This window comes from Platalea leucorodia, assembly GCF_965183815.1.
Source record: "Platalea leucorodia genome assembly, chromosome: Z".
NCBI classification, from domain to species: Eukaryota; Metazoa; Chordata; class Aves; order Pelecaniformes; family Threskiornithidae; genus Platalea; species Platalea leucorodia.
In genome coordinates, this window is record NC_138858.1 from 46893055 (window position 1) to 46965143 (window position 72089).

The following is a 72089-nucleotide window of genomic DNA, read 5'->3' on the forward strand; positions in this document are numbered from 1 at the left end:
TGTTTGAGAGACAGACTTTCTAGATGCTCTCCCCCAGTCCCCCTTGTCACAGTCCAACACTGGGACCAGGTTCTTGGAGCTATCTCATGGATGGAAGGTGTCACGCTTAATTTCCAAATTTACTTGAAGATGGTTGATGTCACTTTTATATCACTGAAGTGACATAAAGTATACTGAAAACACAACACAAATCTAAGTTACACTTTGCAAAATGTAGCGATTGCAATACACAGTTCTATCACAATACCAGTGCGATTCCCATTACTGGTCCCTATGGTGTCCCCAGTGGTGTCCCCCTGGGTGTCCCCAGTCCCCGGGAAGGAACAGGAGGGTTGATGCCAGCTCAAGCCTGTGGCACTCTGTGTGTTCACTCTCCCGTGCTGGTCTGGCCAGCTCAGGGAGACACTCTCTCTAAAGTACTCTGGGAGAAACATTTACACCACCAGTTGATCCACTCAACTGTTGATAGCCGTTTATCTGAAAGAAAGGCCACCCTCTGGTCCCCTTGGTGTTGAGATAAAGTCATCTTCTTTGCAATAGCCGTGGTCTGTCACACCCTGCGTCATTCCCTGATCTCCACGAGCCCATCACCCTTGCCCATCTCTCAGCCTTATACCGTTTTAGGGGCTTACTGGTCAGTCACACCCAAGTGAAACCAACCTCAGAACCACAAATGCAACAAAAAGCAAACATCTCTTCCTCAACAAACTCTCAGTGAGTTCAGCTTAAAGCATACAGTTTCTCTTTAACACCAGCCTTGAATATATCTGAACAGTACATCCATTTTGCTACAGCGTATTTTTATCTACTATGTAGGCTATGTAGAAAGTGTAATGCAAAGAAGGCTAAATAGAGCCAAATCGAAGTTACTCGGAAATACTGTAAACAGGTTATTCTTACAGTGCACTAACTTGTCAATGGATTTGGTCTGGGCCCCTGTTCAGTTCTCTGTAGGATGTTTTAGTCCTCTGCCCTCCCGCGCCCAGTGCCAGTACTCCTTCAATCCCTAATGATGCGATAGGGCTTAACTGTGTTTTCCTCTGGACAGCACATGTATAAACTGATGTTTTCGCAGGCAAAACCCATTATTCACTCTTCAGAAGGCAACTAGTTTGTGTGGAAAAGCTAGTTTAAACATTCATGTAAGTTTAGAAAGGGTCACCTTACAACAGATGAACACAGACTTTCCAACCATAAAACCGTATATTTGGAGCAAGCGAAAGTTTACTTGCTTGTCAAACAGGCTCTGCTTGGGGTGTGCAAATTCTGCATTTGCTAATGTAGGTAAGATAAGGGTGATTAGAAGTATTTGAGTTGGTCAACAATTTTTGCTGTAGTGTTTGGGTGGTTTTTTTTTTAAAGACTAAACCGGACCACCATCAACTCTCATGCAAAAAGAAGTGTCCCTGTAAATTTAGTTTTTACTTTGGAGAAACTTTCAATTTCATGGTAAGTATCAAAGTATGTAGTATTTAACAGGCATTTTAACAAGCCTGTTTCCAAAAATGAGTACTCTATGATCACAGAGGAAGGAAACAAATTAACTAGAACCCCATCCGTGTTTTTTACTGGGTAACAGTATCCCAACAACTCAAATACTATTGTTTTCCAAAGTGAATGAGTCTCCTGAAACGTAGAGCCAGAAGTTCTCTATTTTTGACATTAGAGAATTATATGTTTTAATGATTAAAGTTTTCAGGCAGCTGAGATTCTTGCATTATTTTTCAGAGTACGTACGATATGATATGATGGTTTTGTGCTGAATTTTTTTAGAATGCTGGAAATAAAAGTGAAAAAACAAACTTCTGATTATTATTTTTAATTTTACACAATTCATGTTTACAATTCTCGCTGTTCAATATTTTTTATAAAATCAAATACAATATGCAGTATTTTCAAATGAGACACAAATGCATATTGAACTACTTAATATTACAAGATAATATGAAGCTTTATCTTAAAAATACCTTCAGCAAAATAAACTCCCATTCTGTCAATCCAAGTTAAAAAAATATGATTAGAAATATACAATTTAAAAATAATCAGGATGAACAGTACTGATTAGTCAAGAAATTTTAGATCTTGATAGTCTGTACACGAGTTTACGCCAGACAAACAGTCTGCAAACCATTAATATAAAAACTGCAGTGCAACAAACGGGTGAACATCACATTTTTTCTTTTTTTTCCCCATTTTAATGCATGAGTCTCTACAAATCTCTTTTTTTTTTTTTTTTTTTTTTTGTTTTAAATCAGCAGCACTTCCTCTCTTGTCATACTGGGGCAAAAAGACAGGGTCTGGGTTAACAGCTGAGTTAAGTTATTGATGCTGTAATGGAAGCTAGCAATTGGACCCAAGATATTACAGCTTTTGAGTATGTTGCATACTTTTGAATAAGAGATCAAGGGAGAATCCGTCGTGTTTGAAAGGGGAAAGAATTTCTAAGGAAAAACTCCTAACTGGCGACAGCAGAAATAACTTAACTTCAGCTGCTCTGTGGTACAATGGTGATGCAGCTGCCACCACACATTCCATTTTGGCACATAACAGTTCAAAGATTTAGAAACCAAGGACTCCCTCACCCATGCCCACTCTTCATTCTTGTACTTAAGACAGCTTTGGTATGGTGTAATAAAAATGCTAGACAAAGTACTAAAAGTTCAGAACAAACTAGGCAATACAATTAGATGGGACACAATGAGGTAATGAGTTAATTTTCCATATAAGGCTGTTTGGAGACTTCAGATGTAAAATCCCTTTGACATTTATGTGTTTCTCACTAAAATACTGGGTGGTGGAAGGGGTATCCTGAAAGACACTCATGCCAAACATGCAGTTTTGGTTTAGCTACAGTTGCTATTGTGTGTGTTTGTGCACTTGTTTTATGCAAATTTACTTCTGATGAACCTGAAAGTGCTAATGGCTCTGCTGGTTACTTTAAAAAAGGCAAATTCCAATTTGGAATTTGGAAGGGGTGTGAAATAGACTGATTATTTTTAGGTTAAAAACAAAGATGCTAAAAGAGGAAACTCAACTGAGAGAAGGGCAAAGCCAAACACAATAAATATTACTAAATCTCTCTTGTTTTGACTCTCACCCTCTCATGTCACCATCCCTTCTGCCTTCCAAGATAATAATTTTCTTCAAAAATAAACACAGATTCATATTTGCACAATATACCTACTATTGTGGTTACCTGTACTTCAGCTTTTGGGCAAGTGGCTTACTTTAAAAAAAAGAGAGACAAGAAATTTTAATCGCTCTTATGAGGGTGAATTCTGTCCCTCTCTTTTAGGTGCTTTTCACCTAGAAGAACATGGTGGTGAGGGTGAAGATTAAGAGGAAAACAAAAAATATTTGGGGTCTGAGCCTCAATGGTCCTTTATTTCACACCATACAAGCCTCTTCTGTTTTCTTTATATTCATATTTGCAAATTTTGACTATCCAAACTCACGGATGCTACCTGTAAGCTTACTTACACTTCACATCCTGCTTCCCCTCCAACTCATGATGCTTCTTGCCAGAAAATGTTTTCAAGCCAATGCGTGGTTATTCCTATTGGCATTCAAAAATCACCAGCCTAACAGAAAGCTTAATTTTAGTTTAAAGGGATGTAGATTGAAACTAGTCACCGAACCTGCCCATTTACATTCATAAAAAGAAAATTCTCCCCCTTGCAGAGGTAATCCATATCTTTAAAAACTTCAGTTATTCCATTGCTAACATTTCACATCTCTCCCTTTCTTCTGCTTTCTACTGTAAGAGTCACTAAATCAACAGATAACTGTATCATATTTAAGGCTATGTGGTAACAGCCCTCATCTGAGGGATATGCAGCGGTAAACTTCAGTTGGCAGACAAGGGCATATCACTGCAAAGCCAGCTTTGAGATTTCATAACGTGAGAAGTGGTAGGGAAAAAACGCTGCCAGTGTCTGAAGACAGTCTTGTAGTGGATGAAAACCTCAGTCTCGGACAGATTCCTCTAAAAATTACACTGCTTTAACAGAGGTAAGCTGTAGTTTTTAAAGTGTTAATTAGATGTTAAAAACTATACCTGCCCCTGAGTTCCACTACCAATCTCAGTTGTACAGCAAGCTTGTTTTCCCTTTTTTGTGTGCTGCACTCATTAAGTGTCTCAAAGCTAAAAAACAGTGACATCCCCATGTTCTTAAGTGTGCCAATAAAACCTGGGAAAAATTCTTACCTTTTAGATGTGGTAATCTAAAGTTTCACCTAAAAGACTTGAAGATAGGAAAAGAAACAGTAATGACATTTCAATATGACAGCACTGCTTTACATGGTAAGCTGTTTTTCCTCCCCCTTAAAATCATACCAGATTTAAAGCAATTACAACTAGTTAAAAGAGCCATTGGTTGTGAACAACTAAAAATCTATTACTATTAAAAACAAGTTAATTGCTTATAGTTAGTTTTTTCAAAATAAACAAACCACACAACCTTTGAAAATAAAGCACTCTTTGGTGGACAATAGTTACTTTGTGTACGCAATACTGCGGCTTCATAAAAAACTTCATACAAAATAAGAAAGAATAGCCATTTAACACAGGAGAGTACCAATACTATAAGAAAAAAAGCTTTTGTCGTTGATTTGCAGTCTCAAGTGGAGACTTGAGCCCAGTCTGAATGGACAACACAGATTTATATATTTAAAAGCTCCCACCATCTTTTAAGTTCCGGTGGTCAGCAGCTAAGTGATTGCCATCACAATTTATACACATGCATCATACATACCAGCAAGCCCTCTTTATAATAGAGAGCTTAAGTATTTACACCTGAGTCTAAATGTACACAGATTTTGTTGGGGTTTTTTTGAGGAAGTGTTAGCCCATTAGTTAGGAAAGTCTCTACCAAGCATGTTGACAGTTCATTTTATTCTATAAGTACTGAAGAGATTAATCTGTTTCACTTTTGCTGAAAAATGGAGCCAAAGTAATCTTCCTTGAATTGCAGCAAGTCCCCTATAGTCACATCCCCTTCATTCCTGAACATCCTTTTCAACACTGGTTCCTTATTTGAAATTTAACGCAATACTGTTCTAGTCCTTGGGACGGCTTGGCTGCTGAAATAAAACATATTTGAAGAACAAAGTTAAATAGGTACTCAATATGTACTTAAGCAAACATTTCTGGCAAGGTAAAATGAGCAAACAATACTTCAAAGAAAGAAACAGAAGATAAAAGTCACTGCATTTAAGAACACAGCAATATTGGTTGTAAAGAAAGCATGGACTGGTCTGATCACAGACAATATGAAGGAAGGTTGTGTTCCATACAGAAAAGCAACAGAGGATTCAAGGTACCATAATTTCATTAAGCACATTTGCTGTAAAGCATTCCTTTTCTTTCTCTCCCACTGAGGTATCATACTGTAGGAAAAGTACAAAGAATAGTAAAGAAACATTAATTTTTTTTTAGATTACATATAGACAAGCTCTGAAATGCTGCAGGTAGTTTTCAGTGTTTGAACAAGGGTGCAGAAGGCTTGTTTACAATTCCCAGCAAAGCAAAAGCATATGAGATTTTTAAAGCATATTCCTCTCTGTTAGTTTTTGTGATATATCTCTCTGGTTAAAAGAAGTAAAGGAATCTACACAATATAGTTTTCATACATTTTCCCCCATACTCCCAATTATTTTTTTGTAATAACTTGACCTGCATTCCCTTAAGCACCTCTACCTACCAAAATTCCTTCACCACTCAAGATTTCATTTCTAATCAACTACTTACTATATACTTGATCCTAATTCTGTTATGTGTAGTAACATGGAAAAGACTGTTTCATTTGTGTCTTAATATGATTCAGTTGGTTTGGATCTGATGTATGCACCTTGTTAAAATACAAATATGAACTTCTCAGTAATTGGCAAATTTACAAGGAAGATGTCTTAACTGGAGAAACAAGGGCATCCACAGAAAAAGACTCTGGATAAAACTCTAATAATACGATTTGTTGCAGTTCAACAACAGTGTTATTTCAATCACAAGATATAATGTGTTATGTCCACCAGTACTAGTCTTTCGTAGATGGCAGCTGACATCTAGGGATGTTCCGCAAAGGAAATGCAGTGAATGTTATGAATAGGATTGGAATTCCCTAAATTCTCTTTGCAAAGGCAGAATAGTGCTTTAGCTGTAAATGGCTGTTTTGGCTGAAAAATCATTCTGGAAGCATTCTATGATAGTGTCTCCAACAGTCTGAAGGATGAAATGGCAAATGAACTACCCAGCTCTGCAGATTATAGTGCATTAGGATGGGCTGCAAATGTGATTCATCTACAGTAAGAGTTGACTAAAATGACCTACAGTATCAACAAATGAGATGAATGTAAAAATACTGCAAGATGTTTCCACTGGAACATATCAGAAAAGAAAATCAAAGAATAAGGGTACACAGTAATGTCAGAAGTTCAGAGAAGGCAACAAGGTCTTGACAAAGACAGATGTTGGTTAGGGCATGATCTCAATTTTGTAATAGTAATTCTCCTCTACCTTGCAATCCACTTGATCTGGAACGGGTCAGACAATCTCAGCACTATGAGGTAATGCAAACCGCACAGACTTCAAGAAATTAAAATAAACTTAAAAGAGATGAAAAAACAAAGGGATGCTTAAAAAAAAATGAGTGACATTTTGCCAAATGCTACAGGAAAAATAAAAGGACACCTACAAGATTAACAACAAGGTACTGCATTCTCAGTCCACGAAATTGTACAGTCATACCAAAATACCCTTGAAGGGACCAGCACCCAATTAGCCCTGACAGATGACAAGATAATTAAGAACTGCAGAACTGTGATGTAACTATTTAGGACAAATTGGATTATTGGATCCAAGCATAAAATAACTGGAACTCTGACCTCAAAAGTTAGAAGAAAGAAACAGTATATGGAATAAAATATTTGGGGTTGAAGTTTTAGAAAATCCATTAAAATATGAAGTAGTTTATGAAGTTTGAGATCAACCTGATCCTTGGTCCTCAGAGTCATAAATCTAGCAATATACCTAAAGGATTTCTTTCAAAATAACTGAAATCTTCTACGAACTCTATTTTAGGGATGTTGTTTCCAATAAGGGCAGGTATTCTCATCTCACACAACACAAAGGTCAACTCGGAGGGGTGTTTTCCAGGAACTGAAAATCTCTGTTCAGTTACACATGCGCATGTATACAGCTACCAAGAGTCGCAAGGAGCTTAAAACTGGGAGAGGCATGAAGAATAAAAAGCAGCAGGCAGAATCCCATCAATCTGTTTGGACGAAAACTGACAAGGTGAAAACGACACAAAATGGAGGAAAAAAACAACCGATCAAACAGGAAAACCCTGAGAAATACTTCAGATTTTTAGTAAAACATGCATTTCAGGAAAAAGAGATTATTTTTTAACATATTGTTACATGAATCAAAATGTAATTCATATAGCCACTGCTAAAAATTCTCTGACTAGAATTTACTGCGGTCTACTATTAATGACTATTTCTGTTGCCTGGTAGAGTGAATTTTTCATAACTTCTGCTGCCTTCAATGTAATAGGATAAGGAAGGGGAAAGAAAAGCTCTGTGGGGAAAAACCTGCACAAGAACTGGGAATTTTCAGCAATATTTATAAATCAAGCTACATAACTACTTTTTATGTTATTTGCCACCTTTTACTCTTCCCAACAAAAGTAAGTCCCCTCAGCACCTGAGAGACCCATTCAAAAGTTTTTCACTATAAGCACAAGACAAATTCTGGTCAATTGTAACCACTGGAAATTGCTTGGAAATTGTTTTAAGCTACACTCCCAGGCTCATCTTTGATAATGACCTGGAGAGCTGCCACAGAGGGGCATGAACACATGCACACACACAGAAGCATAGTAGCAGTGTGGCCATATGCTTCTGGGCCAAAAGGCACTTTCAGTCTTGCATAAATCCATCTGAATTTAAAATTTCATTAAGCTTTACCGAACAGGTTCAGTTCACATCATCAGTCATTCTCTCAGTACAAAATCTCATTCCAGTATACACATGCATTTTATATGCTTCATCTCTCCACTACTACTGCATTTCAGTTGTCCATCAAATTCCTCTTAGTTTTGACTTCATGTACTTACTAATAATTGACTTGATGCTGTGAACAACATTTCAACCTCTTACACCAGGCAGAAGTTTGGTAAAGAAAGGCTTTTTTTTCCATTACCAAAATGCCTCACCTTCGGTAATTCTGACTCACACGAGGAATTACAATATAAAATTCTTAAAGTTGAAAGACTGAGCAACATAAACAAATGACATAAGATTTAAGATTCCAGATATTCTCAGTACATGACACAAACCATAAAATTATTTCTTATTTCCCGTTGCTAGGAGGAGGATTTGAACTGTGGCAAAAGCTCCTGTCAGCAATGGATATGCCAGCTCAAAGTATTTGCCTAGAGAGCAGTTACTAGATCTGTAAAGAGGGTAACTCTCACCTTTTTAAACTGTTTTTTCTTGCAGCAGACCTGGTAGTTCTTTTAGTTATGTCTGTACTGTCAGAAATGCTAGGTTCAGAGGTTTTATTTTTCTGAACAGTGGACTGCAGAATTACTCTGAAAAGAGTAGGAAAAAAGAAAGATTATATAACCTGAAAATTTCTAGGAAAACACCGAAAAGAGGATATTACAGTTGCAGCAGAGCTAACAAGTATCAGCTGGCTTTTCACAAATCATTCTGAAAAGCAAATTGTTCTGTCTGAAAAACATCCTTTTTTTTATAACATCCTTGTTATAACTATGGTAATGCAAGTTGTTTTATTAGGAGCATAGCAGTTTGTTTTGTTGTGGGGTGTTTTGGTTTTTTTTTGCTTTCACAGAATGGACTAAATTAATGGTTTTGAATTTCCTGTTACGTTTTTGGAAGACAAAAAGCTAAGAAACTGTACTTTAAATTACTGCAACAAATCAAAAAAATGAGAAAATCTGAAGTATGCAACAAAAACATACATTATTTTCCAGACTGACACAGAAAGGAATTCAGAAAAAATGCCAAGTAATTCAATCCATGAAGATCAAAGTCTAAATCTCCTGCAATTAACCATGAGACCTTCAATAACAGTAGGCTAGGAAAATCATGGCATATGCTGGCATTTTGCGCTTACAGGGAATTACTACACCATACTCAGAACTCAGCTTTACATGGTGTTTGTGCTCCACCGCTTCTCTGGAAGACGCTAGAGCAATATATTGACTATTTCCTAAGCAGGCAGATTTCCTAGTGTTGCTTACATCAATAACAAAAGAACTCCAGATTGTGAAATGCAAACAACTATTTTTAGCCACCAGCCAACTGGTTTGTAGGGAGACCACATCTTCTGTATTCCTAAATACGTGTAGTGAAATTATGATACTATGGACACACTAAGTCACAACTGGTCAATGGAGTCCACAGATATCTATTTAGTGCATCATTTTATACGTCTATTCCCTAGTCATTCCATCTGTGCAAGTTTCCAACCATAAAACTATGCATCATTTTAGAGATTCAGAGCTAAGAGTAACTTAGCTATTACTTTTTTTTCCCCTGCTGTTATTAGACTGTAATTTTCAGTGGCTTCACTGAGTCCATCTGTGTCAGCAGATTATATTAGATTGGAAATCAAAACTTTCATTAAGTTGTATAAACTGCAGTCTGGTTGGCTAATACTCCGAAGAAACTGTTTTCCAGGAATCCTAGACATGAACATAAAACGTAGCTTTTGGAGCAAAAGTAGACAGACATGTATGGGAGAAAATATGAGTATTTTCATACTTGTGTAACATATTCACCAAAACCAGAAATGGGAAAAAAAACCCTGCACTTTCACTGTTTTATATGGGTTTGATACCACAATTAGAATATGCGTTGGAGATAACACAATTTCATCTAAAATAAATTCTTTACAGCAATAAAACTGATCAGCAACCTTATTTACCGCATACTTCTAGACTGTTTAGCAAACAGATGACTACAGAACCACAAAGTTCAAGTATTTTAAATTTCTACTTGAACAAATCTCTCTTAGTATTTCTGACTTGCAAACTTGTCACTGGATTTCCAAAAGTTCAAACCAAACAGTCTTCCTCTGAGATAACAGAAAAGATTGTAATAGCAAGTACTATCAAAATGCAAAGCAAATTCTACTGTAAACACAACACATTCAAAGTCAGAGGAATCAGTTATTCAAGAGGCTGAAAACAAAAACCAGATACCTTCAACATATCATGCTTCTGTAGACAATACAAATTCTTCTAAGAAAAATCTGTTTTCCTTGTATGCCCAAGGTTAAAAGGTTCAAAACCTGGAAGTTCAATAATTTCTGTTGTGCTTGTAAACCGGTTCTAACAAGTTCTAATATTAAAGTTCTAGTAGTAAAGCTTAAAATTCTCTTTTCAGTGCCACAGTTGTCATATAGTATGAACAAATTTGGGCTACTGCACTTTCAACCAAGCTTTAAAAATGACACCAGTGGTGAAAAAAGACTTGCATTGTACCTTTTATCTATGCCACTAGCAACTTCCAGGACTGAACGGAAAGGTACAAAGCTGGCTTAACGCCATAACATTTAGTCACTGAAATATAAGCATGACCAAATCATGGCACATGCTGGTTTATTAGTGCTCATGCAGACAGAAATACAGAAAAATCATGTTTTCTCCTTAAATATACACATACGGTGTCTTTCTGTATAAAATACATGTAATGTACATATAAAAGAAAACAAAAGTTATTGGAAGGTGATCTAATGGTTATAATCTTTCTCTTATAGGTGTCCATTCTTTCTAGTCACCGGAATTTCAGAAAACAGGTCAGTATACATGGCTTAAACCCATATACTTTTCTAATATGAACTGAAACACCATGAAGTGTGAAGATACCATCTTGCACAAACACTTAAATATTCATCTTTTCAACATATCATAGGTAAGTCCTTACTTTCTACAGAATTTCGTTTTATCTGTTCCAAAGGAAAACAGAAAAGAGGTTCTAAATGGGAACGTGAGTCATAAGAATAGTCACCATACATAATTGCACCTTAAAACCAAACCAACCACATCATCCTCCTAAGATTGCTGTATCTACGAAAGGGTAGGGAGAGAAGGAGCTGGCTTATGGGACCAGCTCAGAGCTAGCTGTGAGCATGGCAGAACCTTTAACATCATCTGCTCTTCAGTAGATATGTCATTTTTACATCTCAGCGATACACAATTTCAGATGGCAACCCAAGAGTAAAGATTAATTGAAATCCCTGTGAACAAAACATTGGCTGAATGATCAGACAGACATGTTTAAATCAGACCAAAATTCTAGACTTCGAAGGCTCACAGCACCTCAAGGAAAACAGATGAGGTCCCATTTACACCATCGTCTGACACGGTGTTACAACTAAACACCCAGAGGTACCTTTGGGCCCAACAACTGTCAGCTTAGGAGTAGTAACAGTGCTATCAGAGCTTTCATTAGAATGCTACTGTATACATGTTTAAGGTAAGAGAAGAAACTATCTTTAATGTATGAAATTTTGATTTAACACAATGTTCTGGTTTCAGCTGGGATAGAGTTAATTTTCCTCCTAGCAGCTGGTATAGTGCCGTGTTTTGGATTTAGCATGAGAATAATGTGATAACACACTGATGTTTTAGTTGTTGCTAAGTAGTGCTTATACTAAGTCAAGGACTTTTCAGCTTCCCATGCTCTGCCAGCGAGGAGGTGCACAAGAAGCCGGGAGGCAGCACAGCCAGGACAGCTGACCCAAACTGGCCAAAGGGCTATTCCATACCATATGACGTCATGCTCAATATATAAACTGGGGCCAGTTGGCTGGGGAGCAGCAATCGCTGCTTGGGGATGGCCTGGGTGTCAGTCGGTGGGTGGGGAGCGGTTGCATCATTTGTTTTTCCTGGGTTTTGCTTCACTCCCTCTTTTTGTTGTTTCCCTTTTCATCATCATCATTACTATTATTATTATATTTTATTTCAGTCATTAAACTGTTCTTATCTCAACCCACGAGTTTTCTTACTTTTGCCCTTCTGATTCTTTCTCCCATCCCACTGGGCAGGGGGGGGAGGGTGAGCAAGTGGCTGTGTAGTGCTTGTTTACTGACTGGGATTAAACCATGATGCAGAATTAGAATAGGAGCCTCACTCAATAGCAGGTTCAATAGACAGGTTTTATAATGGACATGAGATAAGGCCACAGTAGAGGAAATCCTCCCAAAATCTCAGCACCAAAAAAAATCCCGAACTACATTAGAGAAGGGTAAGACCCTCAAGATACCTACCTTACTGCTTTTTAGACGGTCATGTAAAATAGCACATCATGCTGTACATGACAACAACCAACTTCCAGAAACACATCTGATGTACACAAAGGTTTTCTAACTCAATGAAATATGATTTAAAAAAAAAAAAAAAAAAAAAGGAAAAGTAGAACATTTCCTGACCACAGGCTACAGAATGCTGTAATAGCCACGCTACTAAAAAAGGTAATCCATATATCATAAGAACTTTTCATCTCCAATTAATCTGTAATGGAAGCATCACTTGGTAGTTCTGAACCTCATATACTCCCCAAACACCACACTAGTTTATACACTACTTTCTTATTCAAGCTAATATATTGGCCTTTAAACAAATCAAAACCTGATTAAAGGGAACAGTCTTTGGGTCAGTAGTACGATCTTTTAAATAAATCACAACTTTTTTTCACCATTTAACTCGAGTTGGGTGATGGGACAGGTACACCATCAGGACACAAAAGCCCAAACCTCACAACTCAAGACAAAATCCACAAAACTTGAAATGCCAGCAAGGTAATACATCTTAGAGAGAAATCAATCCACGCAACAAGCATTTTTAAAAGAAAAATTATTACAGTATCCTAGGGAGGGATGAAGGGAAGAGAGGTTACACAGGAGCATGTCTTCTCTGACCTGTGATGGGCATTTTATTCTTGCCAAGGCTACCTGTTGTATGAGGTCTGTCAAATGCAGTATTGCTTTCTCCTTCATCACCTCATGATTTTTAGGAAAACAGGAATGAGACTTCTACCACTGTTCCAAGTCGTTAACAGGCAACAAGTGACTGATACTCTTCAGTCTACAAGGCTCCAGCCAACAGGACTGCCAGGCTAGCCCAGAGAGATTCATGATCCTGATTGATAATTTGATCTCCTAGAACACAAGGGACACTAGCTGCATAATGGAGAGAACATCAGTATAGCTTTTAAGAAAAGCTTAAATGTCTTCTCTTCCCAGACATAAAGAAACGTTGTATGACTGTCAATCCTGGATATGAGGCAGCAGCACCAGTAACCCAACTGCTTGCATCGTGACACATTTATGAACATCAAACAGTCTTTTCTCTTTCCCTCTAGCAAGGCAGTTTTTAGACAGAACACAGAAACCGTAAGAGAAAGAAGGGATGACAGTTGAGTGAAACTGATCTTACAGTACAGGAAAACAAAGGACAGATTGTTTCATTTTTGTAACCAGTGTTTTAAGTTTAGCTTTTTAGTCTGTGTTTAGAAATCTGAGGTCTGACTTCTGGAGAACTCTGAGACAAGAAATACTGCTACATTGAGCACAAAACTTTGAAAAGAAGCCTCTCATTTAAGTATGTCCTTTGACAAAGTTAGGTACCAATGGAAAAAAAAAAACCAGCTAAAGTGAGCTTTAGTTTTGTGTTTTTTTTTTTCTCTCCAAAAGAACAGATTTAGATGACCTCAGCTAAGGCTAATAGGATAACTAAGTTGTCCACAAGTCCCCCAGTTCTCATTCTTTACTTATTAGGTCATTCCCTTCAGCAGAAAGAGTCCTGTGCTTTTTAGAAGTGCGGACAAAAAGTTGCAAGGCCAAATGTAAGAAGGAAAGAGTACTATTAACCTTAATGTTCTACCAGGAGAGAATGCCTTTTCTTACTTAGTACTCTGGTGTAAAACACTTTTTCTGACCTATTTTTTCTCTGAGAGTACCAAAGTTTCAAGCATTCACCCAAAGGAACCATTTTGCTTTGAGGGTGGTGGTGGTGGAGCAGCTCCAGGGAGACACCGTAGCAAGCAAAAAGTTCCTGTCTGGGTTTCCTGGCAGTTCTGCGTGCTGCTTAAGTTTTGTTTGGCCAAAAGATGGAAGTTGTCATTTGATGAAAACATTGCACATTTTAAGTGGAAGCAAGGCCCGGCAATCACTGCAGCCACTCTGACAAAAGCAGAGTGGAGAAAGAGTGAAAACTGTACTCAAGAAACTAATATGTTTTTAATGCTTTACTCAGCTCCTGAATCCAAGTAACAGAAAGAAGGGATTTAACTAGTCTCATAAAGCTCTATAAAAAATAATTGAGAATAAAAGAAGATGAAACCACATTGGCTGGGTAAACAAGTGAGCCTTGATCTAATACTGCAACCTGCCTCATCTTCCGTTATGTTAAAAAGGAAAAAAGAAGTTCCAATTTACTGCCTCTTATGGCATACAATACTATAACCTCTTAGTAAAGAACAAAGACCTACTGACATTTCTAACAAATTCTAATTCCTGGCATTTCACATGAGTAAAACCATCCTTCGGGAAACTAAGCTCCTTCGCAAGTTCATGAATTTCAAAGTAAAACTGGAGCTAACATCTTCATTTGCAATACACAAAGGATAGGATCATATTTTAAAGCAGTACTTTTTCCTTTTTACAAATATAGTTTTGCTTATATAGTTTTGCTTATTTGCAGGAGCATGCAGAGAAGAAAGGCTTCAAAATTATAAATTATCCTAATTATAAAAGCTCTGCACCTTTTTGTATTGCAAGCCAGCCATAAAAATCACTCAGTTATTCCAAATAATATATACAAAAATACAACAAAGCCAGAGCAGTGAAATTTACTCTTGCAACAAAGCCAGTAAGAAACATGGTATGAAAACATGCATTTATGAGACATACTAGACAGAAAGCGTGAGCTATTGTAGAGAAATGGAATGGGACACTTACACAGTGGCTCTCTCTCAGGGGGTCCTGATGGTTACTATGTTCTTAAACCATCTAGACAGAATAGCAGGCTGGGCAGAAGGGAGCCACATACAATCCACCAGATGACAATGCTACACAGTGTAGACACCAGCATAGCTAGGAGCCATCTAAAAAAGGGGTTGGAGGGGGGAGGAAAAGATGAACAAAAATTCAAAAGCAAAAGCTATTGGTGCATTTTAGCTTTTTTCAAGTTCCTCAAAAGCATATTGCTCTATAACTTTTGCCAAGCATTTTCTTACTTTCTATGACTGAAACAATCCATGCAACCATAAATTGCCAAATGTAGTATCCACATGTTGCTGGAATCAAAGCAAATTATCTGAAATCCTCACTAAACTCGTCTATTCCAAAGAAAATCTGTATCACTCTTCTGAAAATAAGTGCATGCTGGAGCAGTACATCTCTGTCCACTTGCTGCCATCTCTTAGACAGTTTGATCAGCCTGTATTCATTCATCCTACTTCACAATCATACGCTTTAATACTAAAACATTAGATCAGAGCGAGACCAGTTTGTAGGAACAATTTATATGAACACCCAGATGATGGGGTATACTACCTTCCTGTGTTCCAAGTAGCAAAAGCCAATTCATAATCCTTTACCAAAGGTGCAGAATATTGCTAATTAGAACATATACAAAGTATCCATTCATCAAAGCATATAAAGTTTATACAACTAACTTCAATAAACATTAACAAATGTTATACACAAATCCCTTGCAACTTAAATGTAAGCAATGCCTCTAGTTCTCAAAGACTGTAATTGTCCCAGCTTCTGGTGCTCTTATTTTGCGTTTTTTTTTTCTTTTCTGTGAAATAAAACTACATAGAGGATTTAGAAGCTTCTTTGTGTTTGCCTAGATAAAATTAATCAATTTCACTCCAAGATTAATTAACAGTCAACTAAAAGGGAAAACGATTGAAACTTCTTCTAACAGGGAAGACTTCTGACTCAGGTAAGGCAGCTAAGTATTCCTAGCAATATTTTGGTTTAATAATAACAACACAAAGAATATAAGAAGTTCTGGATTAATTTTTCACCAAATTATTTCAGTACAAGCTGCAAACCATACAAATAACTTGGGGGAACAGGAGGAGGGAAATTCCAACTCCCTGTGCCACAATGCACGCTGTAAAAAACAACTCTAAGCTCTAGATCAATTATTTTAATTCTACAGAAGTACAAGCTAACTAGTTTTAATTAGAGCAGTCATGTTCCACAATGCTTCATGAATGGAACAGTATTTGAAGAGTTGATAGGCTTTCTGCATATTAAGACAATGGCTTTGGATAGATTATCATACAGTCTACATTTATTCTATGGAACACACAAAAAATGAGATCTTTCACAACCTTTGTTGCATGACTTAAAGTACCTTTTACGAAAAAATATTGTGAAGTGGAAACTAAGGCACCATGTGCCTTAGAAACTAATATGCAAGGTAGCTGTTTTTTACTGTGCTACTTGAGGTAACTGGGGTGATGTGTTTTGGCATTCCTTTAATGTCAGTTGGGTACAGGCTTTGTTCTGAATCTGTTGTTTCTTATATGATTGCCTGTGTAAATGATGAGCATGAACAAAAGAGAATCTTTTAAAGCAAAAGCAGAATTCATACATAGCAACGCGTGAGGGTTTCCAAAGACATACTCCTTTACTTTCAGCACATTCTTACTGCATACCTCTCACTTTTTCTAAAAGTCTGATGACACTGCTTCGTCTTAAAAAAAAAGAAAAAGAAATAAAAAGCCAGCAGCTAGCAGCAGCATCCCCTACAGAAAGACAGCACAATAAAAGCCAAGTTGCCTTTGGTCTGTGACTCTGGTGCTGTGTTCCTTGCAAAAATCTGACAGCCAGGCGTCACCATTCCTTTCCTACCAATCAAATGAGATCCAGATACATCTTGCAAGTCTTGCATTCTCTTGTAGTTTATTTAAGGGCAGAGAGAAAGTTTTTTCTACCTGCAGTTGCTACAAACTACAACAGATGCAAAGGCGACTACGAACTTTCTTTTACAGGTGGTGCTTCAGTACCTGTCTAAAATAAAGAGACTAGCATACCAGGTTCCCTGACAGAAATGCACTCCTTTTGAATTTATTTACTGAAATAATGCTACTCCCTGCCTTCCAGACCTACCAGCCATTATCCCACAGCCCACAGGTATTAGGGAAAGATCCTCTCCAAGGACAAGGAGATGAAAGGAAGCTAAATATTCTTCTTTCAACTCTTCTTCCGTAGCTGACTTTACTTCAAAAAACAGCGCGTACCTTATTTCAGCCAATCAAACACCACCACATGGAGTCATAGTCTTCCATTTTTATACTACCACAGGAAAGACAAGGGAACGTTTGTGATTAAATTAAAAGTAAAGCATTCAGAAGTACTATGGGAGCTTGTAAAGAGCAGACTACTGGAATGAAAAACAATACAGAAAACTAGAAACTGAGTAATAGTTCTTTAACCAAGTTCTCCTGCCTCCTTAGCTCTCACCAAGCCTTCAGAGAAACAGTGAATCTCATGCTTGTTTTAAACAAATAAAAGCAGCCTTGGCAACAAACTTTTTGGGGTAAAGGGAAGTATGCATAAAGAAGAGGATAAAAGTATTTCTGGCATTTATACATTCAGAAACTGACTTACGTTAGCGGAGATGCAGTTGGAGCTTTTGTCTGCCTTCTACTTTTCAGAGCACGAAGCTTATCACCTTGTGTTACACAGTTTGTTTCATCTTCATCACTGTACTGGATAAGCGGAGACAGGAAAGGGATAAATCAAGATTAAAATATACACACTTAAGACATTTAAGAATTAACCTTATCTTAAATCTTAAAGTTAGAATTATCGCAACAGGAAAGTTTGCCAGCATAAAATCAAAGGAAATTCACTTGCATAAATACAATTCTGTTCTTTCCAGCTTCCTGTTTACTGCTTTTAAACCTGTGAACCATTAAGTGGTGTCATGAATTACATGCATCAGAATGTTGTCTACCTTTAAAACAGTGGAAACATATTATCAAATCTTTGCTTAGGTACAGTACAATCTTCAGTCAAGTACAGCATTTCCCTATTTCACTTGCCTTTTTAAAACAGCAGTACCATTTTTTTAAAAGGCAGCATCAAAAGGTATTATAGAAGTTGCAATTACTTAGAAACTAAAAAGAGCAAAAACCCTTTCATCCCTTCCCTTTAAACACACACAATGAAGTAACAGACAATCCAAAACAAAATCACAGTGTTTTTGACTGCAAATTGTGAGTACTTTTTTGTTCTAATATTTAACTAATTACTAAAATATGATAAGGATGCTCCTACTTCACCTGTGGACTGCACTTCATTTTTCATACTTGCTGTCCATAACTTCCCCCCTCCCCCATATATCTCAATACAAAAAGGGCAAACAGAAAAAGAATCTCATTAACATAGTTTTACTGTACCTACAGGTTTGTTCAGAACCTGAGAGATTCTCAACAGCAGTTACAACTTTTACAAGAGCACAATATTCAGATGGTTACCAGCTCAATGTCCTTTTGGATGGCTCTCCTGTTTTTTGTGTCATTAATTGAAATATCGTCTACTCCTGACAGAATTCTTGTTACAGCAATTTTACGGTTTCCTCTCAGCTTTGCATGGAAAATATCTCCTTCTGTCCAAAGTTCTGCCTGTTTGCTAAAATAACATGGAAAAAAAAGCCCAAAACACAACAAATTAACACCAAAGGTTATTAAGTGTACAATAAAAGAAGAAGAAAAAGACATCTAGATCTATTTTTTAAGTCATTTCTAGTCAATCTACTTACTCCATCAGGAAGTGTTGTTGTGGTCCAATCACTGAACCAGGTCTATTTATTCTAATCCAGGCAATAGTTTCAGCAGCTGTCATCCGATAATGCTTCATAATGTAACAGGCAATAAGTGTGCCAGTTCGCCCAAGACCAGCTGTGTAAGACAAAAGAATGGCTTCTTTCATATACCCAACTTCATCTGGAATCTGCTGTAGCTACAGACGTTGTTACTTGGACAAATAGTTACTTGCCTAGTTTATTAAACAAACCTGTTACTGATCAAAACTGGTTAAGTGCAACTCACCTTTTGAATTTTTTTTTTCCATATACAACATTATTAACACATTGTTCACATGTTTTTAGTGAGGTAACCTTCCAAAGCCAGCAACTTTACAAATACCTGTAAGTCCATCTATCTTCATTTACTATCTATCTATGAATATGTATACAGGTATGAGAATGTTTTTATGCATGCGATAAAACAGCTGGCTTTTTCCAAAATTCTCAAAGAACCTTGTTGCGAAGTGATCATACATTGCACTGAAACTAGTTGCTCTTCCAGTCCCTCCTCTAACTAATCTCTTACTTTAGTTCCCAAGGAAAAGACAAATTTTGCAATAAGCAAGTCTGGGTACTAGCCAACACAAGCCGAAAGTACTCCAGAATGAGGAACCTTCTCTGCAATGGTCCTCAAAACAGTTCTATTTACCTTGGGAAACATGAGAAGGAAAGGAGGACAGGTTGAGCTAAGTGGTTCCTCTCCTCGATCACTCGCTGTAAATGTCAAACCACACATCACCTTCTCTCATTTAACAAGTGGCTGATCAACACCAGTGTAAAATCTTCAGCATAGCCCAACAGCCAAGACAACCACACAGCACTTTCCATGCCTTGCCCAGCTTTAAGAACAGGCTACAGCATTCTACTTTTTCTCAATAGTAAGAGCAGGTCAAGGAACATAAGGTAGTCTGGACACCATTACTATGATAAATATCAAAGACCATCTTAATTTGAATGAAAACAAAGCACTGATACTCAATATTCAGGCATAATCAATGAAGTCATATGCCTGAATTTATCACCTCGGTAGACAGTACGAGTATGCACTTGCTTCCCAACAGTCAAGATGAAGTTTTTTACCAATTCTTCCACTCCACAGTATAATCCTCTTAAACATGCAGCAAATAGATGGCAGATCGAGGAAAAAAAATGCAGTCTTTGCAGGTCCCAGGCACATGGGTTAAGAAACGGCCTTTCTCCTTCAATCACGGCATTATCAGGTGCGCTCGTCAGGCAGAGTTTGTGCAGAACAAATGTCTGATAGATTATTAAAGATGGTGGGGGAAGGGTAACATAGTTCCTCTAGAACCACAGAAAACTATACTAGCTGCACTGGGTGTGCTCTAAGTATCTTTTCCTTGGCAGTCTAACTCTGGAGGAACAGATATTCAGAGCATGCCCAGCGTAGCTAGTAAAAAGGGTTTCTGAAGGATAAAGGTTTCTATGGTTCTGAAAGAACACTCATACTTTTGGGGGAATCTCCTCAAAAAGCTGCATTGATTTTTTCAAAAGTTTATAATTTGGCATATTTAACTATGTATTTTCAGAAAGACCTATAAACCTTGCCAGGACTTCAAATTCCTGCTCGAAAGCATCCTTTGAAAGTGACAACGCTTTCTAGCAGAAAGAGCTGTTAATATTGGCAAGCTCACTTTCCCCAACCTCATTCTTGGAAATAGCTGGGAAGATTTTTCTGGAACTTAAAAAAATTAGAAGATGAAGTGCAGAACAGAAGCATACAAAGAATTTTTACGGAAAAGGTGCAGTTTGGCAGAGATGTTAATAACCAGATATAACAGAATTATAGTGCAAAATACCTCAGGAACTGTAACTGTAAGCATCACTTGTAGTATGAATTGGTTTTACACTATACCTTTGCAATGAACGGCTATAACACCTTCAGCATTTTCACAAATATTTAGAAATGTTTTAACTATAGTATCACTAGGTGTGCTTCCATCAGCAAAGAAGAGGTCAAAATGCTCAAATCCAGCATCTGTAAATCGTTTGGCATCATACACTTTTTTGTTGAGGCGTATTATAGTGGTGACCTTATTTTTCCTGAAGTATGGAAAATAAGCCTCTGGAGCATGGTGAGGATAGCCTATTTGAAAAAAGAAGGAAAAAAAAAAAAGAAGAGAATAAGGCTCAAACTGCAGAAATAAACAAAGACTCAAAAACAAGAGATGAAGACACTTTCAAAACAGAACTCACATTCAACATAAAGAAACAGACTAACTGAAAATGGAATTTTAACATAATCACCTAGGTCAGATACAATTAAACCAAGCATTAAAATTTTACTGCCAGGGTTCTTATAAAAGAAAAAGAGCCAAGGAAAAAACACACTGTTTGAGGAACAATTTTTAAAGCTTGTTCTTACTGATAACAATCAACTAAGAAAGCAGTGGGCTTGTGTCCCCCACCTCCTTTTTTAAGCATACCATTTTCAATTTTACTTCTTGAATGAGGTCCACTGAAGGCAATGAATTTGTTTGGTATTATCCAGTTAAAATCTCCATTTTCTGCTCTCTGTCAAGAGAAAATGCTTGGTTTATCATTATCCCTGTATTTTCAGGCTTTTCCTTATTGTTTCAAAATACATGCTAGATAGAAGTGATGCACAATTTTTGCCAAAGGAAGTTATGTTAGTTGCCTGCTTTGTGTTCCATTGGGAGGATGACAGATGCTTTCAACCTCACTTTTCTTGCCTGTGTTCTCCTCTTTCTAAATCAGAGTTTTAGAACAACACAACTGATGCCCTTCAGATGAAGGGCAACTTCCAATTTTTTATTTTTTATAGGTTTCTAAATTATGACCTTGGCCTTATAGCTGTTCACAATTTAAATCGTGATTTTTTAGATTCTAAGAACACTTAATTTTCTCTTTACAGATAACTGGCAGCTTTGCGTTTCTGAGACTGCATATAGTCAAGACTTGCAGTCCTTCATTGTCATATTTGTTTCCTATGCCCCAAAGTGAATTTTATAGGCTTGGAGTTTCCCAGTCCTGCTTCCTTCTTTACCTCAAAGAGTGTTATTATACCTTTGCCATGTGTTCACAGAAACATACTGTGATTGCCCTCCAGAATTCAGTTAGACTTGGACTTGTATGCCCTCAGGTTTCTCATCAAGACTGCTCAAGAATATGCATGACCTCTAAAAGGCGGCCAAATTCCCACTCCCCAATCATCTTCCAGGGCTTTGATAATAATGGAAAAAAGTATTTATTTCCATTTCGGTTTCTGCTTTTCCCCCCATGTTTGAGGCTGACTATGCTTAAATCTAAATTTTAATATTCTCTCTCTGACCACACACCTTTATTTAACAATCAAAGTTTAAAGAGACAAAACAGAAATGGAACCTAATACTACAAAAAAAATAGCACATATTATAAACAATCAGCATTAGTAACAGCAAACAAATCAGAAGATTGATACTGAACACTTACTTCATAATGCTCATATTCATTTACATCAAACGTATTGAAATCCAGGAAACCATATTGCAAAGCCTAAAATTCAGAATACAGCTTTTAACAAAGACAACATCTTTTCAATGAGGGCAGTTCATCACTCTTCTAGGTTACGGAAAGCCCCTAATACCTGTTCTACTCTTTCAGAGAGATTTCTTCATATATTTGAAAAAATACAGATCAACTCAGTCTTGGTTCAAAACAGATTTGTAAATTTTAATACAAATGAAGTTAGACAAGCAAATCCACTCTTTTCTGTTGTCATCGAATCACTACAAAATTCCAGACTACAGAAGCATTCAGTCTTTTTATTACTGCTAGGAGTACAAAACCAAAAAAGAGAAAAATAACTGGCTAAAATTATCTATTGAAATTATGAGCACGTTCTAAAGTCTGCATTCAAGGACTGCAAATATTTTTGTGCATGAATGCTATTTGCTCTCATTATGATGCTAATATCTTCATTGATTTTGAATTGTTTGCAGACACACAGTCCTAAGCAGACACTGGTGTCGTCCCTGATGTCCCGTAATTATCCACAACCATTACACTTAATACTGTAAAAAAAATGTAAACATTTGAGTAACTGGCAGTTTACCCACTTCTTAAGTCAGGAAGCACTAACATAGATAATCCTGTATCTCCAGATATTTAAAATCCTACATTCTAATCTCCTCTTTCACTGCATGATCTTCTGTAGTTTTCCTTGCTGTTCACCTGTACTAAGAAGAACAGCAATTCACCACTCTTGGCATTCAAGCAGCCAATGTCAAAACATCCAAAAAAGCTGCAAATCACACATCTACAATAAGCTGTCTTAATCAGTAAAAACACCAGTATTTGGCAGAGGTATCCATAATACAAAAGACAGTAGTAGGGTGGAGAGCTGCAGAATTCCCCTTTTCACTACTCACACAGACTAAAAAGAATGCATATAAATTCCCCTGTCCTTCAATGCCATGTTACTTCACCACTGTATTGCTATAAAACACTGGATTATGGTAATTCATAGTTAAAAAAAAAGCACCTGCCTCCTAACATTTGTCCTATTTGTATTACTAAAGCAAAACTTCAAGTCATTAGCACATGCTGCAAATGCCTAAAAAAAATCACTAAGCAATTCAAAACCACTTTCAAAGGCTATATTCAGCCTAAAATGTAACACCAGGGGCTCATATAACAAATCTATCACACAACTCTTAGGGATTAGAGGTGTGAATGACTGTCTTGAAAGATTACATAAATAAAACTCAAAATTCCCTCTTTAAAATCTTCATTAGTTGATTATATAAAGTATCAGTCAACTTTTGTGGATGCTGTATCTAGAAGTTTTGTTACAATGCATAATACATAATAAGCTAGGCAACAATTAGAAAACCTGCTACTGCACAGCTCTAATTGGATCCCAGCTTCCTAAGTGTTCTTTTTCTGCTGGGCAATATTTAGCTGACCTTTTGCAATATGAAAAATATTGTTTTACTGACCTTGTTTATTGCATGAAAACAGTCCAACAATGTCAGATGAAAACTGCAAGTACCAAAGGAAGCATCCCTATAAGATATGATGACCAAAATGGTAAAATTATCCCATTTTAATCCAAGTAAAACTAACTGAAGATATTTCTCTAAAACAAGTTTAAAAAATTGCTTCAAGTTAATTACTACTTCAGTGAAATAATTATATCAAATGATTACTTCCTTTCCCCCACCTTGCATCTTACAATAATAACATAAAATAAGTTATGTTAACAGATGATCCAAGAGTAAGATTACTCCAGTTGTAGTTTTGTTGAAGCTCACATGTCCAATTTCTGACGTGAAGATTGAAGCTAGCATGTTTCAGTGTTCATGTCAAAGAACAGACAACACAAACTCCTTGTGGCAAAAGCTAATGTTATTAGTATCATATTCTAACATACCCTCTTAGAAGATTTTCTTCTGAAGTACACTTTTGAAAAAGTCAAATTTTCATACACTGCAAATTTTTTCTTCAAACTCAATTTAAAACAAAAAAAGATGCTGCGCAGATGCACTCTATGTATACATGAACAGCATCTTCCTACTAAAACTGTCAAGATACACATTTGTGTACATACATTAAAAGACTTTTCTTAAGATGCATAAAACAGTTTATGCTTAAACATGAGGAGAAACTGGTTTTCCTTAAAACCGCTTCTTTCAGCTACTATTTTTAAAATTCTGTTGATCCAGGAATTGCATGTTCTTTGTATGTGACCATTATTAGATTCCATAAGCACTGCAGAGTAAGCATTCTACAGGAATACTATAGTCAAGTCAAAAAACAAGTTTAAACTGAATCTACATCAAAGAATATTATGTCTTGGCAGAACACCTTCTTCTGAGACCATGCAGCCCTCATCAGCAAAGAATCATTAATGTTTCAAAAAAGTACAAAATATATCATGTTCAAATTTCAACTGAGAGGAGGAAGAACTTCTGAAGAATCTGGATGGCTGCCTCTACAATTTGTTTGTATCCTTTTCCTCCCTAATGAATCAGTGTGAAAGGTGGAAAAAAAAATCAGCAGAAGGAGAAAATAACAGAACCCCATTCAGGTAAAAGAGAGGACAGGTAAAGGTGACATTGTAGTGGGTGTCTGTTAGGCCACCTGACCAGGAAGAACAAGTGGATCAGGCCCTCTACAGACAGATAGGAGCAGCCTCAAATTCGCAGGCCCTGGTCCTCATGGGGATCTTCAACCACTCCAATATCTGTTGGAGGGACAACACAGCAGGACATAAGCAATCCACGAGGTTCCTGCAATGAACTGGTAACAACTTCCTCCACCAAGTGATCTGGAAGCCAATGAAGCACAGCACTCTGCTGGACCTCATAGTCACCTGCAAGGAGGTGCTTGTTGGGGACGTGAAAGTCAAAGGCAGCCTCGGATGCAGTGACTATGAGATGGTGGAGTTCAGGATCCTAAGGGCAGGAAGGAGGGTAAAAAGCAAGCTGACAACCCTGGACTTCGGGAGAGCATACACTGGCTTCTTCAAAGATCTGCTTGGAAGAGTCTCATGGGATAAGGCCCTGGAGGGAAGAGGGGCCCAAGAAAGCTCATTAATATTTGAGGATCAGCCCCTTCAAGCTTAAGAGCAGCTTATCCCAATGAATATGAAGTAGGCAAAAATGCCAGGAGGCCTGCGTGGATGAACAACGAACTGCTGGCCAAACTCAAACACAAAAAGGAAGCATACAGCAGGTGGAGCAAGGACAGGTAACCTGGGAGGAATATAGAGACATTGTCCAAGCATCCAGGGATGAAGTTAGGAAAGTTAAAGCCCAAATGGAATTGAATCGGGCCAGAGATGTCAAAGAAAACATGAGCAGCTTCTTTAAGTACATAGGTGACAAAAGAAGACCAGGGAAGATGTGGGCCCACTGCTCAATGAGGCAGGGGACCTGGGTACACAGGACATGGAAAAGGCTGAGGTACTGAATGCCTTCTTTGCCTCAGTCTTTGCTAGCAAGACCAGCCTTGAGGAATCCCAGGCCCCAGAAACCAGGGGGAAAGGCTGGAGCAAGGAAGATGTACTCTTGGTGGAAGAAGATCATGTCAGGGAATATTTCTGCAAACAGGACATACCTAGGTCCATGGACCATGATGGGATGCATCCATGAGTGCTGAGGGAGGTGGCTGATGTCATTGCAAGGCCACTCTCAATAATCTCTGATCAATCATGGCAACTGGGAGAAATGCCTGAAGACTGGAAGAAAGCAAATGTCACCCTCAACTTCAAGAAGGGCAAGAAGGAATCCCCAGGGAACTACAGGTCAGTTAGCAACATCTCAATCCCCAGAGAGGTGATGGAGCAGCTAAACCTCAAAACCATTTCCAGGCATATTAAGAACAAGAAAATCATAAGGAGTAGTCAGCATGGATTCACCAAGGCAATGTCATGCTTGACCAATTTGATAAACTTCTACAATGAAATGACTGGCCTGGTAGATGAGGGGAGAGCAGTGGATATTGTCTACCTGAACTTCAGTAAGGCCTTTGACATTGTCTCCATAAGATCGTCACAGACAAGCTACTGATGTGTTGGCTGTTCAAGCAGACAGGTGGACTGAAAACTGATTGAATGGCTGGGCCCAAAGGGTGGTAGTCAGTGATACAAAGCGTAGCTGGAGGCCAGGAACTAGCGGTGTACTCCACGGGTCAATACTGCGTTTGATCCTGTTCAACGTCTTCATTAATGATCTGGATGAAGGGGCAAAGAGTTCCCTCAGCAAGTTTGCTGACGACACAAAACCAGGAGTAGTGGCTGATAACGCCAGAAGGTCATGCTGCCATGCAGAGGAACCTTGATAGGCTGGAGAAATGGGCTGACAGAAGCCTCATGAAGTTCAACAAGGAGAAGTGTAAAGTCCTGCACCTGAGGAGGAATAACCCCAGGCACCAGTAAAGGCTGGGGGCTGCCCAGCTGGAAGACAGCTTGGCAGAAAAGGACCTGAGGGTTCTGGTGGACATTAAGTTGAACATGAGTCAGTAACATGCCCTGCGACAAAGAAAGCTAATGGTATCCTGGATCACATTAGACAAAGTATTGCCAGCAGGTTGAGGGCGCTGATCCTTCCCCTCTCCTTGGCACTAGTGAGGCTACACCTGGAGTACTGTGCCCAGTTCTGGGCTCGTCAGTGCAAGAGAGGTTTCGACATAATCGGAGAGAGTCCAGAAAGTGCCACAAAAACGATTAAGGGATTGGAGCACCTCATATAGAAGGAAAGGCTGAGAGAGCTTGGACTGTTCAGCCTGGAGAAGAGAAGGCTCAGGGGGGACCTTATCAATGTATATAAACACCTGAAGTGAAGGTGCAAAGAAGACAGACCCAGGCTCTTTTCAGTGGTGCTCAGTGACAGGACGAGAGACAATGGGCACAAACTGAAACACAGGAGGTTCCCTCTGAATATCAGGAGCCATTTTTTTACTCTCAGTGTGACTGAACACTGGAACAGGTTGCCCTGAGAGGCTGTGGAGTCTCCATCCTTGGAGACATTCAAAAGCCATCTGGACATCATCCTGGGCAAATGGCTCTAGGTGGCCCTGCTTGAGCAGGGATGTTGGACCAGATGACCTTCAGAGGTCCCTTCCAACCTCACTGTGATTCTGTGATTCCATAAGTGAAAAAAGAAATTCTTTGTATCCTGCTAACAAAAGTTTTCATGTTGATAATGACCCTAAGTAGCAACTATCTGAATGACTTTGTATTATTCTATGGGAAGGTACTGTTTTTACAGAGATGAAGATCCTAAAGGAAGAGAGCCCAGACCAACATCTCAGTTGATCATTAGTGTAATCTGAATTCCTCTAATTGCACCAGGTTTAGCTGCACGAGTAAACTCAAGAAAACGGTAAAGTTTGCAGACACTTTAGCAGACTGTATTCTTTATCCCAGAGGCTGGACATGTCTTCAGAAGTCAGCTCTCAGTAAGTCTTATTACATAACACAACTTTTCATTTCTTTCAGCAGTGCTGTTGAAGTGATGGTCTGGGAATTTGGGCAGGGCATGCAGGGTATATGACCTGGGTGAAAAACTACTAACTCCATCACCCATATACGCCTTTATGATATTTAGAAACAAACTTTACAGTCTTTCTAAGGACGACTTTTGTTCTTCTAGGAATATAAAAATGGAGTTTAAAAGTGAGAAATGGGATGGTGGAAGTATGCAAATAAAGAGAGGTGCTACTACACCATTATACTACCACATTAGTGGTACCACATTACACTGTGGTGGTGGCAAGTGGGAAGTAACAGAAATTCAAATTATCAAAAGCCCATCTCTTGGCAAAAGAGCTAGAAAACACAAACAAGCAAGGACTGAATTAATCACCCCATAACAATATATTTGGACAGTAAACTGGCCTCCTAAAAAGTTTTTTGGCCATTCTTTTCTGCATATTGTGGCAGTCAATGGAATGTTAGTTTAGTCCAACTTTTAGAAACTCTTGTTTGGAAGAAATTAAGAAGTAGTTCCTCTGCACGACGGATCAATTTTATTTCCTACATTAAGCAGCACAGCATATACCACAAAGAGAAGTCTGGGGTTTGAAACAGCTAGGACTACATTCCCTCAGGGTCAAGCAACCATGAACCAATGGTTTTACACATTTCCTCATTGGTAAAAAGAAATACTTCAAATTTACACTAAATCATTTGAGATTAGCTAGCATTCTTTATGCACAAAACAGTATTTGTGGGTTGCTGCATACATTCGACAAGTGGGAAAAATGGAGTGCTAAAAGTATTACAAGCCATTTGTGATGAATGACAGGTATTTTGATACATTTCACTATCAACTACTGGCACTAAACTAGACTGCCAAGTGAGAAGCAACGTAGATCAAAAAGCTCAACAAGAGTGCATAAAAAGCAGCATGGCTCCTTCACCTTCTGTCAGTACACTTCAGTTCCAGCTGCTAACACCCCTGTTCAGCAGCCTGCACTTAAAGGTCAGGCAGTGAACGTGTCACGTGTTACAACTTCAGCAAAAGAAACCCCCAAATTAGTACCGATAAATGCTACATTCTTCCTCAAAATATCGAGGGACAGAAGTTCTAACAACTTGTTATTTACCTAAAAGGAAGATACGAAATGCTTCCAGCCAGTATAAGCCTGTATACATCTTCTGGGGATTCTCTCAGGTATATTATCTATTTTTGTGGAAAAAGACAGAAAAGAAAGTAGAATTATTATTTTAAGATTGATATTAAGAACTTCAAGTCACTTGTTTACTACAGAAGGCATAATTAATTATCACAGAGCTCAAAAGTGCTGAGAAAGGGTGGCATTAAGAACAAATGTATGCAAGTATGCAACAATAAGACTAACATAAACAACATAAAATCCTGGTCAACCTAGAGGACTACATATTTTTCAACAAAATGTACAGATTTCTGCAGGAGTTGTTCAACTATAGGCTACAGTGAGAAAGCTTCTGTCCGTCTGGATTCTTCTGTGTTTCTACTGCAACTCTGCTGGACCAGTTTGTAGATTTTTTTTTTTTTAATTAAGCTTTTAAGATGTAAATCAAAACACAAAAACCCACAGAGATATCAGGAAAGCTATGAATCATCTGGTCTACAAAACAGCGTGTACACTCAGCAGACGAGATTAAAACAGTAAGTCGCGTATGTTTTGATTTTCCTACAGCAGTACATTTGCATTATTCCAAATTCCTTCCTTGTGAGGCAGTATCCAGTAACTAAATCCAGATGTCATAAAGGAAAAAAACAAAAGAAATCTGTAGCTTCAGAAGCAAAATCCTAAGAACAGAATGAAGTAACATACCTGAAGCACTACGTATCAAACCTTCTACTGTCAAAAACACTCAGAAAAGAATTCACAAAGGACCAGCTCATGACAAATCTCCATATGGTCTTCCAACGTGACATGTCTGATCCCTCTTGGATAGCCTCTAACACTAAGGTCTCCTTAAAGAATACCGTAAAACTCCTCTTTTATGCAAATTGTATCTTCCAATACCATCAAACACCATCCCCAGCATGGCCAGGAGATAACAATTGTTAATAACAAGCTGTCATTAACAGGACAATATTCAGCAATTTCAAATTAATACTTTCTCTTTAAAACAGCATTAACTAAGTTTTAACACACTACAGGAAGTTTTTTTTTTCACTAATGTTCGGTCAAATTGTTTACATCTCTTACATTAAAGACCTTTTGCCTTAGAGGTTTTTTGAAAGTAAGAATCCTAATGAGTATTAATTAAATATCCCCCAAAAATCTAAGTGTGGAATTTTTGCTTTCTGTTCTTTTGACGTTTTTTTCTTTTAAAAGTTGGCATTGCCATTCAAATTTCCTTGATGCTGCTGCAAAGCCAGCTTGAACAAATGGCTTGACATACCTTCAACATCCTCTCTACACACACACACGCGCGCGCGCGCGTGCACACATTCTTGTGAGGTGAGAATGGGAGGTGGAACAGATGTTGCTAAAAAAACCAACCAAACAAACAACAAACACAGCTTGAAACATATCCTAAACAGACAGCTAGAACATACGTGGCAGCAAGTGACCCCTTTCATTTTCCCTGATTTGATTACTGTGTTAAGTATTTTCTGAGCATTCTTCCTGTGCAATTAGCAAAACCAAAGAAAAAAAATCTGTCTTGTTTAAGTAGTTAAGTAATGAAAACTGCATGTTTTGTGTGTGTGTGCTTTCACTGGGAAGGGGTAAGTGACTTTTGCATTTATATTTGCAAGCATACACCCAGAAGAAACAAGAGACTTAAAAGGCCCCCAAAATATCACTGAATAGCTGCTCCTCAGATGCCAGAGTTCACTTTTCTGTTCTGCAGGCATATTCATTGCCTGGATTGGATACAAAAGTTATGTTCCAAGAAATTTCAAGTTGTGTGCTTTGGTACAGTCATACTTTGCATCTTGCTGCAGAGTGAACATATTGCTAGCAACCATATAAATCTAGCACTGCTTGCTTATCAGAGAAAGAGTCCTGCCCCAGAAAAACTTACAAACCAGAGACATGAAATGGCATTAGCAAACAGAAGGTAATTAAGCAGCAGAAACAGAGTTTGTAGCCAGAAACGAGTCACCTGGAAAAAACCTGGGATTCAGTGCTGTAAGGCTGGGTAACATACAGACAGTACTACTTGTACATCAGGCAAATAGAAACACAGCTAATACTAGCTAATCCTGTAAGCACATGTAGCTCAGAAAGACCAAGGATTTCTCCTGTATCTCAGCTGACCTTTTACCAGCTTCTTAAAGAAAACAAGCTTCAATGCAGAAGCATTTGTTTGCAAGTGTAACAGCTGCAAGAGGCACATTTTCTCCATAACATTAAGTGTTGTATTAAAATAAGTCTAAATAACATTATGGTATACCAAAACTTGTTAGGTCTTAAGCACAGGTCCAACTTCTGAAATTACATTACCAGTGAAGTTGCTAGAAACATCATTGTAACATACATGCACATGTGTATGGACTTTCCTTAACAGAGTTCTATGAACACTTGCTATGTACAAGGACACTTTAAAAAGCCAACCTGATTTTGACACAAAAATCCAATGTCTACCACCACTTAGTACGTACAAAAAGTGCGCTGCAAGAAGATGGCATTCTTCAATGTGGACAAGCTGCTAAGCAAAAACACACAGTCCTTCCTGTACAACTGAAGCAATATACAGTATATTCACTGAAGAAGGAAGCTCTTCGAGTTGGATTTCTCAGAATTTTCTGAAACAATGAGAGACCCTGCTACACTTCAGCTGTGATACTACTACGCGCACAAGATATGACATGTGAACAGTTGCAGAGACAGCAGTTGATGAAATGGTCAGATGGTGTTGTCAGTGAAAAGTAGCTTACAGAAAAAATTAGGTTAGTACGACGATATCTGGACAGGTGCAACGGTATGGAGTGCTTCAAAAGGGAAGAATGGCGTTCAGTCTCTACATGGAACAGGAAAGACCATAAACAGACACTTACTTCACAAGGAAAGTATCCTGGCAGCAACACAACACAAGAAGCTGTGACAGTCAAAGTGGAGACAGGATCAGTTTCTCTTATAGCTTAAGACCGTAAGAGAGCACCCAGCTGGAAATCTTGGATGCAAGCAAGGCTGGATGGAGGCTGAAGATGGGTGAGCCTGGGTTCAGGTTGTGGGTGAACCAAATTCCAGAGACGGAAGCAGGTAAGGGAAGGAGTGAGGGAAGAAGTAGCAAAGCCCAGGGAAGCAAGAGACGTCAAGGCAGCAGAGGCCACATCTGCATTAGGAGGTGGCGTGCACCAGCAGAAATGCATCTGTTGACTGAGAGCCAGCACTGAAGATCTGACATCCACACTATGCACTTTCAGCAGCTTTTTACCTTAACAGCTAGTCCTAGGCTGGTCCTGTGGACTGAACACCCATTACCTGTTAGGATTGCTCCTAGACTGCTCCATGAAGTGAACCAAAATGCAGTGAGCAGGGTTTAAGGAAAGATTCACTTCAAAAACATATTCCTGACACAAACTGAAATGGAAACTACATAACACTTTTTGTGACCAGGAAGAGGCCACTAAAGTCTTAAGGATTAACAATTTCATTGGAATGATGTGGTGAACAAAGGACTAAAGAAAGCCAGTAAATGAGAAAGCAATAGCGATCAGGGAGATCTGTAGTAGAAGCGTTGAAAGAGAGAAGGACTTTCTAAGGCGGTAAGCAAAACTGAAGTTTCAGAAAAGAAGAGAATGGAAATATTGATCTGATGAATAGCAAAACAAGGATCTATTTGTAAATTCATGAGGGATGTACAGGGGGAAGGAGACGAAATGGGAAAAGACATAACCTCCAGAAATAAAGATATACAACAGCTAAAACCAGTTTCTCCAGATGCTGATTGTAAGTTATGTTTCTGCTGTGCTTTCTAAGATACAGAAACTTTCACAAATAAAGTTGCTTTCTTAAGTTAATGCCAATAAAGCAGCCACCAAGAAGTACTATTAAAAGATAAAAAGCATTAAAATAAATTTCAAGCAATGATATTAACTGTTATTTAGCAGGAGTGGGCATTTTCTGGGATGGTTTTTGTCCATTCTTGTATATACAAATGCATAAAAGTCTATTAGAACCTTATATTGATTTGCCAGGGGGCTCCTTTCCTGCAGGTCAGGCAAATATCAAAAAAAAAAAAAAGCAGCTTTTTAAAAATCTTAGAGAATTCAGCAGACCTGAAATAAATCATCAACAAGTACAGTTGCATCGGTTTTAGAATTTTCCTACAATCATATGCAAGTGCAGATGGGTGTACATACACATCTACATACACATCTACATACACACACACACAAATACACATGGAAAAACTCTTAAAATCCTTTAAAAATCTTTTACTCAAGTACCTTCCAGGAAAATTGTTACTATAAGGAACTAACATCTATCAAGCCAAAATAACATACCGTTTTATCACACTGTGTAATCACTTGTGTACCAACAATTTAGAAATTTGCTTTCTTTATGCATACAAAAAAAAAAATCCTACTGAACTTCAAAATACAGCCAGAAATTTCCGATTAGCAGTTGAACCATTAACATTGCTCTAATCATCCTTTTCATTTAGGACATCTGTTTCTAATTAAGGGACTGCAGGCAGCTCTGTGAACGGTCAAGAACCATCCAAGCGTTGAGTACTGGGAAAGGTGCACTCAAGCACTACTGCTGCCAACATCGCTGTGTAGTCAAACAGCCGCTATAATGTTCACTGAATGAAATAGAAGGGCTTGCAGGACTAGGCAACAGAGTTTTTATTTATGAGCATTTAAAATCAACCACAGAATGAGAGTTCTTTTAGCAAGCCATGTTATTGTCTGATTCATATTAGTGTTTTCAAACCAGCCCTATTTTTTAAACAAAGGTTTCCTAGATTAGCGTTACAATCATGAAAATGGTATTCACAATAGGATGAGAAGCATTCCTGATAGAAAAGGAAAGGAGGCTCTGATTGAAAAAGGCATCTTAATCTTCAATACATGGGACTGCCAAGTGAAATAGTAATGCTGCATGCAAGACAAAACATGTTTGATAATAATCATCTATGACATAACTTGTTGCTTTTTCAGGAAAATTAAATAGCATATTTAAATATGGTGTACTGTTAGAAACTATATCAACTGAAGTCTATAAGTAGCACTTTAAATTCACATCTATGATGTGCTTAGTGTAATCAAGTTTATCCACCTGCCCACCCTTAACTGCAAAATCTACTTAAGGTTGCTACCTAAATCACACATTTTACCAACCATACTGACTTAAAAGCAAGAAAATAATGATTCATTTTAAACTGCTTACAAGCAAATTTCATGTGATACAACTACGTTCCAAAAATGTCACTCACCCAAAATAATCTGAACTGCTGTAAACGGCAAATAATCACAACCGACCCATTCTGAACAAATACAAATAACTACTGTGTGTGAGCAGACTCCAATACAAGCTCACACACATGCATAATTTTACTATAACTTAAATGTATTAAATATTTTATTTCATTAAAACCTCCACTGGATATACTAGTCAGTTAATACATTAAATTTTCTAACAATATCCCTTAGAAGAAAAGGTTAAATACAGCAAAATTAAAATAGAAATATATTAGAATAAAAAGCTTCCTGTATGGATTTGTGGTGTACTGAAGAAATGCACACGTGGCCAACAGTCCCTTCATTAGCAGAAACACAGTCATTAAGCAGATAAAAGTGGCAGAGAGGGAATAACTGCCTGTCTCTGGCAACTCTTTGTTCATCATAAACAAAAGCAAGAAACTTCCAATTACCTTTTAAACAGTGGAGGGGAGTTATAGAAAACCCTATTAGCTGGGAACCGACTGGGCTGGGCACATCAGTACTTCACCACAGTTAAGAAAGCAAGCTAGTACTGTAGTGAGGGACCCTCAAAGAGCAACCCTTCTTCTCCTATGGAGACAAGCAGTCTGGTAAGAACATCGTTAGGAATAACCTAGTACAAACAGCAGGAAAAGCTGCCGTCATGAAGACTAATCACGATTTCCCAAATACAATTCAGAGAAGGTAGCTTTTTAGAGGACACAAACACAGAGAAAGCAAAAAAGACTCGAGGCAACTTTTGCTTAAACAAAAGGCCAGGGCTTTATTCATCTTGTCTCTGCCACTGGCTTGTCAAGCACAAGCACCTCTCACCAAAACGTAGCTGAGGGTAAACACAGTTTACCCACCTGTAATTTGAGTGTTGCCGCAGTTACCCATTTACCACCACTCAGCCTGGACCGCTAAACAAACAGGTTTGTGTGCTTTCCCACGGCTTAGCCAGAGATAATTCTGCAAATGCCACAGTAAGAACTGAGCAGTTCAACATCCCTCAGACGGGTGCTAGCTGCTTCTGCAACCTCCAGCTTCTACCCAGCCATTAGGCCCACAGCTAGGAAGGACACTAACAAATGAAAAGGCAAAAAAAACAGTACTACGGATCAGAACAGATGAAGGAAACGCTGCTTACCCTGAAGAAAGAAGATGAGAAAATAGACAAAGTACAGAGATGAGTCCTGGAGAAGGTGACCTGAATTACAGCAGTTCATGGGGCGGTACCCTCGGAGGGTCACCCTCCAAGTACATAATTAGTGCCAGGCCTGAGAAAAAAAACACTGTTACTAAGTTAATGCAGCCAAGGGTAGAGGGGGAATTGGGTGGACAGGGCACAGAGGGTACATTGTCTTTCTTAATATAGCAGGAGCAATGATGAAAGAAGCAGACTTTCCTCACCCACAGCCAAGTCCTGGCGAAAATCAAGAGAAGCCACTGTAGAGATCAACTCAGAAGATCACTGCTGCTTTGGTAGAGTGGTAAGGCCTGAACAGTGCAGATAGCTTCCAAGGAAAAGCAATTTTTCTTTAAAAGGTGAAGAACAAAGGGTTTTTCCCCCACCCCCCTTCTTTCCCCTCACCCCCTCCACCCAAATAAAGTGTAAACATTCAACCCCAACACACTGAATTCTGGCTACCCTTTGTGCAGCTGAACGTGCCAAATTTATGCTAACCTACACAGAAGAATATTATTCCCATTATGCGGTATATCATCTGTAAAAATGAAACAGAATACAGAATTAAAATAGATGGAAGATGAACAATAAAGGGATTAAGATCTAAACTGTTAAGATTTAGTCTAAAAAATCATATTTTATTCTAAAACTACATATATAACAACGTATTTGAAAACTTTGTTCTTCGCTTTTAAGGCCATGTTATACTGAAGAGCCCTGTAGCTTGAGTTAGGCTGTGCTGTCACATCAAAGTACACCTGGAAGGAAGCAGCAGATGTGGGAGGAGGGAGAAAGAAGTATGTAGCCTGGAGAGTTCGGAAACTATCTCCACTGAAGAGGAAAGAAAGACAAGTTAGATGAAGGGGAGGAGGGAAAACATTAAAACACACCAACTGTGAAGAAAAGACTGGGAACAGACTTTGCTTGTAAACCATAACACTAGCAGCTGCCCTTACACTTCACCACAGTTAATGAAGACTTTCGTAATTGCCTCAGTAGTCAAAATGAGCGTATCCCCACGATATATATACATACACATATGTATTTAAACAAAAGATGTTGAATGATAAACCATGCTAATATATCCCAATTCCTTTAAGCAGAAGTTAAAAAATATTCTGTTTAAGAATACAAATTTAAGGTCAACAAGCCCTTAAAATGACAGGCTCAGAAGTTGCTAGCATAAAAATATTGAATGTTTAAGAGGACATACAAGTTCCAGAGAACTAGTTATATACAGTTCATTATAGTTTTATAGTTAAAATGTGACTGTGTTTAAAAAAAGAGAGAACAAAACCAGAAAGCACACACACTTACTGTGTCTGTGCTATTCCTGAAAACCTGGCACCGTTACTCCTAACCAGTAACTTAAAGCTCCTCCATCTACCGAGCACCTTGCACCCAAAACTATGCTTAATTTATCAAAGGCCTTACAACACATGCAGACAAGCACTATGTTCATGGCTAACTCTGCAAAAGCTACTTTCCCTTTCTACTTCTTGCTCTTCCCACCTGAACTCCTCCAACATGATGCACTGCCATGCAGTTCTTCAATCTAAGGTAAACTGTTGAAATGGGAACCCACCATGAAGCTAAAAACCCAAAAATCAAACAAGAAAACACATTCAACCCACAGAGAACAAAATACAGTGGCAACCTACCACTTACACTGTAAGGGATCAGAAATTAGATGATGATACTCAGTTCAAGCAGCAAAGAGCATTACCAACAGGACATGGTCTGATCAACTAAAATTACACAAAAGCTTTCTAAAGTTTTGACCAATAGCTGGATGGATCCTTCTTCATCAAAAAGCAAAGCACTCTGAACTGAAAGAGTAGGTGGATGCTTAAGCCTACATATGTTTTAAATAAAGAAGGCCTCGATGTATTTCCTTTCAATCAGGAAATATGCTTATAGACATATATTTATCATGCATTCTGAACGGATCCTATACCATTGCTCACCCCATAGAGAACAGTCCACTTCTCCCTACAGAAGGCAGAAATGTGGGATGTGTATGTTTGAACACTTCACCAGTGAGTGCTGTAATTAAGCCTGCCTCTTCATGAAAGATCATCAAAGGGCACCAGGGAAAAAATGTAAGCCTCAGGGGCAGAGTCTTTCTTCTGTGATCTTCCTTCACTGGAATCCCTCCCACATCAATCTGGGAAGAAACGTACCCTACTTTACAGAAAAAGCAGTACCAAAGCCAAAGTCTGTTGCACTGGAAAGAAAATCAGCACCTAGCTGGAGCTACCTCACCATCTAGGACTTCCGATTATGCAAGGCAGCCACACCCCCATTCAAGGAGGGGACTGATATTCACCTAGTGCTTCACTTCGCCATGGGTCTTTAAGGGAAACTGCCGAAATATTCAACCTGTACAATGCAATAACCTAAGCACAAGTCTCTGAACTCTGAAAATTGCCAGTGGTTTTGACGAGCCTCTTTCTGCTCTATGCCAGCTGTCTGCAACTAGCCCTCCCGCGTGCCTTGGCTACCCAGCCATGATACCATGTTATACTTCAGCTGGATCTGTGTTAGCATCTCTTCTGTACTCTGCCACTCCCACCTCCTTCACCACAGTTTTCTGAAGCAAAAACTGCCTACTCCTCTGTCCAATTGCCTCCATTTTTAATTACTGTGCTTTGCACTTTCATAATCCATACATACTAATCTTAAAGCTTTATTCAAGTCCGTCCAAGCATTCCTCTTCAACTGCATGTTGTTATTGCAACATGGCAGGGCTACTGGATGATCAGAAATAAGATTTCTGTTAGGTTTTTTGCATACTTTTACAAAGTCAATCACAATATTTTCATATTAGATTGTTTTGCCATTAGTTAATTTTCCATAGCGTGGATTCTGCTCAAAATATCAGCTGCTGTGCTGCACAATACTGCTACACATATTTAGAACAAAAGTTTAGGGAAAAACAAAAACCACTTCCTTCCAAATAATGACTGATAGCTGAAGCCAGTCCCCTCTCGCTTTCTGGGCCCCCATTATGATCAAGTCACTAGGAAAAAGTAGTCTTCCTAAAAGCTGCAGCTCTTTTGTCAACATAATGCCTTAACTGCAAACAAGTTTAGTAACTCACATTGCCAGTTTCCATGTGGTTTAAGAATGCAAAGGTCTACAGCAACATTCCTAAGCACCTGCGTTTCAAATACCAAGAGTGACCCATTTTGAAATCTAGTTCTTAATGTGTAATAAGTACTGTAGAAAACAGACAACAGAGGAACCCTGGGCAGCAGGAAATAGACCTCCGGCATGATGTAGAGAGGCAGCAAGGAGACTGCCAGCATCACAGCAAGTACTGTATAGCCTTGCAGCTAACAAATAGGAATGACCTAAGGCTACATGAACTTTGACCCCTCAAATCTCCAACATCAAAAAACGCATAGGTTCTCACTTCATTTTATTACTCAGTAAACAAGAGAGATGGTTACAATGAAGGTGTGTTACAAGTCAAAGCAAAACATGAATATGGTACATCACATCTTTCATTATGAAGCATTCCACATTTTATTCCTTGACTACACTCTTGTGTACCAAACACATGCAGTTGTGACATACGGCCAGTCATTTTCCCCTCTACAGTCAGGGACCTGGCTCAATACATTTCCAGCCACCTTGTATATTCTCAGCCTTTATACCAGCTCTAAGCCTACCACATGATCTCACTTCTCCTAAGTTAACTGAAGAGATCACCTTACATTAGAGAAGAAGCAGCTGGGGAAGAAAAGGTATATTTAAACATGCATGCAATGGGAAATTATATCCTGTACTTTGAGCAAGATAATATTTCTCTATTTTAAAAAAGAAAAAAAAGAAATTATGTGTGGGTGGGGGACGGGAAAAACATGAAGAAGCAGTCACTTTTTCTAAATGAAAATATTCATAAAGTCTTTTTTTTTCAGTAGTGCTCTTATTTCTTAGGAGCACAGACTGCAGTAGAGAGGGAAAAAAACCAAAACCATACAACTCTATTCACATACCTGCTAGACTTTAAAAACTGTCCTAGTATGTGGCACCTTACTATAAAATACATTAGTAGGAAGATCATTCAAGAGAAAATAATTGTTTTTATCTTGCTGTTTTAAAAATTGAGTATGAAAAAATGAACACATTTAGCAAGCTGATGTAATGTAAAAGCTTAAATACTTACTGCGTAGGAGCCTATGAGGAATGCAGCATTTGCTTGTTTTTTCTGATCAAAGCCAGTATAATGAATTATTTTCTTCCTTATCAATGAAAATGACTGTATCAAGAAATGAACAAGATTATGATTTTGCATTTTAGGCTTTTCATACCTTCTTTTATAATATTAGAAGAATGCGAGGGTCTGTTTACCTACTTTCAGCCACATGTATTCAGAGGACCAAGTATACTGTTGACTAGGCCCTCAAAAGCTTTGGAAGATTCTACTGCATCCCTACCTAGATTGTTCCAGTATTTTTCCCGGTATCCAGCCTAAATAATTTTTGATACAAATTACAGTAATCTTTCTTTTTCTCCTTAAATGCATTTAGTATTTCTGACTTCAAGCCCTATGTAACAGATAGGCATTTATGAGAAGTAAATACAAAGTGGCATTCTCAAAAATATCACATGCATGTTAAAGTCGTAATAGTTTTGAAAACAGAATTTAGACTTTTTTATCCTTAAAGAAAACCTGACTCTAGATAAATCAACTAGTAGTTGTTTCTAAGGATCAGAACCACTGGAAAATATATGCTTAGATTAAGATATTTTTAAAGTATTTCTAAACTTTATAGTAAATAACTTTTTAAAACTTCATCTCAGCTTGGCATATAGTTTCTACAGTTATCTCAGAAAGGGGGTTGAACAGCATTGCCAATAGAAAGGACACTTACATCTGTGGTGGCAGCAAAAACTATCCCCTGACTGGCTCTTGAAACAAACTGTGATGCGCTTGAAACTGTATACTTTGATCAACTGCTAAGCTATCATAAAATGTCACTATTTAAATAGCACTGTTACTTGCTCAGATACTATTCAACGCACTCAAGACAAATAAACCTCATATCACTAGCAGTAGTATGTTCTCACCAATCCTAACACGCCTCTCCATTATCAAGCCCAAGATATTCAAAGGGATGATACTATAGACTTGTGCTGCGTCAGAGCATCCTGTAAACAAAAATCAGAGAATCTTGTCTCCAGCAAACCTGTTTGTAGTGCCACAGGGACAAAGTGACTCTAAATTATGCAAGCTAATACCAGTGACAGCCATCAAGGAATAAAAAAAAAAAAAAACAAAAAAACCACAAACCTCTGTTAAATTATAATGTTCTGCATACTTCCCTATTTTCACAGTTCAGTGGCATTTTCAAGATCTAAGCAGTTTTGAAGAGGCAAACTGTGATTCACATTAATGCTAATAAGCTTTTTTATCTGCCTAACAGGTTTTATACTCCAGCATCTGTTAGAGGTCAACTAACTTGAAGTCATTCGTGTTAATTAACTCTCTGTTTTAAAGACACTATGCTCTATCAAGAGTCCAATCCCAAAAATTACTGGGCACCCCTCAGAGAAGATGTTGTTTTAGGAGCTTAGCATTAGTTACTGCCACAGCGGTTCATTTTCTGGATCTTAAAAGTAAGTGAGTTTTCCCTCCTGATCCTCCTCCTCCCTAAATTCACCTTGATAAAATTTAGCATTCATATTCAAAACTTAGCTGGATTAGGAACCCAGGAAAGCATCTGAACAAAAAAAAAAAAAACTTTTGGCCCGTTTGTTTTTGTTCTTTAAAAGTCAAGAATATTGAATAAAAAAAACCCAAGTGTTACCTTTAATTTCTTATTTAGCTTGCAGCAGTATCTGTAGACCATTGCCAGATTGAGTGGTCCAAAGTCTGCATAGAAGCTGGTATGAGAAAGGGGAAAAATTGTACATGACCTCTGTAAATGCCTTTTTTTTTTTTTTAATCAGATGCACAAAGCAAGGAGTAATAATATACATCTGATATATGTGCATCATTCTAAAAACAAGAATGCCTTCTTACATAAATACTATTTTGTTGGAGGAAACAGTTTTGTCATCTTTAAGCAGGGACTAAAACTTTTTTCTTTGTTTTCCACATACCACTACTCAAAATGGAATACTCAAGGTTTGAAAAATTCTCACTACTGTATCACTCTCTGGCACCAGTTTAGAAACTCTTATTTTAAGAGCAACCCAAAAGCTTTACTTTAAAAGAAGGCAATTAATATTGCTAGAGAAAAGTGAACACAGACACTAAAGATTCATTAGTATTTTCAAAAACAGTAAGCACGCCCTTGGTCAAAAATATTTGAAGAATTAGCAGCATTCCAGATGACATACAGAGGCATACACTGTTCACTACAGGGGAAATAATATATCCATTGTCAGCTCATAAAGGCTTGAATTGATTTTCCCAGTTCTTTTCTCTTATTCTAGGAAGTTTAGACATTCCACTTAATACTTGAGAAACCAAAGACACTCCCTTCAGCTCAGCAGTCCAGTGCGCACTTCTGAATATATATTGTTGCATCATGTTCCTGTGTCTTCCAACAAGAATGGGTACAATGAAAGCTTCTGCTTTGAAAAGATTTTTAAGAAATCCTGATGGGAAGCCAAGAAACCATTCTAAGATAAATAAATCATCATGGCAGATAAGTCTGACAGGACCAAACTCGTATTAGTTCTATAATGCAAATGTATGTTTCTCTCAGCTACATTTAAAAACAGAATGTCAATTAGACTGATTCCTCATTGCTGTTGTTCTGACTAATTTATTTCAATTATCTGTAAAAAACAGGAAAAACTAAGTCTGTACTTACTTTTCATATACGAGTTCATCATCTATGCAGAAATAATGGGTATTTGCAGCTCCACTCTTTGGTTTTTGGCAGAGAATTGCAAAATAAAGGCGATCTGAAATGCAAGAAAATTTAAAGCTTTTATAAACATCACACTTTTCTGCTGAAAGTCTGAGTACTACCTGTCAACAGAACAACTTTAAATGGTTTAAAATGAACTGAGTCTTCTTTTAAGTATTACCGAACTAGACATTATTATTTCTCCGGTGTTAAGCAACAAGGCACACAAAGATCGAGGCTTTTTGCTCAGCAGTGTTCTTGCAATCCGCAGCTCCGTAGTGTTCCTTCCCAAACAAAGCATTCCCAGGAAAGCTACCTGTTTAGCGACTCTGCACTATAGCAGGAGGCCAACTTGCACCCACGCACACAGCAGAGACCCACCTCCTTCTGGCAACAGACCCCACCTGTTGCACTCGAATACCAGCACACACACACCCTCCCCACAACTAAGCCACAAATCCCTCAGCACCTCATAGCACCTACATTAAACTAAACAGCTCCTGCCGAAGCGCAGGCACTTCCCATCTTTCCGTAAAACGATGATTTTGACAATAGCAGCGTGCAATTAAAAGCCTGCAGGCAGCAGATGCCAGAGAGATGCGAGGGGGCGAGGCGGCGAGGCGGCAGCCCACTGCCACCCGCGGGAGCACCAACCAACGGAGCCACTGCCTGGACATCCCCATCCGCACCCCCATCCCCCTCCCCATCCCCACCCCGGCTGCCCCTTCAAAGCCAGCCTGCACACAGGCAGGAGGCACCTTGTGCTTGCCCTGGTTTCCTTTGTTAAGCTGAGAGGGAAAAAACGCCAGCGGTATTCACATATAAATTATTTTCATGGCCGGGGGAGCTGTAGCCCCAGTGAACTTTAAACACTGACTGTGCTGCTGCTGTAAATTGCTGTGCTTGCGGTAATTGGTCAATAAAAATTGAGGCCTTGCAGCACCACAGCAATACTTTTCTTCCTCCTGCTGAAAAAATATCATTATAAAATAGATGGATTAAAATTCAAACCTAAAAGGAAAGATTTTTTTTCTTGCAAACTAGTTGCCTGGAACAGATATATTACTTAAATATCAAAACAGATCACCTGCATATAATTTCAAAGCATAATTTCTGATAAAGAAAAACTGTATCTCGTTTTCCACAGAGCAGGAAAAAAAAAAAAATCACTTTAGGCTTCAAAACAAAATCCTCCATGACTAGGACTTAGAAATCATTACTTGTATCTTGACAACACCCGGTGAAGTATGCCATGAAAGGAGCCCCCATGTCTGTATTTCAACACTCACACGCTCCGTGCTCACCTATGTACAGCAATACGTCGGGGTGTGGAGGCAGACACCACCACCAGAAAGTGTACATTTGCTAAATGCACATTTCAGTAGAACAGCAGCCTGATGGGAATGGTTTGGCTTAAACATTTACAGGTCAGGAGCAACCAGTGGGATGTGCAGGAACTCCTGAGCAAGTCCGGCACTTCCCTTCTCTCTCAGCAGAAGCAAGGCACCAAACTTGCTTATTTAATGTCTAATAGTCCCATCTTGTAGGCACACCAGCTGCAGGACTAGCTGGGAAGTGCCTTACCTGCTTAGGAACTTCTGTACCTCCCAGCATTTACGAAAGCATCTCCTGAAAACAAGCCAAAGGATAACATTTAGAGTAATGCTGCTTATTTTTAAGTGACTAAACTGGCCCCCAAAGGGAAATAGGTGTGGAGAAGCAAGTGCACCGATACCGCAAGTGGATACAAAATGTGCTATGGGAAAATGCTTCACAGAAAGGCAGTCCTGGGAAAGCATTTAGGCCAACACTTTGGCGGTGAGGGAGGCCCAGCTTCCCACAACTCCCCTGCAGCTGTCCCCACCACTGTGTTACTCCCCGTGCTGTGTCAAGGTGGATTTGTGCTAATCAGAGACTGTGACAGGTATCCTAGCACAGTATTAAAAAAAAAAAAAAAAGGCAAAAAAGAAGAAGGTAAAAAAAAAAAAAAAAAAAGCTGCTCCGCTGGTTTACTTCCCTCTGCCCTGAGAATGAGAGCTAAGGAGCTAACGTGTGTGGGGGAGGACTGAGGGCAAAGGGGGAAGCAGAAAGGAGAACTGAGAGGACATGATATCTAGGGATTGTGTTTAAACTGGCATTGCTAGATTAAACACACATCACACTACAGCCCCAAGCTATAATTTCACACCACTTCTAAACTGATTTAATGGCTAGCTGCCACCAGGTTCCTTACAAGCAGAAGTCTTCTTCTGAGTTAGCTCACCGAACCAGCCCACTGGGGGTTAACAGTGGGAACACACAGCCAGAATTTTTCCCTCGATGGCATCTGTCCTTCAGATCCAGACTAACTATTGACTTAGACTGAGCCCTCCCTGTACACAAACAACACCCGCACCAAAATCTGGGCCGAATGGCTGTAGTACTCAAACTGACACGCTACCTTCTTGCACACCAGCTTCTTCACATAAACTTTACATCAGTTTTGAAAACATAAAAGCACTACACAAAGAGTAATCCAAAATCCTCAAATACAAAAGGAGGATCAAAATGCAAAGAAATACATTTGCACGGGTCAAAGACCTAAAATAATTTAGCATTTTCCTCCTAAGCAGGATTTGGAGTAACAGAATCACTTGCTTCCTCAGCGCTCCTACTTTTACTGAAAATCTTCTGCAGCTTTTGCAAAAACGTCCAACAAAAATAAGAATTCCTATCTTGAGCGAACAGTGTGTACATGGCCTTTTGAACTGCCAATTCTGCGCTGGTATCTCTGGATCGTGTTAATTGTTGCTATTCTTAAAACACCTGAAAGAAACTTGAGTTTAATGAATTTACAGAACTACCTCACAGTACGAGCAGTGTGTGCCAAATGCCAATATCCTGACAAGCTGTCTATTCATGTGCACCGCAAACAATTGCTCCCTATTATGTAAACAGCAGGCTCCATCTTTTTAACGCGTTTCCTATGGGGAGATTTCAGAAATGAGCTACACAGAGAAGTCCTTTCCCATAAGTGGATTTACCTTTCTACTGGCTTACCAGTCCGATATCAGACAAATGCTGTATTACTCACCATGTCGGTTTTTACCTGTTTTTTTGCAAACACATTCCCAGTTCTGTTTAGCCAAGGATTAGCATGTTGGTTTTTTTAACAGGAGTAACACATGCTGCGAGAGAATTCCTTCATTAAGGATCTGAATGAAGGATGAGGGCTGATACATAAAATACACCAGAGCACTGATGAATTGATTTCACTAGGACTCCACAAAGGTTTGGACTGTAGGAGCAAGGCTTCCATTTTATTATTTTTATGCTTCCTCTGCTAATTTTAGCTTTTTAGTATTTCATTTACATATAGCATGCTTAAGTACTTCCATATTCCTGCAAATTTCTGATAAAATGCCATCCTAAAACTATCAAACTAGAGCAGACCTTTCTAATCGTCTCTCAGAAGAATGAGAGAGTAGGGCTCACTGCCTTAAAGGCTGCATCTGCACTGCAATTAGGCGATATGACTGCAGTATGTTAGATATACTTCAAGTACACTTAATTTTGTTAGCCTCGTGTAACAAAACAGTTAAAACACAGAAACACGGACGTCACTGTAGGCAATTAATTTGAGTCAGCATCCAGTGTACGACAAAATGAGCCTGCAAACCCCTAACCGAGGACTACGTTACCACAGCTTTGCTACTGCTGGTACATGAACTAGTGAGATTAAAGCTAGCACAAGCATGTCTACACAAGCTATAATAATCACACATCTAATTGCAGTGTGCATACAGGAGGAAAAGCATTTTGCTTGTTTTTCAGATCTACAGTGTTCTGTGGAAATAGATGTGTAGAAAACTGAGACCTACCACTTCAAATCATGTTAATGTGAATATAGAGATGACAAAATAATCTCCTTCCCTTTACTCTCAATAAGCCTGATGCTTCTCGGGATCTGCTGCACAGGCCTTGGAGAAAGAAATCTCAGTAATTCAAGAGACAACTAAATACCAAACAGGCACTCGCTGCAGGACAAGTCTGTGTATGATCAGCAAAGATTATTTCATAAAAAGAGAAATTCTACAGTTCTATTGTTAAACAGATGTCTTAGATGAGAAATTCAGAGGAGACCGACAGTACAACAAAAACCAATGTTAGTCTGTTTTGAATTACCAGGAATGTAACCAGAGAGTTATTTACTACTGTAAGAGGAGTGTGTGTCTAAATTCAGAGTTGGTACATGGTATTTTGTTGTTTGATTTAAAAGACTCCAAAATATCAGGAAGACAAATGAGAAAGCATAAAAGACATTCCGTTGCAATGTCAGATGAAAAGCAAAGTTGTACAAGATTTTCTTTTTAGTCATTCTATCTTTGAAAAGATTCATTCGCTCATCACTATGATAGTTAAAATTTCAAAGTGATGATAGAGTTGGCAATTAAAACAACAGCCTGGCCTCTGAAATAGAAAATTAAAGCACACTGAAAAGCTAAAGGACCTTTTTATTTAACAGAAAACCATGAAAAAAAGTATTTTCAGGGCCATGTCACGACTGATCAACAACACTGTTACTTCACTCAAATAGAGTCTGGCACATACTGATCTTGTCTGATACACAAGACTACTTTACATATGTTCGTGCACTTTCAGTGCTGGATTAGATACTAAAAGCCTTAAACTCGTATTTAAAATCTTAACTTTGAGAAAGACTCACAAGTAAGTGAAGTCATATTGATAAAAGAGTAAATACAACCTTTGTACTGAGATAGTTGTATAATGAAAACTAATTGCAAGTGTTGATAGTCAAAATGCTGGAAAGCTTAATGACACTCAGTAGAAGTGTCCTTAGCATTCCAAAAAAACAGTTTTCTACGTAACACACAAAGTTTATAATGACAAGCCAGCAATACTGGAAAAACGAAACACAATTCAATGGTCTGAAAAAAAACCAACACAAAACCAAAAAACCAACCCACTGATCAATGAACATATTGAACCGAATGCTATTTCATAAAAACTCAAAGTGACAGTGTAAGTAAAACGATTCTCAATAAAGGAAAAAAAGGCATATACAGTACAGCTTAGAGCATCCTTTAAGATGTTTGCTCCTCACTGTAAACAAACTGCATATACATTTAGCAGGAGGACAAAAAAATGTCAAGAAATGCCCCACAGTGTTATAATACTTAAAATTTAATTCCATGTATAGTTATTGTAGTTACTTCATTTTAGAATTAACTACTGAAAAGAGGTGAGAGAGAGAGACACACACCTTTTGCCTGACGTTTATGCATTATTCCACATCTTCTTTAAGATGTTATTTACAAAATCAGAGCATTGACAAAGAAAAGCAGCCAAGGAAAGGAAATCAACAGCTTTCAAGCATCTCACACAGAATTGTTACATTTTCTTTAGATCATATAAATTACTTCTTTCAGAGATCAGAAGGATATGGGAATATGCTTCTAATAAACAGAAGAAATGCATTCAGTTCCAGCAAATTGAATTCATACCAGCAAGCCTCACGCCTTAGTTGACAAAGAGAAAATGGTAAAGCTTACTATGCAGCTTAACAGAGGAAAAGTTTTTTACCAGAATAGCTTTCCTGAACTAGTCGTAAGAGTAAACAAAAATATTTACATGATTCTGATTAAAAATGATTGACATATGGCTGATGCATACAATTCATTAGAAAATAAAGAAATGCAATAATTACTGTAAGTATGTTGAGTACAAAATCCATGCAAATAATCGATTACAAACTTTGCTGTTTATGAATGTAACCTCATGCAAGAAAAGATCCGTAAATCTTTACAGCTATTTGGGTTTGTTTTCTGCCTCTGCCGTTTAGCAAAGACAAAAATGAGGGTAGCCTGCAATGTTCTTAATGAGTTTGGCACTGTTTCTATAAGCAGACAAGCTAAGGCAGACCTCTCAGCCTTTACAGAGGCTAAAATATTTACCAGTATGTCCATTTGCAAGAATAAGGCCTTATGCTTTAATCTATCTCCAGTCCAGAACTATTAAATCATTTCTCAGAACTGCATTATGAGAAGGCAGAACTGACAGTTCAAAACTTGAAATAACTTTTAAAACAGCTGAATAAAAAGGTAGGCCTGCGGGCTTATTCTTTTAAGGTTTCTCTTTTAAAAAATACCTAGGACATAGCAGCGCAATAAAAATTAGACTATAATTGTTCCATTATTAGAAGCTTGTAAACAGCAGCCACTGTGCACAGTAAGAAGAGCAAGACAAAATGAAATATTATTAAATATAATAATCTATTGCATTTTAATCAAGTTTGTTACACTGTGTACTGCTGTGTATGGTGAAATCCCACTGAAAAAACACAAGTCAAAGCCGAGGTGCTCTACTGTATTATTACAGTAATTTAAGGGGCCTGTTGATGCCGTATGTGCATTAGCAGATCCAAGCAACTGCTCCGTGAGAATGGTTAGACAGACCTGTTTGCTGGAGATCTGAGCTGGATAGGGCTGCATGGTGTTCTAGGTAGTGAAATTACTTTGATATCAAAAAGTCATCACCTGGCAAATGAGGGGTTTCTAGATTAACCTTAAAGCTGTACCATCACTATTTCCTATATAAGTGGTTGCAGTTATAGAAAAATACACATATGGAGTTATTGTAACATTAGAGTTCTGCATATAAGTACACCATTATGTTTCCCCGTGTAGCTTAGGCCTAAAATGCTGTATTTTAGGCTGGAGTATTTAGGATTTTATTCCCTGACAGTATTAGAGCTTTTCAAAAAGAGGAATCTGGTATGCTTTGGGAGTTTACATTCTTCCTACATCCTATACCCAATTTTTAAAACAAAATCTTACTGTTTTCTAAACATACTGTTATCTAGGGGACACACTCGTCAATTTAAGGAACGCTGTTTCTTGGCACAGGTAAGACGGGTGCCTTTTGTCCACGTTTGCTTTTCGTATTTTTGCTTGCTCTGTCTACAGACAATTTCCCACGTCCTTCACAGAGAAGTGGTAAGTGAGGTTTATTTCTTGGTTTTTAAGAGAAGTTGTAAATTCTACCATTCTCACATTCTGACAAAGGACATAATTTTTTCTTTTTTTTTTTTTGTGCTTTTAGGCGAACTAAACTCAAGCATGTCTTCTAGCTGGGGAACTCAAACCTAAGTGCAGAATTATTTCGGCTGTGATCCAATACGCTCCTCCACAGAGGCAGGTTCCTGTGCCAAAAACAAAGCAGCGCTCAAACCGCAGGCCACGAAACGGACGGCGGACACCGAGCAATCCCGCCTGCAGAAGCCGCTGGCACTCCAATGTCAAGAAGAGGTGCGACGCTTCTCTGTTATTTTACCCACTAGCCAGCGAGCACAACACTAGCAGAAAGAGATATATCCCCAATAGGGAGAGAAATACGCTACTTTTTTTTCCCCCGCAGAAACACGTTTTACAGGTTCAGATATGTCTTCCCTTTACTCTCGTACAAGCAGAAGACGACAGCCCAAGCCAATTGCTCAGCACAGCCAGAGTTATTACAACACCACGGTATCCGTTCTCCTGGAAGGACGGCTGGACTAGCGACGCCTTTTTAAAGCACGCTTCGCAGCCTGAAGCGCCAGCCAGACGCAAGAACCGACCCACGGCACAGATGGCAGAGGCGGCCGCCGCCGGCCGAGCGCCCCGGGGTCCCGGCGGGGACAGCGGCGACCCAACGCGGGGAGGAAGTTTTTTCTTCGCCGCGGCCGCGCCTCCCACCCGGGGGCCGGCGCGGCGCCCACCGCCGGGGGGGCGGGACGGGACTCGACGGGACGGGACGGGAGGGGGGGACGGACACCCCCCCACCCCCCCCGCCGGCAGCCCGGCCCCGACTTGCGCCTCAACTCTCCCGCCGCGCCGCCACCCCGCCCGCCCCCGCCCCCCCGGCACGCCCCCCTCACCGGCGATCCTCAGGCAGGTCTCCGGCCCGGCGGGGGGCTGCTGCTGCCGCCGCTCCACCTCGCCCCCCGCCGCCCGCGACGCCGCGCCCCGAGTTCTCTTCAGAGCCGGCGGCGCCGGGGCTGCGCGGCGCCGGGCCTCGGCCCAGCTCTTCCGCTTCATGGCGGAGGCGGCCGCGCCGCTACGGTGGGTGCGAGGCGGCCCGCCTCATCCCCGCCGCGCCGCGCCGCGCCGCTCCCCGCGGGGCTCGGGCCGCCGGAGGGGAGGGACCCCGCGACGACGACGGCGGCGGCTGACGCGTCTCCCCGGACACCGCCCCCTCCCACCGCCCCATGCACCTACGGCCCCCCCGCCCCGAGCCGGCGGCAGCTCCCGGCCACCTCCCGGCACCCCCGCCGCCTCTGATTGGGTCAGCGCGGTGTGGCGTCACCAGCGCGGAGCGGTGGGGTCGGTGATGTCATAGTGGCGGCTGTAACAGGTGGGCCGGGGGAGCGCGGCGGGGCGCGGCCCGCCCATCGCCGCCGCTTCGGCGCCGCTGGCGGCCGGCGGGGCCCTGGGCGCCGCGCCCCGGCCTCTGCCTCTGCCTCGCCCGCCGCCCTGCGGGCTGCTGACGTGGCGCCGGACTTCGCCCGGGGAGCGGGGAGGGAGCGGTGGCAGCGTGACCGAAAGGCGGCTCCCGGGGGCGCGAGGGGCCCGGCGGCGGGGCCGGCCCGCGCCCCGCGAGTGGCCGGCGGCGCGTGCGCTGGCGCCAAGCCGGCGCCCGCGGAGGTGCGAGTGCGCGGCTGGGTTTCCCGGGGCGTCGCGGTCTCGCAGGTGCCCCTCGCGGCGCGAACCCCAGAGGGTCCCGAGGGGGCGTGGCGGCGCGTGCGGCCCGCTGAAACCGGGCCGGTGCGCGCCGTCTCCTGCTGGTCGGAACGGTAAATGCGTTTGTCTGGAAAGTTAAAGCAGCGGGGTTTGAGTCTGGTGCTCAGACACAGCGACACTTTAAAACGCACCGTTATTTTAAGTAGGTGTTGAAATAAATCAAGCCAGCAGTTAAAACAACTTCTGAAAACCGCTCCCTCCCCACCGCTCTCTGACTGGCCGTGACAAAAGCCCTTGCTGAAGTTTTCTGCCATCTGCTGCGTGCGAGGTCAGTGTTTTATCTCCCACCGGTTTCCACCTTTCACTGCATAACTTGTTTAAAATACTTTTTTCTAAATAACACCAGAGGCCTAAAATTCTGCTGACACTTGGGAAACCGTTTCTCCCGTGGGTGAACGTGGCCATCGTTGTTGCCGTTCATGATGCGCGTGGGAATCGCTGTCTCGCGGGGCATCGGCGAACTCGGCGAGGCTGCGGCCCGATGCAAAATGCAGGGCCGATGCCCGAATTGGGATTGCTCTTCTGCTGAATCCTCCTCTCTCTCTTCGTCCCTCTTTTTGTTTGTCTGCACTTTGTGAATCTTTTGGAAGAGGTGATTTTGCTGGGATAACACAGAGGCCATGGTATGGTTCCTGTCAGTATTGAAATGGTGAGGGTGGATGACTTCAACCTACACAGCTGTCAAACTACAGCTTAATTCATTCCAGTCCCTTTTAAGAGTCCGCAGTTCTTCTAGCCACAGTTAGTTTTATTTAATGTATTCGTGGCAATAGAACTATTCCCATTGAATATTATTTTAATTCTACTGGAAGCAAAACATGCAGAAAAACAGCTAGCCAAATACTTCTTTTGAAATCAGAAACACCGAGAACATGAAAGTTGAAATGACTGCAAAACAACAGTGGAACTAGAGTCAGTGTCCTTGGCAGTGATGATCAGGTGAATGAAGCAGCGTGGAAGCACTACAAATAAATTTAATATTTATCATTCTTCCTCTGTGAAAATAATATAAGGTTTCTGCGTTTCTTGTCTTTGTTTTACAAACTAAGACCAGGCTTCTAGCTTGCTTTCTGCTGTGTGACATAGAGGCAGCTTCATTCCAGAGTTTCCGCCATGCTCAAAAATAGCGGTGAGCTGGGGGAGCCCTGGAGGGAGGGGGCAGCTCCTTATTTGTGAATGTAGGGGTAGCGGTTCATGAAAAGTGGACTTTCCTTCCCTGTGAGGCTCAGCTGCCTGTCCCAGAGCGCTGTGCCAAGAGCCGACGAAGCCTCTGGCCAGCCCTGAGATCACACGGGTTCAGAGTCTGCACATGGCTACTTTTAGCCCTGGGCCAAGTGCTGTTTAGTCAAAGGACGGAACTGAAAACAGTATTTTTACATTAATAATATCCTTCTTCTAAGCATACCATATCAAAATGTGTCTGTAATTAATAATGTGCTAAGGCATAGTACCTTTAATGGAATTACATTGCTCAGTATCGTTATGTTTCTTAAGCAAGCCTTTTATTTTTCGTCAAGGAACACTGCATTTAATTTCACATACTCTTTAATGCTGTAGAGCTCTCCGCAGCTTGCTCTGGGCCTGCCAGTGTCCTTAATGGATGCAGGGACAAACCTCTTCACAGAATGCTGTTTTACAATTGCATTAGTGTTAAAGCTTAAAAGGGGAGAGAATTTGCAGGTGAGTTATGTATGAATAGTAGCATTTTACAGTGAAGGTCGAAGACCAGAAACTGCAGAGGAGGATATGCTCCTCCATAAATCTTGGGCAATCTTATTTTGAAATTGCTAAAAAGAAGTGGCTTGTGGATGAAAGAGGGCACATCTACTTTAATGAAAGCAATAGATTCTGAACGTAAACATTTCTAGAAAAATGGAGGATATGAAATCTGACAGAACTGCAAACCAAAATGCTGTGTTCCTTAGCTCAGTTGTCTAGGACAGAAATAACTAAGGACATTTTTTCAGAGACCTCTTGCTCTGAGAGAAAGTACATACATACAAGGGAGAATATTCTGCTGCAAATCTTCATAGGAAAACAAGTAATTGACGATGGCCTACTCCAAAACTGACAATCTGATCAGAAATATGTTTACAACACACCTCTCCCTGGTCTTAGAGATGAAGCTTTTTGTATGAATGACACAAAAGAATTGCAGACAATGGATGAGGTATTTAAAATATTTATTTAAAACTATAAAATGTATGTATTTCATAATGTCTGCCAGTGCCAGACGCAAAAGTAGGCATAAGCTTAAGTGCCAGTGTTTGAAACTGTGATTTTTTCAAGGTATATTTTAATACAAGACTGTCACACAGTGCTGGAAACTTCAAAACATCGCTGAGAAGTATTGGATTGAAAGCCAGTGTAATCTGCTGAAGGCAAGAATCCCAAGTTCGTCCTGAGCAAAACCAGATATTTTTGTTTACTGCGTCTTGAACAAAGATTTTTAAAATATATTGGCAAGATTGTTTGATGAGGAAATAATAAGCTACAGGATTTTTTGCAATAAGCCTCAGTTGCGTTTTAGTTTTTGTTCCCTTGTACACAACGGAAATAGCACTTTCGTGTCCATCTTCAGTGCCAGGTAGCTTATTCTGTGCTCTGATTTTCTAGATAAGGTTTCAGATGTCCCATAAAGACACAACAGTACTGATGCTGGTGGGAATTCGCTGGAGAATTGTTCTTGTAGAGCACAAATAAAAAAATTTATATATTGTGTCAGTGTCATATGTCAATAATCTGGGGTTTGTTTGTGAAATTTACTGTTTTAACTCCTGCCAGCTGCAAAACTGTGTTAATGGGAACATGATCCAGCCTGTTTTTATCAAGGTGCAAAAAATGAACTTCATTGCCTGGAATGAAATGAGAATAATGTGTAAATAGTTGAATAAAATATTTATTTATTCAAAGACATAAGTGAATCAAAGAAGTGTTCTAATTTCCTACTAGTTCTTGTACAAATGTGTACTAGCTCTACAGATTGCACAATATACTGTATTTTAAACAATGACAAAGATTTTTTTTTTTTTTAATTAAGTTATAGACGCCAGGAACATTAAGGCATCTAACTAAATTAAATCTGCTGTAGCATGATATTTCCTAATGATTTGATGAGATGACTTTGTCATGTTGCAGCCCTTCCTTCATGCGTTATTCCTCCGCTAAAACCATATTAAATGCCTAGAATCAAATGTGAGTGCAGAATGTCGGTGAACACCATGATGCCAAAAAAAAACCCCTCCAAACTTCGAGGCTGTTGTTCCATCAGCACTCCCATCGATTTCTGCAGGACTGCTATCAGCTTTGTGCCACCTCCGGGGGAGGTGGGACTACCCAATTGACACTGCCACGAGTTCCTTCAACCGGCAAAAATCACACCATTCAGCACAAGACTGCCTCCTTGGGATCCACAGGGACAGCAGCCGAGATGGTGGCATTAAAGCGAACAGCTGAAGGAGAGGACTGTAACTTTCCCACAAAACAAAGCAGCTCACCTGGGCCTAAAATCAAAGCTCCTCCCTGCTGAGCGGGGTCTCCTTGAAAGTCAAAAGCGGGGCCAGTCATTGCTCTCCACATGCTCCTAATGCTTCCCAGGAGCGTGTTTGATTTCACATGAGGGCTCCGCACTAAACAAAACAGCAAAATACTTGTTATCTAGAAATACAAAAGTATATAAGGAGAACAACAAAATCAAACAGCTGCTATGAATAGTTTAGTTTCCTGATTACAAGTGTTTTGACAAAATATAGCCTACAAGGGATGGTCTGATGGGCAGCTCCCTTCCTGTTTACATTCTGATCACACTATTTTATCAGGGTGTTCTTGTTTTGGTCTGTGTAAGTCCAAACAAGGTGAGAAAATGATTCTTACCTGATACGTTATTACCTTCACCTCTTTTCATGCCAAGCGTTTTGTAAATTTCCCTTTGTGGATCTACGTACATTTCGTGTGTATACCCAGTTAAATTGCAAAAGGGCTGCAAAATATATGCATATAATTAGTCAGGATCTACTCACAGTGGAAAAAATACTGACACCCCGCCACCCCCATCCCACCCCCCCCCATTTGGAAACCTGTGGATTTGTCATGTTAAATCAAAGGCCGCAAATTTATAGCCCCAAATCTTTTACTAAAACAAAACTTCCAGTGAAATCGAGAAAAGATGTTTCCTTAGCAAGCCCTAGTGGTTTTTAAACTGGAAGTTTTAGTTATTTGCTGTATTCATGTACTACTATTAGAATTCCTTCATGAAAAAGAACACTGTCCTCTTTTTCTGTGGTTGCAAATGACCATCTTTTCACTCAGAGCAAATCCCTCAATGCAGACCATTCAGACACAATAGAGGATACAATGTACTTAATGACTACTTTATTTACCTTGATGTGATGATAAGATGACTGTCCAATAACTATAAGCCTCACATTTGCTTCCTAGAACAGAGCATGGGTATCGAAACTGTAAAGAGGAACTCGGTGTTTCTGCATGACTGCAAAGCATTAGCAGAATCTGGTGTCCTGAGTTAATGATCACAGCGCATTGAGTTAAAATTATTTGAAATAAACATCACTTACATGTTTGGAGCCTGCACCTTTGTCTATCACTCACAGTTAGCAGCTACATCAATTAAGTGAAAAATTAAAGATAACTTTTAAGTTACAGATGTATAAACTTTAAGTTTTCTGTAGCATTAGCAGTGTCATCTTTTCAATTGATTGCAACCTGCTATGATTTTGGAAATTCAAATTTCCACTTGGTTGCACCCTCATGTAAAGAAGCAGCATGCAAATGTTGGTGCACATACAAGTACGTCTGTGATTTACATACACGGACGCTCATCAATAGATATAACTTGCATTCACATGTACTGCTGTCTTTTACAGGTGCAACATTAGGCCTGAGTCTAAACTAGAGGCCAAAACTTAAGTTCATTTAGATACCAGGAAAACAGTTAATAAAATATAAGGTTGTTTTAATATTAGGGCATAATACTTGCCTTTCCCATATAGAATGATTTTGCTTGTTATGAAAAGAAGCTCTCCTAACAACAGAATACTCACACCGAGAAAAGCATGGACAGTTTTGATTCCCTGTATACATTTATTTGAGCAGCCAAATTAAGAGAATGTCATTCTGAGTAACACTGATCAAGCAGTTAAGAAACATCTGTCCTGAGATAGGGAGCTGGCAAAGAAATTGCCCCTTTTCATCCCCAAGTTCCTAGTCCATCTAAGGCTTGCTGTCAGTGAGGAGCTGAGTCTCTGTCATCGGCTATGCTGCTGTTGGGAATAAAATATGACAGAATTTCAATCAGCAGCCTAGAAGAGACAGATTGACCTTCCACATTTAGCAGGGGATCATTGTCTTTCCTGGTATCTCCTACCACCCAACAAATACCCGTCCATAGCAACCCCTGCCCACTCCATTTCTCCTTTCTGTCACTATGTCACTCCTGTTTGTGCAGCTGCTTGGAGAACAGGTCACACAACTGATGCAGCTTACAAATAACCATAGAAAAAGAGACTATTTTTAATACAAATCAATTTTCTGATCTTATTCCATGCACAACCATCAGTCAGCCGTACCGGCATCATGGAAAGGGCAATAGTAAGTGGTCAGGAGAAGACATCTGCCCAGGTGACTACTGATACCAAAAGAAATGCCTGTCAGGGGATGTCTAGCTGTTCAGAACACAGCAGAAAAACCAGCACCAAGCTAATAGGGCAGGGGGAAATAATGCTGCTGCAACAGAGCATGTAGTGCAATAAATCCTTTCCTGTGTCTCCTAGGCATTATGGCTATTGTAGCAAACAATGAAAGCGCTAACTTTCTTCTGAGCCTTTTTTTGATTCCTGGAAGGGTTAAGCCTCACACCAGCCTGCAGCCGGACGTCACAAATCTGCTCGACTACAGCAACCCCATATACATATTAAGGGCAGAGTACTTACTTGTAAAAACGCCTTGGGGACTTTTGCCAGGTCTTCTACATACTCCTTACAGGTGTAACATAAAAAATGCTGCAACACAGCCAGTTGGACATATCATTAACGGACATAATTGCAGAGCAAGGAAGCATCAGATTCTAACTTCAGCCACAAAGCATTTTGGAGGTGATCAGGAACTGGCAACAGGGAAGGCTGAAGTTCTTTACAGTCACCAATTTTGGATTAGGATCCTGATTTAATCCAAGCCCGAACGAGGACACTGGGCTCGGGGCCTTGCTCATATTTTTATCTCTGGATATTTTAGGAATGTCAGAGCTGGCTTGCCAGCTGGGAAATCAGGGAACACAATACTTGTTTCCCTAAACACACGGTGAAGAAGTATTTCCTTTCCGGTAAATGCCGTACGATTTTACCAAAGAACGGGGGTTCTCAGAAGCAGAACTCAGCTGCTTCGTGTTTTCTGTCCTCTCTGCTCCAGCTTGGCTTGCGTGAACGCCCCGCTCCGCCTCCCCCGCCCCTTCCCCGGCCGCGCCGGGGCTCCCCGCAAGGAGCCTGCCCGGGCTCGGGGCCGGCCCTCCCGGGCCGCCGCTCCCTCCTCACCCGCACGAACAGCACGATGGCTTTTTGCTCCCCGTACAGGGCCTTGAAGGGGATGCTCCTCCCGTCCGCGTCCACCACCGGGCAGCGGGCGGCCTCCCGCAGCTCCCCCGGCTCCGGCCGCTGCCCGCAGCCCCGCGCTCTGCCGACCTGCTGGGTGACGGGGGGCGCCGGCCGCCCGGCCATGGCGGCCCCGGCCCCGGCCCCGGCCCCGCCGCCTCCGCCTGGCCCGGGAAGGAGGAGGAAGAGAAAGGCGGAGCCGGAGAGGAGAGCGCCCGGGGGCTGCGGGCTGCGAGGAAACGCCGTGGCTGGGCGGGAGGGCCGGGGCTCCTTCCCGGCCCTGGGAGAGGCCCGGGGTCGGCAGCGCCGCGCTGAAGGCGGAGCTGGTGGGTTCAGGGCCTGGGGGTAAAAGGAGAGGGAAATCCGCCGCCAAAATCGCTGCGGGCCGGTGGCAGGCGGAGCGCAGTTTGTGCCTGGAGGACATCACAGAGTCAACCCCAGCCTTCCAGAAACTGCGTGCGAACAGAAGCGGTGACGCTACTGTGCGGTCTCAAGGTCAGGGCTTGCTTTGCAGGGTGCCACAGCGTTTCAGAGGACCGCGAGCGATCTAGAAAATGCCGTTTTCAAGGAACGGTCGAGCCTGCTGCGTCAGAAAAAAACAGACCCAGTTTCCTTATTGAAGTAAAAGCAGGACTTCACGGGGCCATTGGCGGGTGGATGGCGGGGGATGCTGAGCAGCGCAAATGCTCGTGTATCGAGTCCACGCAGAAATGAGTGAACGGAACAGATCGTAAAAGAAGAAGAACACTAGGCAGCTGAAGAGTATCTTAGCCTCTAGGATTGTTCTGTTAGCTGAAAGCTTATGAGGAGGAGAGCACTTTCCTTTTCTTGGTGGGCAGAGAAAAAGAAGTATCAGAGGGAATAGGACTGGGGAGGATCTCCAGAAGTTGTTCTCCTTCGTGAAGCTCTGGTGATGTTGGTTCCAGAGTGTCTCTTGGCAAACTGTCCTAATGTCTATAATGACAATGTTATTCAAACTTACATCCCCTGTACTTTGGGTTAAGCCCATTGCTTTTATGTTCACCTGGAGTGAGCACATAGAACAGGTTAATACCCTTACTGCGTCGACTTTTCAACTCTACACAGAATATCACTATGTTGCCCTCAGTCTTCTGTTTCCTGGACTAAATAATCCCTTTTTTTTTTTTTTTTTTTTGTTTTACAACTCTTTCTTCTCATAGGTCATGTTTTCTAGAATTTCTAGAATACAAATTTTGTAGTTTCCTCTGGACTTTCTAGATGGTTTCTGTCATTCCTGAACTTCAGTGCCTAAAACTAGACACAGTATTTTACCTAAGTAGTAGGTTTTCTTCACATCTTGGGTCTGCACATCCACTTAAACATGCTGGCATTGTGATTGTGCTTTTTGCAACAGCACAGTTTTATTGACTCCCATTCAGCCTGAGAGCCACTATCGCTCCCAGCTGCTCTGCTCCAGACTTTCCGTACAAGGGAGTGCGTTACCACCATTTCTCTTACAATATTTGGCAAAAGAAATTCTCTCTAACGTCACAATGTCTGAAAAGTTAAATTAGCTCTGTATAAGATATTTACATAGGATGATACAACATAGTTGGCCCTCCAGTTGGGGTACCTCTCAGCTCTGTTCTAAAACTCTTGCCAAAAAGACCTTCAGGGCGCACAAGCTGCTTTGTGCCATGTCAACAGCAAAGACAAGTCAGCTCTGCATTATAAATAACAACAGGAGGGAAAGTGATCCCTGGCTGATAGCTCTTCACAAGTTTCCAACACATACACACAGGTGAAACTATCCAGCCACTAGTATATTCCTGTTGTTTCAGTAATGAAAGTTTATTTCATGATATGGATCCAGCTTGTGGCTTTGCCCGGTTAAGTGTGGTCATAATAATAATGCTTTGCTGAGCTAGCAAATCAGTGTTTGAATGTTAGCAAAGCACTTCTCGTGTATTTGCCTATGGCTGTGTACTTGAAGGACTAATCTTGCAGTGCAGTATGCCCTCACAATGACTCTGATTTAAAAGACAATGACCTCAAATCGGTAAAGAATTTCTGAAAATTGTGAAACGAGATAAGAATTTGGGCAGTATTAATTCCCCATTGTTGTTGTCATCAGGCTTCTTTGTTCACTTAACAGTTACCTGTATGTTACGCTGTCAGATTTCTTCAGCCAGCAGCCCATGAAGCAAACGCGGGCTGTGCAGCACTGCCCTGCGGCCCCTCAGCAGTATTGATGGGAATGGCCTGCCTGCCTTGACCAGCGCAGGACATGGCAAAGAAAGCATAGCAAAGGTCAGGGAGAACTGACCACTTTTGCTCTTTTCTTGAGGCTGAAGTGGGCAGGCTGGGCACAGAACCTTGTTGTGTGTAAAACTGCTGGGTAGCGTAGGGCAGGGCCCAGGGGAATGGCTCAGCACTTGGTCATCAGTACAGCTTGGACCAGGGCCCTTGCTATTGCATCTGGAAATCAGAGCCTGCAGAAGAGGCAGTCGTGCCACTACAGGGGATCTGCTGCCACAGCCTCTGAGCGGGAGCACCGATAGAGATGACCCTGCTGATGAAAGGAGTTGGGCAGGGCGGTGTCACGAACTCAAAGGACACTGTTCCGGCTCAGTCTGAGCATGGCTGATCTTGTACCTAGAGTCCAGAGAGTTTGCTCTCACTTGATTTGAAATGAAATGAGCCCAGTCTGTCTGGGAGAGATGGTAAACGTTCCTGCTAAGCCAATCAAGACTGCCTGCAGGCCTTGCTCTTCTATGCTATTTGGCCTCCTTAAACTAGCTGAGGAAACACAGCCGTTAACACCTGGTTTCAGCAGTATGTAATTGAGGAATAGCAACTTTCTTCCAAGGATATTTGCCAAAGCATTCTCTAAAGCCCCTCAAACAACATGGTTCTGATTTTTACTGGAGACTTTTAAGTGTTGCTAGAATACAAATATAAATCATTGTCACCCCCAGTTTTACAGAGAAAACAGAGATGAAGGCAACTGAACACTGACATGTCCTCTGAATGAGGAATCAGTCAAAATTAGCAGTCACTTTTGAAAGCTGAAGCTTAAAGTCTTTTGTTTATGTATGCTTAACAAAAATACCCATATAAGTTCCACTAACTTAGATGGAAAGAAAGACTTGTATGCTGGTATTCTGGACAGTACTGACTGTCTAAGAGTGCAGTCTACTAAAACCATAAAATTCTTCAATGATGTGAGCTGTGATTAGGGAAGCCTCCCCTTCTTTCCCTTCTCCTCTTTATAGCTCTCAAATATAAAGATCTTGATAACTTAAAAAACATAGTTGTCAGAGTGATGTATTTTTCAGTGGCTTAAGGAGAATCAGGTAGTACACTGGCATTATTAATCACCGTGTAACATTCAAGATGCAAGTCACTTTCTTCACTGCAATGCAATTTACAGTTGTAAAGAGAAACTTAGCTAATATTTAATTAGCCAAGGGTTGGGTTACTTTGTGCTGTGGAGAGGAAATTCAGATTCCTACCATTTCAAGAGGAAGAAAAATAGTTACACACAGATGTGGAATAATTTATTTGTTCTATATTGACTAGTGAAGCCAAATACCAGCTGTAATTATGGAACCTGATTTCCTTTATTTACAACAGCTGAACAAAATATCTGACAAGAGAGGTGTGGCCTCTATCAGTAGTATAAACACTGTGTAGAGTATGTGATGTGTATTTGTAAAGCAACATGTTATTATCAATTTACTGCAAGATGTGCTGTTTATTTAGCGCAAGTATATTGTTGTTCTTGGTTATCAACTATTATTTAGCTAGAGATAATGTGGTTATTACTTATCAGCTAAAAATAATTAGTGTTTACAATTCCAGAGTAAAAACATCATACAAAGTGCTAGCTAAAAATGAGTTGGTTTTAAACTGTTGTTGTAATTAAAAAGCAGTAAAACGTGTACTGTCCTGTAGGTAAGAGGCTTTTTTTCTTTATGGCTGCCTTTCATTGTTTCCTTAGTGTCATGATATACCAGGGGTACACTCGACTTCTTGGCATAGGGTCATGGGACTGATTCTTCTCATCAGCAAGGGGAATCATTTGATTGAACCAGCCTTGAAAGTCAAGTTGCAAATGCTGGTTTCGTCTCCATTTTTTCTACCTGGTGTGTGCTCTCTATCTCCTGATGTGGTTTTTCTTTAGTTTTACTTTCTATTTTTTTGCTGAGGGAGGAGATGTTACAGTTTCAAAACTTCCTTAAGTTTTGCACTTTGTGTTTTCACTCCTTTTAAAAATTATCCTTTTAAAGATTATTTACAAGACTAAGGTCTTTGTAAGTCTGGTTGCAGTGTCAGTATGTGTTGCATACTGTTAACTTTTTCACAACACAAATAATGTAAATGTAATTAAAAACCTACTCTAATAGTTCAGTGATCATACTGACATATGGAGAGAAGAATTTTCTCCTGTTATGTTTGACATGTTTAGTTTTGTAACAAAAACCCTACAGAGAGAGCAGTAACTACAAACCTTACTACACAAGAAAATGTAACAATATTAAGTGAAATGCCCACACTTTGGTTAATGTAGCCTCAAGGCATAAAGAGAGCCTTTAATGTATTTAGTAAGAGCTCTCTGTATTTGATCTATTTCTCTTTTGCAGGTACCTACTCTGTGTGCTGCAAATGAAAATCAGAGATGTCAAGAGCAGTAAATTATATGTGAAGACACTGTTTGGTTGCTCTAAGTGCCACTGGTTTGAATCTTTCTTTAAAGAACTAAGAGGAAGCAAGTCTCTCACCTGCAGAAATCACTACTTAAATAGATGAGAGACATTCAAAAAGCAAGTAAAAGATATGCTGCAATCCAAACTGGCCAAACAGACTTATCTTACATCTTGTTAGCAATAAGACTCTTAGAAAGTAAGCTAATTATCTTTAGTGTTTAAAATATAGTGTAAACTAGATCATAGGATTAAGAGATGAAGAACGTCAAGAAAAGTGGAGGTGATCTCATGGAGTGTTCATGCCAAATTAAGCCTTATTATTTAAGGCTCTTGCACTGGTTTCTTACAAGGTAAACAAAAACCTTCTTGAAAAGTATCTTTAGATATTGTTCCTTTTTTTACTTCCAGCAGAACAATCTAAAACTTTTTTTTACCCCCACAGTATTCTACTGTTTTTTGCCTATGCAGGAAAAGCATACTGTAGGAAGGTTGTAGTTCCCAGCTGCTATTTCTGTTTTCTGTATTCATAGGGAGATGAGTGTGTACTTAGCAGTGGATTCAGTTCAAATGGCTCTTTTACATATGGCAACGTTGACATTTAGCTACAGTTAGGAATTCCCTTCTTGAGGCCAGTGGATGGTATAATGTATTTGCTGGAGGTGAGTAACTTGAGCTAATTTTAGCACACACTTGAAACAGATCTCATTTATTTCCTGGAATATAATTAGGAGTAGCATCACTTTAACATCCGACATATCTCTTGTGCTGCTTTGCTGGAGGGATCAATTAGGAACCCAGGCTAATTCCCATATAGATGTAGATTTGATTTTTTTTGCAAGCACTTGAGCTTGACTGACTGCTCGTATCCTGAGGACTACAAATCCATGGCCCGTGTCCACCCTCCTCCCTTTCAAAATGGCTAAAATGTGAGCCTAATTATCTCTTATTATTGTGTGTCTGACTGAGATGATGTATGTGCCAAACTCAGACAAAGTAAGCCACAGGTTTCGTTTAGTAATGCCTTCCTGAAGGAATTATTTAGTAAGAAAAAGGAGTCCAAAGGTAAACTGTCTAGTGGCCATCATGTGAATCCTCTGTCAGGAACTTTAGAGATCAGAGCTTTCCAGCTGGCTCTCCTAAGAGGACCTTTAAAACCATCTCCAGTGGAACTAATGTGTTCGGCTTGTTAATGACGAAAACTTCCACTACAGCCAGTAAAATTCATGCCAGAGCTGAGGCGGAGGGCCCAGCCCTGAAAGCCTTTTGGGTCTGGAGTTTGTGTGGATGTCAGCGTGAATCCTGTACGTGGTGCTTTGAGAGCTGATCCTTGGCTTAAGGCTCAAAAATCTGGCCCCTGCTGTATCTTCCAGTGTTTAAACAAGAAAGCTGTTTTTATTCCTGCTGTTTGCATGATAATTCTGTTATTTGCTTCAACAAAGATGTCAATCTGCCTCAGAAGATTTTTACTTCTTAATGAAGTTACTTATTCTTTCCTTAGTTTTCAATTACTATTTTCAATTCTCTTTATCCATACATATTTCTAATGCAGTCATTTGTTTATGCACAAAGTTAGCAGTAAAAGTGAAGAACAGAATAAAAGGGGGGAATGCAAATACGTTAAATATACTTTAGTTACAAGCAACCATAAATAAAAATGTAACAACATATCAGCTAAAACACAACTCCTTTAACTGAAACATCTGTAAATGTAAAAAAAAGTGTTATCTTTCTTTGCAGATTGGTGAAAGGTCATTTAAATTAGTTCCAATTTATGTACTATTGTTCCATTACACCATCGTCTTTCACGTCCTAAGTTAGCATGCGCAACATCCTTCTGTCTGCAACCAAAGATTTTGCACATAAGAGCTGAAGAATAAAGTACACACACACAAAAAAAAATTAAGAAAGGAAAAGAATGGTAAAGGAATGAAAAATGGCTGATTACATTCTCCTCAAAACGCTATTAATTTTTTTTTCATTTTCCTCGTTGTTCCTCTATAAAATGTTTGCAACAATTTTCACTTAGTTTCCTTGATGCTGATTTTCATGCATCAGCAATTTGTTAAAAGCAGCTTCTGCCATTTCTGCATAGTACATGAGTCAGATTACTTTTTCAGACTGAATTGACTTGCTGTAGTGCTCTCTCCAGAAAGAGTGATCAACAGCCACTGTTTAAAAATTCTTATTAGTTCAAGCTGTGGCCCTGCTGTGATTTCTGAGGTCCTGACATAGAACCCCAGTGACTTCAAGATAGGTTTGATCATACAAATAAATTAGCCAGGTATCATAACAGTCAATCTGTAAAACGTATTTGTTTCTATGCTGCTGCTACCATTAATTCCACAAAGCGAAGTTCGCTGAAGAAGCAGTAGTTGCTGTCTGAAAATATCAGATGAGTGAAGAAATCTGGCTGACAGTCCAAGTGGGATCAGTGCAGCATCTGGAATTGCCATGCCAGCAGGAATCACTTCTTGCTAATCTGTGTGTCCCTTTCTGAGCAGTTATAACCACTGTTGCTTCTCTTAAATGGAGAGACCGTAAGACAGAAAAAAAATGAATCAGAATTGTTTGGGTAATCTTTGTGGATCCCATCCTACCTCCCTCCTACTGCTTAGTAGGCTGCTAATAGCTAAGGGAGATGAGTCTAAGTATGGATTATGTATGTATGTATTTATTTATTTATTTAAACAAATGTATAAAATGGCTTTTGATCGGCTTAGACTATGGCATATTTATTCTACTCTAAAAATGTCTTCTTCAGGAAGTATGGTCCACTTGGGAGATGCATGTGTAATTTTTCTTTTTCTCCATAATCCATTTTTCACATGGGCAGGGTGTGTGTGTAGCTGCTTTGGAATGCTTCTTCTGTGGCTTGTGCCTCCATGTCCTTACGGCAGTGACTTTTGAATAAAAGCCTTAATAAGATATTTTTTAAAATCATACTTTTAATTGTATTTCCTTGTGTATCTGTGCAGCTATATTCTAACTAGATCGTTGTAATTCAGCCTCGTAATAGGGAGCTTGTTCACACTTGAAAGTTAATTCTGATTAAAGTAGATGTAAATTTCATTTCTGTAGCTATTGCTGAGTAACTCCACTTGTGGATGTGCTTATTTGAATTCTGCTTATCTGAAATAACTTTCAAATAATGATACTAAATCAGAATAAGGGATAATTCTGCAGGAAAAGGCATGTAAAAGCATGAAGTTGTTCAGAATATCTATACCTCATATTGTGTACAAACTGTGAGAAGTCTTTTAGTGTGGTACTATTTTAGCTTTCTATGGAAATTTCAGGTGATAAAAATTTCTGAAGTCTCTTGCTGTTAACCTCCATGGGCTGGAGGGAGACAGCTGGCCTCACCATGGTCTTCACCACGGGGCTGCAGGGGAATTTCTGCTCCGGTGCCTGGAGCACCTCCTCCCCCTCCTTCTTCATTGACCTTGGTGTCTGCAGAGTTGTTCCTCTCACATATTTTCACTCCTCTCTCCTCTCTCTGGCTGCAATTGCACAGGGTTTTTGTTTTTTTCCTATTCCTAAGTACGTTATCACAGAGGCGCTACCACCGTTCCTGGTTGGCTCAGCGTTGACCAGAGAAGGGTCCATCTTGGAGCTGGCTGGCATTGGCTTTATTGGACACTGGGGAAGCTTCTAGCAGCTTCTCACAGAAGCCACCCCTGTAGGCCCCCCCACCAAAACTTTGCCACGCTAACACAATACAAATGTTTAGTCTGTCCCCCTTCAAATTAACAGGGCATGGCCTGGACTTGAAGGGAGGAATGTGGTTGTACCACTCTTCTCAAGTCTGAGTGAAATAAAAACACTTTTCCCATTGAAGCTGCGGCATGACCTTGTGTTTTCCTCTTGAAGCACTTATTGATGTGGGCTTCTAGAAGTATGCACAAATACTACTCAGCAGTTTAAGACAAGAGGCAAAGGAGCGTACAGTATGTAAACAAAAATGCAGTGGAAATTTAGGTTGACAGAATGCAACTGCGAAAACGTGATTAAGTCAGAACTCCAGGGATAACCTTGTTCACAGTGCAGTGGAGATCCCTGAGGACTGTGACTACTTCAGATATAGGTTTAATGCTGCACCTTAAAGACAGTGCTTCCAACAATTCAGCCTGACACCATGCTGTCATATTATTTAAATACCACCTCAGGGGTAACGACGCTACCTATGGAGTCACTAGTGTTAATGCCTGCTATGTACCTAGAAACAGGTGATATTTGGCAGTTATTTGTTACCTTAAAAAGAAGAAACAATACAGCATACATTTTATATCACTTACACTTAGCAGTCTTTCAGATTTAATAGTCTTTCAGAGGGTTAGCGCATACAGCAGCACTTAGAGGAAACAAGAATTCGTGAAACTCTAATGCCAGGAATGAGACAAATCCATCATGTCTGGGTATGCAGGAAAAGCTGGTGGGAGATCCACCTCTCATGTACCCCTCACATGAATATGTCTCAGCTACAGGGTCCATGAGTCTTGTCCTTCACTGAACCTTGTAAGAGCATCCTGAGCCAGTGGGATTACACTGGGGACCAGCTGAGGTGGTGTCACAAGCAAAACAGTCATGATTTGGGGAACTGGGGATGTACACATAATGTTTTCTTTCTGCCAGTCTTTTCTTCTTACTTGTTTTCCTCTGCTCCGGTGTGGTTATGCACAGGTCACAGTCCCTTTTGGACTGTCCCTGTCCTGGGGGCAATCATCCATGAGCTGTAGCCCCTCAGGGGTGTCCCTGCCCTAGTGTGTGTCACCCATTGGCCTTCAGAGCATCCCCACTGTGGCACAGGTTCCACTATGGGCTGCAGTCCCTTCAGAAGTGCACCTCCTCTGGCATGGAGCATCTCTGACTAGCACATCTCTATCTGTGCCCTCAGCGATATCCCTGTCCATGTTTCTCCTCTGTTTCTCCTCTCCCAGCAGCTGCCACTCTTTCTTAAACACGTCTGAACAGAGGAACCATATGGTTGGTTGAAGTTTTGGTGTGTGATACAGGGTGCACATTGGTTTCAGAGCCAGCTGGAAGCAGCTGTGACTGCACAGGGCAGCTCATGGATTCCTCCCAGCAGGGCAGCCTTTCAGCTCCTGGCTACAGAAAACCTGACATTTGTGCCTAATAACAGCTGGGTGCAGTCTCTTGGCATAGCATGCCATGCCCCTGCAAGACAAACTCTTACCGAGTGAGCTCCCAAAGTGTCTCAAGGTAGTTCAGGGTCTACCTAAATAGTGAATTTTGTTTTGCTGCCTTTTGGCTTGTTTATCCTGTGGTTGCGTGTTGTTTCTTGATACCTATGAAATACTTAAAACTGAAATAGAAATCAACTGTACTTCTTGTTTGTTAGTAGCAAAGTCTCTTTGGAAAATGGCTCCTCCTCAAGGATGTCAGTGTCCACTGGACATAACAGTTGAAAACAGAGGAGCAAAAATTAAAGCAAATGGAATTGAAAGTGAGGCTATTCAGAAATTAAATGTGTTAAAGATTTGTCACACACTGACTGTCTTTGAAGGTGTCTGCCTTCAATTACGAAAGATGAGTCTTGTAAAGCTCTGAGTTAGTATGAAGACTGAGGAGATGCTTTCTTTTATGTCTACCTTGCTAGGCAAAAATTGTTATTCTTTATCACAAGAAACTACTGACAACAATCCATCCCTGTGATCATCACCTCAGCAAAGACTGCTGTAATGATTTATATCTGAAGCTTGTGCTAGGCACCAACTTTACCTGGTGTAAATGCTGCAGTTAGTTTTCTTTGTTTAAAAAGTACACTACCAGCAGGTTGCTATAGTTCCCAGGATCCTCCACAGTCTCTTATTTGACTTCTAGTATCCATTCAAGGGCCCTTAATCTATTTTTCTTCATTTGCAGCTTGATGCAAAAGCTATGCTCTCAGGAACCATGTAGTTAGAAAGCTCTGGACAAATGAGGAAGGTTCGTGGAGGAGGTCACCTGACTGCGGATGGAGCTAATGGATGAAATAAAAATGAATTTAAACAGCAATTTGCAATGCTTACCTGCTAGGATTTTTTTTTTTTTTTTCTGTGTCACTGCAGACAGAATTATATTAATAGAAAGGTCAGGAAGCAAAGAAATCAGCAAGCAAATGAGAATTTGGACATACTTGGCTTAAATGTCCACAGGGACACACAGAGAGCAGGGTCTAATGTGAAGCATTCATTGAATGTCCTAGAGACTTGAAAACGTGTAGGAATTGTGGTGATGACTGCCTTAGAGGAAGCAGAAATAAACATAATTGTACTCATTTTAGTTGTTAAGTAGGCATAGGAATTTAAAAGGAAAATGGAATTTTTTTCCTGAATGCTGATCTGTTAGTCAATAGGAGCAGATTTTTTACTGTTGAGAGAGTCTGAAGACATCTGGGTCCCAATAATCATTAACTTTGAGAAACAATTTGTCTCAACAAAATGACAATCATGCTAGTGCATTTGTTTTTCTATTCTTCTTGGCTGGTATGTTTTGTTTTCTGACTTGCTTCTGTAATAGCAGTAGGAGAGGGGGTCAAGTCTGTTCCATGGCAGGCTTAGTTTTAACTCCTGTTGGAGCTCTTTCATTGTTTGTGAGTTCCTTTTAAAATATATTTTGTAGGTGTTTAGTAGTCTCCACTGAATGTGGGTATGGTTTCTCCTAGATGGGATCTTTTAAAATACTTAATCTGACTTCTGAATTGGATACTATTTTGAATATGAATAAATGAAAATTCATTTGAAAGGTAAGGGGCTAGCATGGAAAAAAAAAAAAAAAGTTTAATTGACATTATGTGGCATTCTTATGAAAGACCATTTTAGGACCTATAACCCAACCAGGGGCAGGCTGAGGAGGATTGTCTTTATAAGCACCTTTGAGTACAACTTCCTTTTAACAGCCTTTTGAATGTGGAGGAGCATGTTCAAGAGATCAGCAGAATGCACCTTTACAGATTAACCACTTGGTGTCACGAAAGCATAGCCCAGCATTGCTCAGATGTTGTGATGTTAATCAGGCTGACTGTGGCTAGCATTATGTACACTTATTTTAAAGATATGGCTTCAGCAAAAGGCTGGCTCTTCTGTTTCTTTATTCTTAATTTTCTTTTCTCCTTGCCAATCATTAGGCTTTCATGATTCATTTTATTTTCTTTTTCCCTGATCTTTATCTTGCTCTTTAGCTGCATATTTTGGTATGCTAAAATGCTGGTAAGACCAAATCCTGCTGGAATGTGTTTGGTAGGAGTTGTGTGCAAGAAACACAAGCCTTTCCTAGGATATTTTCTGTGCTCACGATTTGCACCCAGAATTGCAGCTTGAAAAAATGAATCTTTAAAATAAGCTCTCTGAGCTTAAAATGATTTATACAGGGGAGTAAAGAAGTAGGTTATGCATCTACTCAAAAATTAACAAAACTACCCGCTGTTCTAATTAGGGAAAAGGATGCTATAAACTGCACGAAGAACATCAAGGACAGCTAGATAACAACTTGATGTTCCTTTTAAGGATTTAAATGAGCTTGCTTTTTGTGTGTGTGTGTATTACATTGTTTCTAACCTTTGCGCAAGCATTCAGCGAGACAGTGAACAGTCTGTCTCCATCCTTCCCACCTTATGAACATTTTGCAAAGCCAGAGCAGCAACAGCTTTGCTATCTCTGTCCTGGGAGAAGCACAGTTCATACTGCAGCCAGTTTCCCTGCCGCTGTGCTGCTTTGAGCATGGAAGGGTGAAGAAGAAAGTAAGGAACAGGTCTGATCAGCCAAGTGGAGGATGTAATATAGAGATGTGGAGTAGTAAACAGATTTCTAGCCAAGAACTTCTTCTGCAGAAATACAGTGTGTTATATTTCATGTATCTCAAATTAAAACACAGAGTCGTATCTAACACCACAGTGTCAAGGTATTTTAGAGTATCTAAAGTCTAGGTCTGTCTCCAAGTTTAACAACTTGAGTTCATCTTTGAAAGTATTATGGCTTCTTAGAGGTCCTAGCTTCTCCTTCAGACAGAGCAGAAATTACTCTGAAACCAAGTAGGTTCATCTGGATGCTCGGTTGTTTTCTACATGCTTAGTTAATTGTAGTTCAGGTGCTCGTATTTTTGTGCCACTATATTTGTCAGAGAATCCCCAGTTCACTTCAGTTTTGTGCAAGTTCCCCCTGCAACAAAAATGAAATATAGGTTGTGACTACCTCTTCAAGGAATCATTCCTCAGAAGATATATTGGTCTAATAATGAGTTAAATTGAGATTGAGATTTGCTGAAGTGATGATTTGGGAAGACACCCTCTTGAGAGCATAGAGGCACAAAACCAGAACAGAGTAGGTCCTATTAGCTGTAGTTTACCGTAGCCTAAAATGAATGCTATCTGAATGCTGGTTCTTTCAAGCCACAAACAACCCTGTCAAAAAAAGAATTTAAAATGGCACTAACCCATTTTTTAGTTAATAAGTAGAAATTGTAGTGAACTACAGAAAGCGAAGTCCTCTGACTCTACTTCTGGCTGATGCATTAGCCGTAGTATTTTTCAGAAAATGGAAGGAAAAAGTGAGATATGCTAATGAGGGTTGTATGTCATTGTGTATGCAGTCTTTCTAGTTATGTAAATAATTGGCTGTCACATCACCTGCTTGCTGTCTCCTAGCTAAACATATGTGTTTAAGCTTTCTGATACTTTACTGCTGTAATACTTTGAAATCTAACGCAAATATATTTAGAACGGAAGTATGAGGTTACATAGCATCGTGGCTTACAGGGAATTTCCATATAGCTCACATTTAATGAAGCTTCCTATCCATTTCCTTTATGATTCAATTGATCACTCCAGCCTTTGACATGGTATTCTGGTACTTGGCAGCTTTTCCTTTTTCCTAAATCAAAATTGGCCTGTGGGTATCTTAAACATTTGGATGTGGAAATCTCATTTTCTGTCCTCCAAGGCTATCAAAAATAGTCCAATTTGGAGAAAATGTCTGGTCTGCTTGAAATAAAGAAGAAAGAAAAGGAATATGTAAAGCTACAGAATAATCTTGCACTTATTATATGCCATATCCCTGTCACTGCCCTGACTCTTTACACATCCGCTCTGAATTAGTTTAAATAGTCATTAGCATTCCACATAGTGCAGCATATAATAGGGATTGCAGTGCTGATTCTAGGCGAGTGGCAACGTGAACTTCAGGGGGTTGTTTAATATTCATTGTACACACTTTGAAAAAAGACAGAGCATGTTTTTCAAACTTCACTGCACATCTGTGCATCGTTGCATGTGTATTGTGGGCCCTGGTGGCCACTGAACAAGCTGGGCCAAATCTGCCCTCAGTTGCACTGTTAAAAGTCTGGATAAATTCCATTCTTTTAAAAACAGAGATACCCTGTTTACACCACTGTAGCAGAAGGCAGATCAGGCCCACTGTTTGTTTCTGGCTGCCGTGATCGGCTGATGGTCTGTGCTTAATGATATTACAGGCCTATAGGGGTATCTATGCAACAGTCCCAATTCAATTTGCTGATTTTAAATAAACACACTGCACTGAGACTCTTCTTAGGAAGAAATAAAAAAGAAAAATGAATGAATTCCAGCCTCCTCTGATTTCAAAAAGGATCTTTCAGTAGAGCCTCCTGGTCCCTAATCTTCCATGTTCTTCTACATGCACCTACTTCTCCAAGAGCTTCTCTTGTCCCCAGGGTCAAAGCCTTAGATCCTCTTGGATTTTCTTGGCTGTAAGGCTGGGTTTCTAGGTAAAAGTTTTGCATGGTAGTGTATCAGTGTAAAGTACTT

At 40.0% G+C, this 72089-nt stretch overlaps 2 protein-coding genes across 13 annotated transcripts; both read right to left on the reverse strand.

Moving 5' to 3' along the window:
- Window positions 1-1840: 1840 nt before the first annotated feature.
- On the reverse strand, window positions 1841-50357 carry CDC14B (cell division cycle 14B). 12 transcript variants are annotated; one of them, XM_082336522.1, is made up of 14 exons: window positions 50178-50357; window positions 42224-42317; window positions 41210-41285; window positions 39565-39657; window positions 28935-29011; window positions 23822-23864; window positions 22314-22376; window positions 21308-21395; window positions 20737-20967; window positions 18819-18957; window positions 18535-18688; window positions 17663-17763; window positions 8475-8591; window positions 1841-5082 (listed from the first exon to the last, which is right to left on the reverse strand). In XM_082336522.1, exons 1-14 carry the CDS (start codon window positions 50335-50337, stop codon window positions 5043-5045), a joined length of 1476 nt encoding a protein of 491 aa, XP_082192648.1. In that variant the 5' UTR covers window positions 50338-50357; the 3' UTR covers window positions 1841-5042. The 12 variants fall into 12 exon arrangements, with proteins under 12 accessions (XP_082192648.1, XP_082192647.1, XP_082192643.1 ...); XM_082336521.1 differs by having other exon boundaries at window positions 1841-5079; window positions 23822-23888; XM_082336517.1 differs by having other exon boundaries at window positions 23822-23888.
- Window positions 50358-53255: 2898 nt separating this feature from the next.
- Window positions 53256-57783, reverse strand: PRXL2C (peroxiredoxin like 2C). Its single transcript, XM_082335823.1, has 6 exons — window positions 57585-57783; window positions 56988-57056; window positions 55419-55472; window positions 54913-55018; window positions 54537-54668; window positions 53256-53894 (listed from the first exon to the last, which is right to left on the reverse strand). The coding sequence occupies exons 1-6, from the start codon at window positions 57765-57767 to the stop codon at window positions 53767-53769; spliced, it is 672 nt and encodes a 223-aa protein (XP_082191949.1). The 5' UTR covers window positions 57768-57783; the 3' UTR covers window positions 53256-53766.
- Window positions 57784-72089: the final 14306 nt, after the last annotated feature.

Coding starts and splice junctions, on each gene's coding strand:
- CDC14B (XM_082336517.1), bottom strand. CDS start 50,337: ATGAAGCGGAAGAGCTGGGCCGAGGCCCGGCGCCGCGCAGCCCCGGCG. Junction 17,764..18,534: donor TCCAAAAGGACATTGAGCTG/GTAACCATCTGA, acceptor CCGCTTATCCAG/TACAGTGATGAAGATGAAAC. Junction 8,592..17,662: donor CCAACTGCATCTCCGCTAAC/GTAAGTCAGTTT, acceptor TACTCTTTTCAG/AGTAATTCTGCAGTCCACTG.
- PRXL2C (XM_082335823.1), bottom strand. CDS start 57,767: ATGGCCGGGCGGCCGGCGCCCCCCGTCACCCAGCAGGTCGGCAGAGCG. Junction 55,019..55,418: donor CATCTTATCATCACATCAAG/GTAAATAAAGTA, acceptor TATATTTTGCAG/CCCTTTTGCAATTTAACTGG. Junction 54,669..54,912: donor TGAAGGTAATAACGTATCAG/GTAAGAATCATT, acceptor TGTTTTGTTTAG/TGCGGAGCCCTCATGTGAAA.